Source organism: Diceros bicornis, chromosome 8 (genome assembly GCF_020826845.1).
Source record: "Diceros bicornis minor isolate mBicDic1 chromosome 8, mDicBic1.mat.cur, whole genome shotgun sequence".
In the NCBI taxonomy this organism is placed as follows: Eukaryota; Metazoa; Chordata; class Mammalia; order Perissodactyla; family Rhinocerotidae; genus Diceros; species Diceros bicornis.
This window is the reverse complement of record NC_080747.1, coordinates 54,704,576-54,758,215: the sequence shown is the minus strand read 5'-3', so window position 1 is coordinate 54,758,215 and position 53,640 is coordinate 54,704,576. Positions and strand designations below refer to the sequence as shown.

The following is a 53,640-nucleotide window of genomic DNA, read 5'->3' as shown; positions in this document are numbered from 1 at the left end:
ACACTGAGACTCAATGAAAATGAATAAGTAGAGAAATATGTTCCAAAGAAAAGAACAAAATGAAAATCCTGAAATGTACCTTAATGAGACAGAGATAAGTGATTTATCTAATAATGAGTTAAAGTAGTGATACGCGAAACAAGGTCAGGAGAACAACGCATGAACAAACTAAGAATTTCAACAAAGAGAGAGAAAATATAAGAAAGTACCAAACAGAAATCATAGAGCTGAAGAATAGAATAATTAATCTTAAGAATTCCATGGGAAGGTTCAAAATAAGACTAGATCAATCAAAAGACAGAATCAGTGAACTCAAGGAAAGGGCAGTTAAATTCATCCAATCAGAGTAGCAAAAAGACAAAAAGAATAAAAGAAAGTGAAGATAGCTGAAGGCACTATGGGACAACAACAGTGGACCAATATTTGCATTATAGGGTTCCCAGAGGAGTAGGGAGAAGGAAAGAAGCAGAAAGCTTATTCAAAGAAATAATGGTTGAAAACTTTCATAATCTGGAAAAGAAATAGACATCGAGATCCAGGGGCCCAAGGAGAACCAAAAAAAGATAAATCTAATAGGACTCATGCCAAGACACCTTACAATTAAATAGTCAAAAGTTAAAGGCAATGAGAGAACCTTAAAAGCAGCAAGACAAAAGCAACTTGCTACATGCAACGGAACTTCATAAGACTATAAGCAGCTTTAATGGCAGAAATTTTGCACGCCAGAGGGAGTCTCACTATATCTTCAAAGTACTGAAAGAAAAAAACTGCCAACAAAGAATGTACTATCTCACAAGGCTACTGTCAGAACTGAAGGAGAGATATTGAGTTTTCCAAACAAGGAAAGTTGAAGGAGTTCATCAACCCTAGACAAGCCTCACAGGACATGTTAAAGGGAGTTCTTCAAGCTGAAAATGAAGGATGCCAATTAGTAACAGGAAAAGAGATTGAAGTACAAATCTCATCGGTAAAGGTAATTATATAGGTAAATTAACAATACTTTAACGTAATGGTGATAGGTAAATCACTTCTAAATCTAGTATGAAAGTTAAAGACAAAAGTAATCAAAAATAAGTGTAACTACAAAAATCTGTTAATGGATACACAAGGTAAAAAGACATACATTGTGACATCAAAAGCATAAAATGTGAGGGACAGGTAAAAATACAGAGCTTTACTATGCATTTAAGCTTAAGTTGTTATCAGCTTAAACTAGATTGGCTATAAATATAAGATCTTTTTTGTAAGCTTCATAGTAATCACGGAGAAAAAAATCTATAATTGATATATGAAAGATAAAAAGAAGGGAACCCAAGTAGACCACTGCAAGAATCATTAAAACACAAAGGAAGAGACAAATAGAAGAAGACAGAAAAAAAAAAAAATTACAAAACTTTCAGAAAACAATTAACAAATTGGAAATAGATAATCTATACCTATCCATAATTACGTCAAATGTAAATAGACTAATTGTCCAATCAAAAGACAGAGTCAATGAAATGATAAAAACATAAGACCCAACTATATGCTGCCTACAAGAGACTCTCTTCAGTTTTAAGGACACACATAGGCTCAAAGTGAAGGGATGGAAAAATTGACAAACCCTTAGCCAGACTCACTAAGGAAAAAAAAGAGAAGTTCGAATAAATAAAATCATAATAAAAAAGAGAAACTACAATTGATATCCAAGAAATACAAAGGATTATAAGAGAATACTATGAAAAATCTATATGCCAACAAACTGGAAAACACAAAATGGATAAATTCTTAGAATTATACAACATCTCAAAGCTGAATCAAGAAGTAATAGAAAGTCTGAATATACCAATCACAACTAAAGAGATTGGAACAGTAATCAAACACCTCCAAAAAACAAAACTGCAGGACGAGACAGCTTCTCTGGTGAATTCTACCAAACTTTCAGAAGATATTTAATACCTATATTTCTCAAATTCTTCCAAAAAATTGAAGAGGAAGAGACACTTCTGAACTCATTTTATAAGGCCAACATTACCCTGATACCAAAATCAGACAAGAACAACAAAAAAGGGAAAAGTTAGAGGTCAATATCACTGATGAACATAGATGCAAACATCCTTAACAAAATATTATTGATTTAAATACAATACATGAAAACGATCATACATCACGATCAAGTTTGATTTATCCCAGGGACACAGGGATGGTTCCACACCCACAAATCAATCAATGGGATACACCACATTAACAAAATGAAGAATAAAAATCACATGATCATCTCAATAGAAGCAGAGAAAGCATTTGACATGATTCACCATCCATTTATGATAAACACTCTCAATAAAATGGGTATAGAAGGAAAGTACCTCAACATAATAAAGGCCATACCTGACAAACCCATAGCCAACGTCATACTCAATGGTGAAATACTGAAAGCTATGTCTCCAAGAACAGGAACAAGGCAAGGATGCACTCTGTCACCACTCTAATTCAATATAGTATTAGAAGTACTAACCAGAGTAATTATTCAAGAAAAAAAAATGAAAGGGATCCACATGGGAAAGGAGAAAGCAAAACTGTCAACTATTTACTGATGACATGATTCTATATATAGAAAACCATAAAGACTGCTTCAAAAAACTATTAGAAATAATTAACAAATACAGTAAAGTTGTAGAGTACAAAATAAACATACAAAAATCAGTTGCATTTCTGTAGAATGCAACTAGCAGAAAGACAAATCAAGAGTGCAATCCCATTTACAATCACAACAAAAAGAAAAAAATATCTGGGAATAAATTTAACCAAGCAGGTGAATGATCTGTACACTGAATTCTATGAGGCATTGTTGAAAGAAATTGAAGAAGACATAAAATAATAGAAAGATATTTCATGTTCATGGATTGGAAAAATAAACATAGAGTGTCCATATTACCTAAAGTGATCTACAGCCTCAATGCAGTCCCAATCAGAATCCCAACGACATTTTTCACAGAAATACAACAAAGAATCCTAAAATTTATATGGAACAACAAAAGACCCCAAGTAGCCAAGGCAATGCTGAAAAAAAAGAACAAAGCCAGAGGTATCACACTTACTAACTTCAAAATATACTACAAAGCTATAGTAATAAAAATAGCATGGTACTGGTACATAAACAGATACACAGATCAATGGAACAAAATTGAGAGTCCAGAAATAAACTCACACATCTATGGACAGCTAATTTTCAACAAAGGAGCCAAGAACACGTAGTGGAGAAAGGAAATAAATGGTGTTGGGAAAATTGGACGACCACACACAAAAGAAAGAAAGTACACCATTATCTTACACTATACAAAAAAGTTAACTCAAAATGGATTAAAGATTTGAATGTGAGACCCAAAATCATAAAAATCCTAGAAGAAAACATAGGAAGTATGGTCTTTTACATCAGTCTTAGCAGTATCTGTTTGAATATCATGTCTCTTCAAGCAAGGGAAACAAAAGAGATATAAACAAATGGGACTACTTCAGATTAAAAATCTTCTGCACTGCAAAGGAAACCATCAGTGAAATGAAAAGATAACCCACTAACTGGGATAAAATACTTTCAAATCATATATCCAATAAGGGGTTAATTTGCAAAATATATGAAGAACACATATAACTAAACAACAAAATAATAAACAACCTGATCAAAAAATGGGCAGAGGATATGAACAGACATTTTTCCAATGAAGATATATAGATGGCCAACAGTCACATGAAAAGATGTTCAACATCACTAATCATTCAAGAAACAAAAATCACAATTACAATGGAATGTCATAGTGGCTATTATTAAAAAGGCAAGAAATAAGTGTTAGAGAGGATGGGGAGAAAAGGGAAACCTCATGCACTACTGGTGGAAATGCAAACTAGTTCAGTCACTATGGAAAACAGTATGGAGATTTCTCAAAAAATTAAAAATAGAACTACCATATGATCTAGCTATTCCACCTCTGAGTATCTATCCAAAGAACATGAAAGTACTAATTTGAAAAGATATATGCACCCCTGTGTTCATTGTAGGATTATTCACAATAGCCAACACAGAAACAAACTAAGTGCCCATCAACAAATGAATGGATAAAGAAGATGTGGTATATTTATACAATGGAATACTACTCAGCAATAAAAAAGACAAAACTGTGCTATTTGAAACAACATTCATGGACCTTGAGGGTATTATATTAAGTGAATTAAGTCAGATGGAAAAGTCAAATACACTATGATTTCACTCATAAGTGTAAGATAAAAAAGAATAAAAAAACACGTAGATATTGAGATTAGATTGGTGGTCAACAGAGAGGAAGGGGGGAGGGAGAAAGGTGAAAGGGATAATAGGGCGCACATGGGTACAGTGACAGATGGTAATTAGTCTTTGGGTGGTGAAGATGATGTAGTCTACCCAGAAATCAAAATATAATGACATACATCTGAAATTTATATAATGTTACATCAGTGTTACCTCAATAATAAATAAATAAAAATCAAAGATTTCACCTACAACAATAAATCATTTGAGCCATCATCCAGGAAATTCTGAGTCAGCTGTATAATAGCTTTATCTCTATTTCTTCAAAGAGACTACTGACACAGTCACCTCTTACTTCATATAGTTCTTACACTCATATGTAATGTATTACATAACACAGTGTCTTGCATATGCAAGGTCATTGAGTCTTAGCTGGTTATGGCACTTGTAGACATTAAAGACATTTGTATAAAAACAGTCACCTACTTTTTGTTTTTTTGACTTGTTCATATAATGTATTTACTTTGTGATGTAGGAGTTACATTTTAACTTCCAAATTGATTTCTCCTTGGATATAAGCATGAGCAATGGCAAAAGGAAACAGCAATTTGCAGAGAAGCATTGCTTCCACCAGGATGTCTAAGAAATGGATTTCAGTTCTTCTGCTGCTACAGCTGAGTTGTTGCTTTAGCCCTGGGAGTGGTGGAAAGATGCTGGTGTGGCCCACAGAATATAGTCACCGGATCAATGTAAAGACAATCTTGGATGAACTTGTCCAGAGATATCATGAAGTGATTCTTCTGACATCTTTGGCTTTCATTCCTGTTGATCCCAACAAACCATCTGCTATTAAATTTGAGATTTATCCTACAACTTGAAAGATGATGGCAACACTTTTTAAGGCAGATAATCTCTAAATAGATTTATGATCTGCCAACAGATATATTGTGGATGTATTTTTCACTAATGCAAGAAATCTTTTGAGAATATTCTGGTTGTATTAAAAAGTTCTGTAAAGATGTAGTTTTGAAGAGGAAACTTGTGAAAAAACTACAAGAATCAATTTTTGATGTCCTTCTTGCAGATGCTGTTGGATCCTATGGTGAGCTACTGGATGAGCTACTGAAAATACCTTTAGTGTATACTTTCTGCTTCTCTCCTGGCTGTACATTTGAAAAGTGTAATGAGGGCGTCCATTTCTTCCAACCTTTGTACTTATTTTTATGTCAGAATTAAGTGATCAAATTATATTCATAGAGGGTACAAAATGTGATTTATATACTTTATTTTGACTTTTCGTTCCAAATATTTAGTGAGACGTGGAATCAGTTTTACAGTGAAGTATAAGTCATGCTTTTAGTTGGTAGCTTGAAGTCCTAACTTTCCTAGTGCCTTGGAAAGTGAGTTTATAAAGTGAGAGGGATGTATTTCTTATAAGTGAAATGACAAAATTATAAAATGATCTATCAATCTGACAAATGTTACAGAAATGCTTAACATATAGGTAACTGAGGAATTGTTTCTTCTTGTATATTATAGTTTCATTTAAAAATTAAACTTACGATATTATTTGAAGGATTGCTTCAAAATATAGAGATATATTGGCTCTTTTCCAGACCCAGGACCTAAAATTTGAGGTTTCTAATGACTTTACATTCTTTCACTAAATATTTACACATCATCTCTTTAAAGACATAAAATTTCATTGAAGGTAGAAGTTATTAAACTATATTTTTTTGAAAATTTTATATTCAATAAAGATAAAATAAGCCAAAATGTAGAGTGAGCATATCTATTGCCATATTTTATAAAAATTTTCCAACTGTTATTAGCAAATATTTTTATTTAATAAGCAAATATTATTAACTTCCTGACATGAACCAAATGCAAGAGTAACTATACTCTTAAGAACCTCACAGTTTTCTTGAAAAATCTAGGATCAAGGGAAGAACTTGCTAAATTATAGAAACCAGACTGACTACTCCAGGGATAGGTGTTCCCATGAGTATGGTAGTGTTAACAGAGGATTGAAATCATTGTTTACATTTGAATTTGATACTTTTGCTTCTTTACAGAGTAAACAAATACATGTTGAATTCTTCAATGGCTTAGGTTTAATAATTGTTTATGATTCTGAGTGACCCGATGTAACATTAGAAACAAAAGACTATTAAACTTTGTCCTTTGTATATATAAATATACGAAAAGCATATATAAAACAGGTAAAAAACATGAACATATATAAAACGTGTGTGTGTGTGTGTGTATATACACATACATGTACATTTGTATTTTCAAACCATAGGCACCTTTAAACATCTTCGGCTGTGTCATTCCAAGTTCCTTTTAGAAAATTATCTGGTATATTCACATTACAATATTCTAGTTGCCTCTACCTTTGCTATCTTTTTTCTCTTCGGGAAGACCCACTACAACATTTGAGTTAATGAAGAAAGCTGAAATGTGGCTCATTCAAATCTATTGCGATTTTGAACTTCCTTGCCTACCCTTACCACATTTTGAATTTGTTGGAGGACTCCACTGCAAACCTGCCAAACCTCTGCTCGGGTAACATATTCTTGTTTGCTTTGTTTTTTTTACTTTGCATTTTCAGTAGAAATGATCCTGTGTTCTTCATTTAGAATGTTTGACTCATAGTGAAAGAGAAACAGGAAGCTGGCTAAGGTGACCTGGCAATTAGAAAGTCATATATTTCTATAAAATTGCAGTTATCTGAATTTCAATATTATTAAAGAATAAAGTCTTATATTTTGGAGACTTTGAGAATAAGGTCATTTAAATTAAGGCCTCATTATTCAACACATAAGAAAGTATCAGCCATTTATTCAGAGAACAATTTTAAAGTAACTGGCATAGTCCAGGGATAAGTGCTGGATAAGGAGAGAAGCAGTGTAGACACCGTTTTTGCCCCAACATACCAGACATTCTACTTGGAAAGGCAGGGTATAAGCAAGTAATAAAAATTGGGTGAAAAGTATTATAACAAGGACAAAACATAAAGCTAATATAATGCTGGAGAACGTCCCATGAGGATGGACCATAGTACCTCAGGAGTGACGTCAGCAATCTTGTGGCATAAGACATGCCTTTTGTTTGTCCCCCGCTGCAACAGCAAAAAAATGGCATCTATCCATGAACAAAAGTGCCTTAATGGGAGTTATGGGATCCAGCACCAAAAGCAAATGTATCTAGGAAGAGTCTCACCTACCTTTGCTTCCAGTAATATGTAGACAGACTCCAGTATTGGCTGTGGTCCCTATAGGAGATTGTGAATTGGTTCCAGCCCCTCATGGCTGCAGCCCAGGATCACCTATAGAACACTGACTTGGGAAGTCACCTATAGATTAGAGAGCCTGTGTGGAAGTCCAGGTTTCCAGAGAAGAAATTCCAGCATTTGGTTGAAGCACAGAACATATGAGTTTGGATGCATTTGAGTGGGTAAGAGGAGCAGCTTGACTTTGCCAGCATCACCCCTCCTTTAAGGCAGCTCACCTTAGGGCTAAGAGAAGGCCCAGGATTTCTCCCAGAGGGGAAAGGGAGAGCCAGGGAGTGAATGCCCAGCTTCCCTAGCTGTTAAGATGCTTCCAAAGACTCATTTCTCTCTCACAGCATCCAGAGTATTAAATTAGGAGCTCAGTGACTGATGGGAGGGAGCAGATCAGGAGAGTGGCATATAAAATTCCCAGAGGACATTAGAGGGACTTGGTTCTTCCAGCTATGTTCTGGATTCCATCAGGAAGCCTGACCACAAACCACCAACCACACAGAAAACCTCTCCTGCGGATACCCTATCAGGCCTGTGGGCACCCACAGAGCACTGTGTTCCAAACCCATAACTCCTCCCCTCTGCAGACAGTTCCCTACAAGAGCAAGATTTGATAGAAGGCTAGGGAGCTTAAGCAGAAAGCAGTTAAGGGTCTGGGGCAAGAGACAAAGCACAAACTTGAGCTGTAGAAACACCTTCAGGAAAACAAAAGGCAGGCTATCGGCATATGGCCTGATGCTTTATAGAATGGAGAGAACACATACAGGCTTAAGAAGTTAAGCATAAGAGGGACCAAGAACCATGGAGCAGGTGTATTCATACAAGGTCTGTGAAAGCCTAATCTATAGCAGGACTGATAAAGGCATTCCGACCCTGATGGCAGTTAGTACAGATTGAAGTAGGTGACTACTACTTCAAATGTGAAAACAAAAACACAAAACCCCAAAGAACATGAACAGTCAAGGAAATATGAGATCACGAGAAGTTGACATTAATCCTCCGATAACCAAATACAGATACATTTACCCAATAAGGAATTCAAAATAGCATTTTAAGGAAACTCAATGATCTACAAGAAAACACAGTACACTTGTACACTCTTGGTGGGAATACAAATTGGTGCAGCCACTATGAAAAACAACATGGAGGTTACTCAAAAAAAGAACTACCCCATGACTCAGCAATACCACTTCTGAGTATATATAGAAAAGTAAAACAAACAGGATATCTAAAAGATATCTGCTTGTTCGTTGCAGCATTATTTACAAAAGCCAATATAGGGATAAATCTTACGTATCTGTCAATGGTTGAATGAGTAAAGATGTGACACACATACACATACACACACACAATGGAATATTATTTAGCCATGATAAAGAAGGAAATCCTGCCATTTAAGACAACATAGATGGACCTTGAAGGCATTATGTTCAGTGAGATAAGTCAGAGAGAAAAAGACAAATAATGTATGATATCACTTATTATGGAATCTAAATAAGCTGAACTTGTAAAAACAGACAGTAGAATGGTGGTTACATGGAGGGGATTGAGAAGGTGTTGGTCAAAGGGTACAAACCTGCAATTTAAAAATAAGTTCTGGAGATATAATGCACAGCATAGTGATTATAATCAACAATACTCTACTATATACTTGAAAGTTTCTAGAGACTGCATTTAAAATGTTCTCACCACACACACACACACAAAACAGTAATTATGTGACCTGATAGAAGTGTAAGCCAATACTACTGTGGTAATCTGATTGCAATACATAAATGAATCTACACATTGTACACCTTAAACTTACACAATGTTGTATGTCAATGATATCTCAATTTTAAAAAATGGAGGTTTAAAGAATGATTAGGGTAAGATAGTAAATGTTTTATGTTGGAAATGTTAGGTCATTATTTTCCAGGAGAAAAAAAAAAACAAAAAATCAATTTAAAACAGAAGGATCTAAATATAAGAGAATGAGTACAAAGTTTTCATGAGATATACAGGAAACTTTTGGCTCCTTACATTTTTGTGGGGGTAGGAAATACATTGAGCAATGAAGAATTTACCTGGGATGGAAAGTAATAAAATTTGAAAACTGGCCAGTATCAGGGACCACAAGTATGAATAACTCTGAAACAATTCCAGTGAACACAGCGTCATCAGTAGCTTTATATAGTTTCAACTGAGCTACTCAAGAGGGCAGAAAGCCCTGCTGTACCTCTCCCACTGTGGGGCAGGTGCTCCCTGGGGGACTCAGTCAGGTGATGATGAGGGCCCCTCACAGATAGCACATCTACTAGGACATCCATTTTACAATATGATTTCAGGGCAAAAAGTTCATACATAAATAAGTCAGAAATATGGTCACTTATTGAAATAACTATAAAAGTATATTTCTGGATTATAAATTGGAATCTGAGGGCTATTCAATGGACATTCCAAACAATAATATCAGATGCATGAATGACAGTGATTCTTAAACCTCAGTCTTTAAAGAGTGATTTAGAGGGAGAGCTTGGGATACTGACAAAGATTAAAGTGGGGTATAAACTATTAAAGAGCTGAGAGAAAAATGATACAAGTCATCCCAGTCATAATTAACTTTATCTTAGTGCTCATAGCCAGAGAAATAAAATACTCATGACTAAACTAAAATAATTCTCCAAAAAACCTGCCTGGAATAAACAGAAGTTTTTTAGTAGAACTATAATAATAAAGAGTTAAAGATGAGTTATTATTCTGCTGTCTGGCCTCCTTCCGAGAATCTACATTCGTAATTAATAACAGTATAAATGTAGAGTCAGAGTGTAATATTTTCTAGAGTATCTCCTCTTCACTACTGTGCACTGATTCCATTCAATTTCCTGGTTAAATACACAAAATACACAGACACTTGAAAAAAGATATGTAATAAAGGAAATTAATGTCATAGTACTGTATCCTTACAAAGGAACTGAGAGATTAGGTCTGTTATACAATAGGCATTGATGAAAACAGAATGGAGTTTCCTCAAAAAACTAAAAGCAGAATTACTATAAGGTCCAACAATTCCACTTCTGAGTATTTATCCAAATTTGAAATTAGGATCCCAATGAGAAATTTACATACCCATCTTCATAGCAGCAGTAATCACAAGAGCCAAAACATGCAAATAACCCAAGTGTCCATCGATGGATAAATAAAAATTAAAAAAAAAAATTGTGGTATTTACACACAAGGGAACATTACCGGCCTTAAAAAATAAGGAAATTCTAACACAACCTACAATAAGGATGAATCTTGTGACATTATGCCGAGTTAGGCCAATCACAAAAAGACACGTACTGTACTATTCCACTTATGTGAGATATTTAGACTAGTCAAATTCATAAAAACAGAAAGTAGAATTATGGTTGCCAGGAGCTAATGAAGAAAGAAATGGAGAATTATTGTATAATAGGTACATCCCTAGTTTTGCAAGATGAAAAATTTCTGGAGATTGGTTATCAACAAAGTGTATATACTTAACATTACTGAACTGTACATTTAGGAACAAATAAGGTGGTAGAGATTATGTTATGGGTATTTTACCAAAATTAGGAGAAAAAAAAACATCCACTACTCTATAATTCCTGATGATACTGATTTTCTCTTTAGTCATTTTTAGCAATCATTTCAATAGTGTTTGCTACACTGTTGCTCTTTTGTGATGGAGCAAATCTTTCTCTAAAAGAAATGGAAGAGTTTGCCCAGAGCTCTGAAGAAAATAGTATTGTGGTGTTTAGCACATTGTGAGGTCAATGGTCAGTAACATGACGGAAGAAAGGGCAAATGTGATTGCATCAGTCCTTGCCCAGATTCCACAAAAGGTAAGATAAATTACCTTCTAGTGGACAACTATTTAATGACTCTGTTAAATTCTGTAAAGGGTCTGATTACAAAAATTTCCTGCATAAAAAGTAACTATTATGATTATTCCAATTTATCTCAGATAGTTTAAAAACCAAAATATAAGTGGCTGGTGATAAGTAGTACAGAGGATATTTTTGATGGACACTAACTTTGGCATTAGCACTGTGATCAAAAAGAAATATACTTTAGAGGTGCAGTGGGAACTTTTGGTTTTGTAATGATATTGCAGGCAGGTACAAAAATCATCAAATTTTGCCCTGTCATTTCCTCCTTTTCCTTGCAGGACTCCTGAGGGCACTGTACACACCATAGATGTTATCAGAAAGAAGTTAAATTTTAACAGTAACGTTAGGCAAGAATCGATAACAGTCTGAAAGGCATCATGCAATTTAGGTTTGACAGGTAATCGAGGCCTCTTTTACTTCTCCTAAATTTTGAAACATGCCTATTCAGTGTGCTTTTCAGGGAGCTATTCAGAGAAAGGATAGCCAGGGCTCACCAGGCTGTGAACAGATACCATCCAGCCATGAAGATTTAGAAAATGAGACAACCAGTCTGACAAAAAAAAAAAGAGAGAAAAAACCTCTCTTGCGGGTCCTGCTAAAGTCTGACTCAGGAAGATGAAAGAGAAAGGGTGGAAGTGGGTCCAGCCCTTATGGTGACCCTGTGCTTTATAAAATGTGACCTTGAAAGGACTCTGATTCTCTAACCTATCAGAATATAAGCTTGTCCTGATTGATGAAAGAGAAGGGAATATGAAAAGAAATCAACTGGAAGCAAGTCTAGCATGGAAAGTTTCAGGTGCCCCTTTCTCCATAAAACATGGTATTAAGTTATTTCTAGCTTATATAGCACATACTTGGAGTCTCTGGGGATTTGAGAACCACTTTTTAGTTTCCTATCTCTTACTGCTTTCTTCTTAACACCAACGCTAATTTGCTGAGAATCTGAAGTTACTTTAACAAATAGATGTTAGCCACTGGTAAATTAGAATCCAGCTTATGAAGATTGCTCGAGAATTCCGAAATCTGTACCTAACTTTGATACTGGACTTGGAAATGACTTGGCTATAAGAAACCATATTAATCAATGCTGTCAATGTTTGGAGTGCGTCCTCGAAGTGTTAATAGTCAGTTGAATAAAATTTAGCATCATCATTATATTTACTTTTCTCAAAACTTATATTGCTGTTTATGAAGTGCCAAGGGGCTCTTCTTTTCTACATTTAAAGAGTTTTCCAACCTAGCAATAGTGGTAATACTCCAGATTCATGTAAAAACTTACCAACCGAAATTTGTCTTGGAAGTACTGATTAATAATTAGTAATCTAAAACAAGCTAAATGTACTTATTAGGCAGAAATTTTTATTGCTATTAATAATTTATTAAATATAACTATTTAATTTTCACAAATCAAAAAATTAAAACTCTAAGAAAATAACTTTTGGAAAAAGTGGATATAAGTAATTCCCTTTCCATATCAGTCATAAATAAATAAAGAGAATAATAGTAAATTTTGAAGTTGAGAGCTAGTATAATAAACAGTTAAAATAAATGTGCAAATCATTACTAATTTGCTACTGTTTAATGCACTAGGATTTTAACGACTGCCCCCAAAATTTTATATATACTTGAATTGGTCATTCATAATCTCATTTGTCTCATCCAAGTGTGAATATAAATTAAGTACATGAAAGATGACTATTCTTATTACATCATTGTTTTAGTAGTTCTTGTTACTTAGTGTCTCTTGCCCTCATTTCCTCATCTGTCATATGCAAGTGGTTTAACTAGATGTCTGTTAATCTATTTAGAATTCTAACTGCTATAACTTTGAATTTTGACTCATGAAATAAGGTATTTTCTTTACTCTAACAGGTTCTATGGAGATTCGATGGCAAGGAACCAGATACCTTAGGGTCAAATACTCGACTCAAAAAGTGGATCCCCCAGAATGACCTTCTTAGTAAGACTCTAAAATAAACACTCAAATGAGAGTAACTCCAATCAGATGATAATAGTTCAAGAGGAAACAAATTTATTGAACAAATGTTATTGTAAACTTCAAAAATAAAAATTAAATTCCTTATATTTATTTCCCAGTCTCAGGAGGCAAGGATAAGATACAACAGTTGGCATTTTATTATACACAGTCACACTCCTTAAGGCCAGAATCAAAGTATCTTTATTTTAGATATAATTATCTCTCACAGAACATTTTTCAACACCATTCTGGGTTGGAATTCTGTCTCCTAACTCTGCCCTTACACCAATTCTCTTCTGCACTGTGGGGGTATATCAGGTGCCACTGATAAATATCAGCTCCTCTTTCATTACCTTGCCAACAGACTTAAGTGCTCCTTCCTTTGAGTTGAAAGACATTTTAATGTAGTTTCATGTGTACAGTAATCTGTTTTCTAGAATACAATGCCTCTTTCAGTGCCTTATATTGCCCTACTCTCATTATATTCTAAGGCTTATACTTAATAATTTGCTGAAATTCACTCCATCCTAGGTCATCCAAAAACAAAAGCCTTTATAACTCACGGTGGCACCAATGGCATCTATGAGGATCAAAGGATCCCCATGCTGGGCATTCCTTTGTCTGCAAATCAACCTGATGATATTGCCCACATGAAGACCAAGGGAGTAGCTGGTAGATTGGAATCGAACACAGTGTAAAGTACAGATTTGCTCAATGCATTGAAGACAGTCATTAATGACCTTTGTGAGTGTCACAAATTTTATTTAATAAATAGTAGTTATATATAGATTCTTTTGTCAATGGTGAGCATGAGTTTCATTCTATTTTAAAAGCCTAAGTCTGAAATTATTTACATGTCTTAATCCAATTTAAATCTACTTTTATTTTCATTTAAACATTTATTTAAAAGTTGAATTTTAGCCCCATTGATTTAGTGGGGAACCAACTGGTGCAACGATTTTCTCCTCAAATAATGTAAAGTTATATAGGTAATTGCAAAAATGACACACTTTTACAAATATGAAAAGCATTATAGAACCCATTGAAGCAAAGAATGATGAGCTACAAGAAATATCATAAATTCTTTCAATTCATTACCTAAATTTCCGAAACTATAAATCTCTTAGGGCTCAAAAATTGATTTTATTACTGTCATTATTTTAACAGATTTTATAATTATCTATAATTTACATACCATAAAATTCACCTGTTTAACTATAAAATTCAAATATATGTAATATGTTTACAGAGTTATGAAACAATCACCATAATATACATTTAGGACATTTTTCGTCACTTTAAAAAGAAGCCTGACATGCCTTAGAAGTCACCTCCCATTCCTCCCTGCCCAAGCAACCATTAATCAACTTTCTGTCTCTACAGATTAGTCCTTCTGGATGTTTCATATACATGGAATCATACAATATATGATCTTCTGCAATTGGCTTCTTTCACGTACAATAACATTTTCAAATTTCTTCACTGTTGTAACTTTCTATTGCTGAATAATATTCTATGATAAGGACATAGCACATTTTATGTGTCGATTTATCATTTTATGGATATTTTGGTTGTTGCATGTTTGTCTATTATGAATATTGCTATGTGTTTTGTGATTATATATAAAGATGTCACCAAAAGAAAATACAAGATAAGGTAGTAGCTGCTGATGTAAATATGTCAGTACTTACAGTAAATCTAAACAAACTAAATTGTTTGAACACGAACATTGTCAGACTAGATTTGAAAAACTAATTATATATACTGCTTACAGGACATGCTTAGATTAAGTGTACAAGAAAATTGTAAGCACAGAGGTGGGAAAAGATCTATTTCAGCAGTAACAAAAGAAATATGTACCTATACTAATATCAGACACAGTAGACCAGAAGTACTACTAAAAATAGAGATAAATACTTCATAATGACAAATAAGTTAATCTTTCAAAACAATACAAATTACTGATTTGTAAAACTTACTAACAAATCTTATAAGTAAAGTAAAAGTAGACAAAAAGAAAAAGCTAAATACACAAATCTATAGTCATAATGGGATATTTTTAAAGACATTTTTCTATAATATAAAAATATGACAAAATAAATAAGTACATAAATGATTTGAAGAACACAATTTTAAAATGTAACCTATTATATATATATAAATATATATACAAAAATAGTATATATATATAAAACAATGGGGAATACACATTTTTCAAGATCATGTGGAATAGCTAATAGAATTGACCATATACGCCGGGGAATAAACCAAAATTCAGTATTTGAAAATATTCAAGTCGGAAAAAGTATATTGTCTGGCCTTACTAGAATTAAGTTAGACATCATCAAAAAATATGTATAACTAAAAAACCTCTAAACTTTGAAAATTAAGCAACATTTTTCTAAATAATTCAAAATCAACAAAGAAATCATAATCATACATGCACCTTCTTCTCAGCAATTTCAATTCAAGGTGTATATAAGCAACAAAAATGTGTAAAATGTAAACTGAAAGAGATATAAAAGAATATTTATACAACATTAGCAGAAATGGCCAAAATATTATTAACAGTCCAAATGTCCATCAATCATTAAATACAGAGATAATCTTTGGTACTGGTGCACTGTCATATGATGGATACCATACAGCAATGGAATTAACCGAAAACTGTTATAGAAAAGACAAAAACAAATGAGCACATACTATATGATTTCAATACATAAAGATGAAAAACTAATCTTAGGTGATAAGAAATAAGGACATTAGTTAATTCAGGAGGGAGTACTGACTAGAAAGTCAGGAAAATGAGGTGCTTCTATATAACTCGTGGAATCCTATATCAATACCTAGGTCGTAAGCACATTGTTATAGTTCACTTCGTGACAATTTTCTAGCCAATTATGAAATTTTGAACTGTTCACTTAGGATAGGTGTATTTTTCCTATGTATTTCATACTCAAAGGTATATTTCAAAAAATGTATTGCATTGAGAAATTCTGGAATCAAATATTAAAAAAAAAAATTAAAAACATAGAAGAAATGCCTAGAGGTGCCATCATAGTGTGGTCAGCTAAAGTTTCTCTGAGATATGACACTGAATCCAAAGCCTCCATCAAGAGGTAGAAGCAAGTCTTGGGGTATTGCAGGGAAGAGTGCTCCAGGAGAGGGACAGAGGGGACAGAAATTGTAAATGTGCTGAGGTGATCACATGTTCGGCAACTTCAAGAAACAGCTAGAAGGACAATGTGCCTACAACTGACCATTCATGGGACAAGCTGACAGAGAAGAGTTTGCCAGGGGTATGAACATGTAGGTCCTGAAGTCCAAAACACAGATTTGGAATTTATTCTAAATGGGATGAGAAGACAGATGGAAATTTTGAGCAGGGAAATGTAATCTGATGTGTTTTGAAAAAACCATCTGGTTTCTGGGTGGAAAATAGACAGTAGAGTTATGAAGAGTGGAAGCACAGGGACTGGAGAAGAGGCATTTCATCCATGATACTTCAAGAGCACCATACTAAACATGCATTTCTATCATCTGATTTATAGTGCTTAGAATGGCTCCTATCGTTTCCTCTGTTAGAATAAATTTGCCCTTCTCACTATATCTTCCATCTTCACTTTATAAAATATTTGTCAATCAGAAAATTCAAATTTAAAAGCCAAACTTCTATGAGACCCACATAAAACATATGCTACTTATCTACAATTCTATGTCATTTATGTTGAATCATATGTATGACACTTTCCAAATCCTTCATGAGAATGATACGTTTAGGCAAATTAAGTTACTTTCAATGTTGACATCTTTATGTTTCTCTTTTAGACATAAAGAGAATGCCATGAAATTATCAAGAATTCATCATGATCAACCAATTAAGCTTCTAGATCAAGTGGTCTTCTGGATCAAGTTTGTCATGTGCCACAAAGGAACCAAACACCTGTGGCCAGCCTCTCATACCTCACTTGTTTCCAGTCCGGCTCTTTGGCTGTGATTGAGTTCCTGCTGGTTTGAGTGACCTCCTATATTTGTCATCACAAAATTTTACCTGTTTTGTTGCCAAAAGATTGCTAAAACCAGAAAGAAGAGGCATTAAATGAGGGAGGTTCAAGATGACAGCACAAGAAGAGTCTGAACTTCTTTCCTTCCATGGACACAACACATATACAGCTACATATGAATCAATTCCCCCTGAAAAGAAATTGAGAGCTAGAGGAATAACTTCTCCACAACAAAGGATAAAAGGGACCACATCAAGATGGGTAGGAGAGGCAGAGAACTGCTCTCCTGAAATACCCCATCCCTGGCATGGCAGCACACGGTACAGTCATGCACTGCATAAGGATGTTTCAGTCAATGATGGGCCTCATATACGATGGTGGTCTCATAAGGTTAGTACCATATAGCTTAGGTGTGTGGTAGGCTATATCATCTAGGTTTGTGTAAGTACACTCTACGATGTTCACACAATGATGAAATCCCTGTCCTTAAGCAACACATGACTGTAGGGAGGGATCTCACCAGATAATTCTCCTAGAGGAATGAGGCGTAGGGAATTGGTGTCCCACATCAGGCACCCTAGCCTCTGGGATCTGCACCACAGAGATGAGCTCCCAAAATATCTGGCTTAGAAAGCAAAGAAGGTTGACAGCTAAGGGTCTCAAAGTGCTATAGGAAACTGAGATGCCCCTCTTAAAGGGCTCTTAAAGGTCTCACTTGCCCCCAAACCCTGGGAAATAACAGCAACCTGGAAAGTGCCATGACTATATGTGAAGGAGAGTCATTTTCAAATCTGAAAGCATCAGCTGAAGGGATAGGAGATTTGGAAACACTCCCTGAGGATAGAGGTGCTAGTGGATGCCATTGTGTGCTCCCCATCAAATCTGTGAGCACAGGGAAGTGAGCTCAGATGGGGCAAACAGTTGTGGCACTATCACACCATTTGCTGAACTCAGAGAGATTTGGCAGTTGCAGCACTCTCTCTCTCTCTAGCTGCGGAAGGGCATCAACGAATGCTGCATTCTCCTGCTCCCTAGCTAAAGTCTGAGAACACAGGTAGTTGCAACATTCCCCTGGCCCCTGGCTGGAACTGGAGAGTGCAAGCAGTCATAAAATTCACAAGCTCCCCACCAAAAACCAATGCAAGAGCATGTAAAAATCGCTCTCTTCCTACGCTGTCAAAGCCCCATGCATGCATTCCATCACTTTACTTGCTGCTTTTTCTGAAGCCAAAGAACATGCCCTGTACTCTACACTCTCAAGATGCCTAGCTAAAGCTATCAGGCACACGCAATCCACATAGAGGACACCCTTTGATCTTGATCACCAGGGCCTGGTGGCCAGAGGTGCTGGCATTCCTGAGTCCACGGGACAGTAACAAGAAAGCAACTTACAAAATGTCCGGAGTCCTGATATTTGCAACTATCGCCATGGGGACACCTCCTGATTTCCTCGTCTGGAGGCCAGCAGGGATTATGATTGAGGCCCCATATTACTATATACATTTGCATACTGTAAAAGCTGCTGCCTTAGGATCTGGCACCCAGTCTTTCTGATAATATACACTAAATGAGATTCCTCATCCTTAGAACACTGACGGTCTGGGCACGCCCTTAACAGAAGTGGCATATCAAATAAAAATCAGGAGGTTTAGACAACCACAAAGCTTCCAGAGTCAAACGAGAGCTAGGGTAGGGATGAACTGGAAAGATCATCACCTACACAAGGCCACTCCCTCAAGATTGAGAGAGGTAGCAGTTTCTCCTAATAACTAGTAACAAACACAGACAGCCAAGCAAAATGAAAAAACAAAAAGAAATATACTCCAAACAAACAAGACACATCCAAAGAAAAAGTGCGTAATGCTACAAAAATAAGTATTCTACCTGATAAAGAATTAAAAGTAATGGTCTTTAGGATGCCTACCAAACTTGGGAGAACAATGGAGGAGCAGAGTGAGAACTTCAACGAAGACTTGTAAAATACTAGAAAGAACCAATCAGCTGAAGAATACAACTGAAATGAAAAATACACTAGAGGGATCCAACAGCAGATTAGAGGATACAGAAGCAGAGATCAGCAAGATGGAAGAGAGGGAGGTGGAAATTACCTCATCAGAACAGGAAAAGAAAAAAAATAATTTAGGGGCCAGCCCGGTGGTACAGCATTCAGATCTGAGGTGCACACCGACACACCGCTTGTCAAGCCATGCTGTGGTGGCGTCCCATATAAAGCGGAGGAAGATGGGCATGGATGTTAGCCCAGAGCCAGGCTTCCTCAGCAAAAAGAGGATTGGCAGATGTTAGCTCAGCACTAATCTTCCTCACAAAAAAAAAAAAAAGAATTTAAAGAAATGAGGATAATTTAAGGGCCCTCTGGGATAACATCAATTGTACTAATATTTGCATTATAGGGGTCAAAATATATGGGGCAGAAAATTTATTTGAAGACACTTTAAATCAGATGGCCTTAATAGATCTACACAGAATATTTCTTTCAAAATTGGCAGAATACATGTTCTATTCAAGTGCACATGAAACATTCTCCATAATAGAGCACATGTAAGGCCACAAGAAAAGTCCCAATAAATTTAAGAAGACAAATCATATGGAGCATCTTTTCCAATCACAATGGTATGAAACTAGATATCAATTACAAGAAGAAAACTGGAAAAAAACACAAACTCCTGGAGATTAAACAACATGCTACTAAACAACCAATGGGTCAAAAGAGAAATCAAAAAGGAAGTAAAAAAAAATGCCTTGAGACAAATGACAATGGAAGCATAATGTTCAAAATCTATGGGATGCAGTAAAAGCATTTCTAAGATGGAAGATCAGAGTAGTACAGGTCTACCTCAAGAAACAAGAAAAGTCTCAAATATCCAATCAGCATTTACACCTAAAGGAACTAGAAAAAGAACAAAGCCCAAAGTGAGTAGAAGGAAGAAAATAATAAAGATCAGAGAAGAAATAAATAAAATAGAGACTAAATCAACTATAGAAAAGAACAATTAAACAAGAGTTAGTTCTTTCAAAAGACAAACAAAATTGATAAGCTATTACCCAGATTCAAAAGAAAAAAAGAAAGAGGGTCCAAATTAGTGAATTCGGAAATGAAAGAAAAGTTACAACTGATACCACAGAAATACAAAGAATCATAAGAGACTACTATGAACAACTATATGCCAATAAATAGGACAATCTAGAAGAAAGGGATAAATTCCAAGAAATACACAGTGCTCAAAGACTGAATTATGAAGAAATAGAAAATTTGAATAGACCAATTACTAGTAATGAAATTGAATCAGTAGTTTAATAACTCTCAACAAAAAAAACTCCCAACAAAAAAAACTCCAGGACCAAATGGCTTCACAGGTGAATTCTTTCAAACATTTAAAGAAGATTTAATACCTGTATTTCTCAAATTATTCCAGAAAATTAAATAGAACAAAACATTTCCCAACTCACTTTATGAGGCCAGAAATACCCTGATGCCAAAACCAGAGAAAGACACCCAAAAGAAAGAAAATTACAGGCCAATATCCCTGATGAACATAGATGCAAAAATCCTCAACAAAATAGTAGCAAACCGTATTCAGCATTACATTAAAGCAATCATACACCACAATCAAGTAGGATTCACCCTGACGATGCAAGGATTGTTCAGCATCTACAAATCAATCCATGTGATACACCACATTAACAAAACAAAAGATAAAAATGACATGAATATCTCAATAGATGCATAAAAAGCATTTGACAAAATTGAACATCAATTTATGATAAAAATTCTAAACAGATGGGTAGAGAGGGAATGTACCTCAACATAAGAAAGGGCATATGTGGCAAAACCACAGATACATCATCCTCAACAGTGAAAATCTGAAAGGTTTTCCTCTAAGATTAGGAAGAAGACAAGAATGCCCATTATCCCCACTGTTATTCAACATAGTATTGGAAGTCCTCATCATAGCAATTAGGCAAGAAAATGAAATAAAAAGCAACCAAATTGGAAAGGAAGAAGGAAAATGGTCACTATTTGCAGATGACATGATATGATACACAATCATGCATCGCATAATGACTTTTCAGTAAATAACAGACTGCTTATATGATGGTGGTCCTATAAGATTAGTACCTAAGTATGTGGCCTAGGTGTGTGGTAGTCTACATCATCTAGGTTTGTGTAAGTACATTGTATGATGTTCACACAATGATGAAATTGCCTAAGGACACATTTCTCAGAACATATCTCCATTGTTAAATGATATATGCCTGTAGAGAAAACCCTATAGACTCCACCAAAAAATTATTAGAACTAATAAATGAATTCAGTAAACTTGAAGGACATAGAATTAATACGCAGAAACTGGTTGTTTTTCTATACACTCATAACAAGCTATCAGAAAGAGAAATTAAGAAAATAATCCCATTTCCAATTGCACCAAAAAGAATAAAACACTTAGGAATAAATTTAACCAAGAAGGTGAAAGAACTGTACTCTGAAAGCTTTAAGACATTGATGAAAGAAATAGAAGATGAGGGGCCGGCCTGGTGGCGCAAGAGGTTAAGTGCATGCACTCCGCTTCAGCGGCCCGGAGTTCATGGATTCGGATCTGGGTGTGCACCGACACACCGCTTGTCACACCATGCTGTGGCAGCATCCCATATAAAGTAGAGGAAGATGGGCACAGAAGTTAGCTCAGGGCCAATCTTCCTCGGCAAAAAAGAGGAAGATCAGCATTGGATGTTAGCTCAGTGTTGATCTCCCTCACCAAAAAAAAAAAAAAAAAAAAAGAAATGGAAGATGACATAAATAAATGGAAAGACATATTGTGCTCATGTTTTGGAAAAATTAATATGTTTAAAATGGCCGTACTACCCAAGGAAATCTACAGATTAGATGCAATCCCTATCAAAATATCCATGGCATTTTTCACGGAACTAACACAAAGAATCCTAAAATTTACATGGCACCACATAAGCCCCCAAACAGCTGAAAAAGTCTTGAGAAGAAGAGCAAAGCCAGAGGTATCTTGCTCCCTGATTTCAAATTATATTGCAAAGCTATTGTAATCAAAACAGTATGGTACTGGCATGAAAACAGACACATAGATCAATGGAACACAATAGAGAGCCCAGAAAAAACCCTCTTACATGGTCACTTAACCTGAGATAAAGGAGGCAAGAATATACATGGAAAAAGACAGTCTTTTCAGTAAATGGTGTTGGGAAAACTGGAAGCTACCTGCAAGAGAATGAAACTAGACCATTATGTTGTACCATATACAAAAATAAATTCGAAATGAATTAAAGACTTGAATATAAGACCTGAAATCATGAACCTCATTGAAGAACACATAGGCAGTATGCTCTTTGACATTGGTTTTAGTGATATTATTTTGGACCTGTTTCCTCAGACAAGGGCAACAGAAGAAAAAATAAATGGGACTACATCAAACAAAAAAAGCTTTTGCACACCAAAGGAAACATAAAACAAAATAAAAAGGCAACCTACTGAATGGGAGAAGATATTTGCAAATTATATATTTGATAAGGAGTTAATACTAAAAATATATAAAAACCTTATGCAACTCAATATCAAAAAAAAAAAAACTTGAATAAAAATGGACAGAGAACCTAAATAGATGTTTTTCCAAAGAAGACCCACAGATGGCCAACAGGCACTTGAAAAGATGCTCAACATCACTAATCATCAGGGAAATCAGATCACAACCACAAGGAGATATCACCTCGACCAATAAGAAAGGATATTATCAAAAAGACAAAAAATAACAGGTGTTGGTGAGGATGTGAAGACAAGGGAACCTTTGTGCACTATTGGTGGGAATGTAAATTACTGCAGCCACGATGGAAAACAGTATGGAGCTTCTTCAAAAAATTAAAAATAGAACTACCATACAATACAGTCATACTACTCTGGGTATTTATCAAGGGAAACAAAAACACTAATTGAAAAAGATACATGCACTCTTATGTTCATTGCAGTATTATTTACAATAGCCAAAATATGGAAGCAAAGTCATGCTAAAGGAAATCAGTCAGAGAGAAAAAGACATTTATTGTGTGATTCACTTAGATGTAGAATCTAAAAAACAATACAAATGAACAAACATAGCAAAACAGAAACCAATTCATAGATACAGGAAACAAACTGGTAGTAGCCAAAGGGGAGGAAGGTTAAGGGGCTGGCAAAATAGGTGGATTAAGAGGTACAAACTTCTCGTTATAAAATAAATAAGTCACAGTGGTGTAATATGGAGTACAGGGAATATAGTTAATAATATTGTAATAACTTTGTATGGTGACTGATAGTAAGTAGGCTTATTGTGATAATCATTTTATGTAAGTATATAAATACCAAATCACTATGATGTAAAAAACTAATATGATGTTGTATGTCAATTATACCTCAATTAAAAAAAAAAGAAACTTCAGTATTTGTAGGTACAGACAAGATCAACTATTTAATGAACTCTAAAGGAAAGAGAAAATCAGAACAAGCCTACAAAAATAGAACACTATATTAGCAATCAAAAAACAACCTACAGGGGCCGGCCCAGTGGCGCAAGCGGTTAAGTGCGCGCGCTCCGCTGCCGCGGCCCGCGGTTCGCTGGTCCCGATCCCGGCGCGCACAGACGCGCTGCTTGGTAAGCCATGCTGTGGCGGCGTCCCATATAAAGTGGAGGAAGATAGGCACAGATGTTAGCCCAGGGCCGTCTTCCTCAGCAAAAAAAGAGGAGGATTGGCGGATGTTAGCTCAGGGCTGATCTCCTCACAAAAAAAAAAAAAAAAAACAACCTACAAAGAAAATCTCAGGTCAAGATAGCTCCACTGATGAATTTGACCAAGAATTAGTATCAATCCTTCAAAAAGATCCTCCAAAAAACAAAAAGGGAGAAACATTTGCCAACATATTCAAGAAGGCCCTGATATTAAAAACACACAAAGATATCACAGAAAAGAAAACTGCAGACAAATATTTCCTATGAATGTAGACGCAAAAGTCCTAGGCAAAATGCTACCAAATCAGGAATATACAAAAGGGATTATACACCAAGAAAAAGTAGAATTTATCCCAGGAATGCAAAGTTTCTTTAACAACTAAAAAATCATTAATATAATACACCATTTTCAATATAAAATGAAGGACAAACACTGCATGATCATTTCAATAAATGCAGAACAATAATTGGGCAAAATCAAATACCTTTCATGATAAAAATACTCAGTAAACTAGGAATAGGGGGAAATTTCCTCAAATAGATAAAAGGCATTTACAGTAAACCACCTCTGACATCATACTTAAGGGTGAAACACTACAGGTTTTTTTCTAAAATAAGGATCTCTATAAGGATGTCTACTCTCATCACTTCAACATGTTATTGAAGGTTCAAGCAAAAACATTTGACAAGAACATAAAATAAGGAAATCCACATTGGAAAGGAAGACAAAACTACCTCTATCGGCAGATGAAATAATTTTGTATAGAGAACATAAATGAGGGTTCACTGGAAAATATACAACTGCAATAAACAATCTAAAACGAAATTAAGAAAACAATCCTACCACAGTCATGCATCACAACGACAGGGATACGTTCTAAGAAATGCATTGTTAGGCAACTTCATTGTTGTGCAAACATCATACAGTGTACTTACACAAACCTAGATGGTATGGCCTACTCTGTACCTAGGCTATATGGCACTAATATTACGGGAACACAATTGTATATGGGGTCCACTGTTGACTGAAATGGTGTTATGCACCACAGGACTGTACAATATCACCAAAAGAATAAAATACTTAAAAATAGACTTAACAGGAAAAGTGCAAAATTTACACTGTTGAAACTACACAACATTGTTTAAATATATTTAAAAAGATCTAAATAAATGGAAAGACATCTCATATTCCAGGATTAAAAACTTAATATTGTTGTAATGGCAATTCTCTTTAAATTGACATACAGATTCAAAAAATCTCTGTCAAAATCCCAGCTGACTTCTTTGCATGAAATGAAAAACTAATCCTAAAATTCTTGTAGATATTCAAGGCACCTAAAAGTAGTCAAACAGTCTTGAAAAAGAGAGCAAAGTGGGAGGAATTACTCTGATTTCGAAGCCAACTACTAACTACAGTAATCAAGAGAGGTGACACAGATATACAGATAAGCATATAGATCAATAGAACAGATGTTAGAATCCAGAAATATACTTATACATTGATAGTTAACTGATTTTTGACAAGGGAACAAACATTCTTTTAAATAAATGCTTCTGGAGAAACTGATTATCCAAGTGCAAAATAATGAAGTTGGACTGCCTACTTCAAACCATATGCAAAAATTATCTCAAATGGGTCAAAAACCTAACTATAAGACTAGAACTATAAGACTCTTAAGGAAAACCATATATAAAACTTTGTGATATTGGATTTAGCAATGGTTCTCAGATATGACACTGAGAGCGTAAGCAACCAAATTAAAAATAGAGAATTTGGACTTCAATGAAATTTAAAATTTTTGTTCTATAAGAGACATCATCAAGAAAGTGAGAAAACAGCCCAGATAGTTGGAGAATATATTTTCAAATCATATATCTCACAAGGAATTTATATCCAGAATATATTTTTTAAAAGTTCTTACAATTGAATAATAAGAAAACAAATAAACTGATTAAAAAAACTAACAAAGATTCGGAATAAACATTTCTCTAAGGAAAATACACAAATGGTAAACAAGCATATGAAAAGCTGATTAAAATAAATAGAATCAGGGAAAGGTAACTCAACCACAATGAGATAAGACTTTACTCTCACTAGCATGCCTATAAATAAAGAGACAAATAATAACAAGTGTTGGCAAGGATATGGGGAAATTGAAACCGTTGTATGTTGCTGGTGGGGATGGAAAATGGTGTAGTGACTTTGGAAAACAGTATGTCATATCCTCAAAAGAGAAGCATTCTCAAAAAAGAATCTTCTGGGAATATTCTGATTTTATTGAAAAGGTCTGTAAAGATATGGTTTTGAACAAGAAAGTTATAACAAACCTACAAGAATCAAGGTTTGATCTCATTCTCTCAGACCCCATTGGACCCTGTGGGGAGCTGCTGGCTGAGATACTGAAAATACCTTTAGTGTACAGTCTCCACTTCTTTCCAGGCTATACAAATGAAAAGTATAGTGGTGGACTTCCATTCCCTCCATCCTATGTACCTGTTGTTATGTCAGAATTAAGTGATCAAATGACATTCCTGGAGAGAATAAAAAATATAATATATGTGCTTTATTTTGACTTTTGGTTCCAAATAGTTAATGAAAAAAAGTGGGATCAGTTCTACAGTGAAGTACTGGGTGAGTCATGTTTTCAGTTGGCAGCTCGAAGTCCTAAATTTCTTAGTGCCTGGGTTGTGAGTTTGTATAGACAGAAGAATTTGTCTTTTATAAGTGGACTGTTGAAATAGAAATATATAATGATCTCTCAAACTCACAAATATTATGAAGATGCTTAAATTATAGGGTCAGTTAGATCCCTGTGGCCTATTTCTAATACAGGACACTAAAGGAAATCATCAACCATAAACTAAAGCACTGAGGAATTTGTTAAGCAATCGTATGTCCATTCTTGTTTGTTTGTTTGCAACAGGCTTCATTTCATAGAAGAGTTTTAGGTCCACAGGAATATTGAGTAGAGATTTTGCTTATACATCCTGCCATGTCACATTTATTGTCTCCTCTGTTATCAATAAGCCCCACCAGAGAAGTGTACTTTCTACAAGTAATGAGACTATATTGACACGCCATTATCATTCAAAGTCTGTATTTTATATTAAGATTCTCTCTTCTATATTGAGTTGTACATTCTGTAAGTTTGGATAAAGTTATAATGCCATGTGTCCACCATTATAACATCATACAGTGTAGTTTCATTGTCCTAAAAATCCTCTGTGCTGTGGCTAATCAATTTTACTATAATTTTTTTTTCATTGTCAATAAAAGTCCCTACCAATTTCACTAAATGTCTTGATCAAAGCAGACATGTAGGTTGAGGAGTTACATATTTCGAACACACCTGTTTATGGAGCATTGAGGAAATTGTTTCCCCTTCTACAGTTTCAATTCATTTAAAAAATAAACTATTTTGCCATTTTACCAAAGGATTCCTTCACAATACAGACATATATTGGCTCTATCTTAGTTTCAGGAACCTATAATTCCAACTTTCTAACAATTACACATTCTTTCATTAAATACTTACAAATCATCTGTTTTAAAGGCCTAAAATTTTATTGAAAGGTGGACATGCAAGTTATTAGTCATTATTTTTTGAAAACAATGTCTCTCCATTAAAGACAAAATGAGCTAAAATTATGGGTGAGCACATCGATTTCCATACTGTATGAAAACTTTTCAGCTGTTTTTTGGAAAGACATTTATTTATCGCACAAATATTATCAAGCTCCCAACATGAACTAAATGTAGGGGCAGCCACGCTCTCAAAAACCTCACAGTTTACCTGGAAAATCTAGGATCAAGGCAATAGCTTGCTAAATTGTAGAAACTAGACTGAATACTCTAGGTAAAGGTGTTTCCATGAGTATGCTAGGGTTAGCTGAGCTGTTAAAATCATTGTTTACATTTGCATCAGTTACTTTTGCAGCTGTACAGAGTCAAAAAATGCATATTTAATTCTTTAGTGTCTTAGGTTTAATAATTGTTTAGATTATGAAAGCACGATGTGATGTTAGAGAATAAAGTCTTACACTTTCTCATACGTATATAAACAACATATATAAAACATGTTTTTTATACACACACACACACACACACACACAACATGCATATTTGTATTATCAAACCACAGACATTTTTAAACATCTTTGGCTATGTCATTCCAAGCTCCTTTCAGGAAATTACTTGGTATATTCACATTGCAATATTCTCATTGCATCTACTTTTTTTATTTGTTTCAATTTAGGAAGACCCACTACATTATCTGAGTTAATGAGGAAAGCTGAAATGTGGCTCATTCGAACGTACTGGGACTTTGAGTTTCCTCGCCCACTCTTACCACATTTTGAATTTGTTGGAGGACTACCCTGCAAACCTGCTAAACCTCTGCCCAAGGTGACCTATTCCTGTTTGATATGTTTGTTTGCTTTTCAATTTCAATAGAAATGATTCTGTTGTATTTTTTAGAATATTTGATTACAGTGAAAGATACGGGAAGCCAGGTAAAGTGACCTGCCAATTAGAACTCATATATTTCAATACCATTGCAAGAATCTGAAATTCATTGTCATTATTGTATAAAGTATTATATCTGGAAGACTTTGGGAATAGAGTCAGTTAAATTAAGGCCTCATTATTCAACACATAAGAAAGTATCAGTCCCTCATTCAAAGAATATTATTGAAGTGACTAGCATAGTCCAGAGATAAGTGCTGGATATGCAGAGAAGCAGTGTAGATACAATTTTCGCCCATACTCACCTAATATTCTACTTGGAAAGATAGGATATAAGTGTGAAAAGTATTATAATAAGGAAAGACCACAATGATAAAGAACATCCAACGAGGATCATAGAACAACAACGTTTAGAATCAGACAGTGTATTCTTTATATTGGAAAGGTCATGTCATTATTTTTCAGAGAGAAAAGAACAAATAATGAATTTAAAACAGAAGGATTGAAAAAAAAATGAGTGCACAGTTTTGATGAGATATCCGGAAACTTTTGGCTCTTCTACATTTGTTTTTTGTTATGAGTATATTGAGCAATAAGGAATTATTCTAGTGAAGAAAGTAATAAATCATTTTCAAATCGGCAAGAATATGGGACCACAAAATAATTCTGAAACAATTCCAGGCAAGAGGGTGACCACATCTCCACTGCAGAAAGTCCTGCTGTACCTCTCCCACCGTGGGCCAGGTGCTCCCTGGGGGACTCAGTCAGGTGAGGATGAGGGCCCCTCACAGCCAGTTACACATAGCACATTCTATTAGGATCCATTTTACAACATGATTTCAGGGCAAAAGGTGTCATACATAAACAAACCAGAAATATGGTCACTCAAACAAGTAACTATACATGTATATTTCTGGATTATAAATAGGAATCTGAGGACTATTTGATGGAAACTACAAACGGTAATACCAGACTCATGAATGACAGTAATTCTCCTGCCTTTGAAGAGTGATTTGGGAGGGAGCTTGAGAAATATTGACAAAAGATAAGGTGAGGTATAAATTATTACAGAGATCAGAGAAAAAAGATGTAAAGTAAAGTAACCTGAATCAAAGTGAACATTTTCTTAGTGCTCATAGTTAGAGAGATAAAATACTAATGACTAAACTAAAATAATTCTTCAGAAAACCTGTCTGGAATAAACACAAGTGATTTAGTAGAACAATAACAATAAAAAATTAAAGATGAGTTAAGATCCTGCAGTGTGGCCTCCTTCCAAGAATCTATATTAGTAATTAATAACAGTGTAAAGGAAGATACTACATATAATGCTGTCTAAGAGCATTTCCTCCTCACTACTGTGTACTGGCTCTATTTCACTTCTTGCTTACACACAGACCAACACACACACACACACACACACACACACACAAATGTGCACAGATATACATAACAAAGAAAATCAATCTCATATCAACTGTATCATTTCAAAGGAAGTGAGGGATTAGATCTATTAAAAACAGCCACAGATGAAAATTGAATGGAGTTTCCCCAAAAAATCAAGAATAGAATTACTGTAAGGTCCAACAATTCCACTTCTGGGTATTTATCCAAAACAATTGATATTAGGATCCCGATGAGATATATGCACATCCATCTTCATAGCAGCACTATTCACAAGAACCAACACGTGGAAGCAACCCAAGTGTCAATTGATGGATGAATCAATAAACGAAATGTGGTATTTACACACAATGAAACGTTACTCTTCTTTAAAATTGAAGGGAATTCTAACACATGGCTGAACCCTAAGGACGTTATGCTAAGGGAAATGGGCCACTCAAGAAAAGACAAATACTGTACTGTTCCAGTTATATGAGGTATCTAAACTAGTCAAATTCATAGAAACAGAAAGTAGAATGACAGTTGCCAGGGACTGGGGAAGGGAAAAATGGAGAATTATTGTATAATAAGTATACTTTCAATTTGCAAGATGAAAAGTTCTAGAGGTTGGCTGCACAACAATGAGAATGCACACACTACTGAACTGTAAACTTAGGAATAGTTAAAGTGGTAAATTTTATGTTATGTGTATTTTACCACAATTAAAAATAAACAGGCACTACTCTGATCATTCCTGATAATACCTGATTTCTCTCTTTAGCTGTTTTTAGCAATTCTTTCAATGCTGTTTCTTATGCTGTTGCTCTTTTGTGATGGAGCAAATGCTTTCCTCATAGGAAATGGAAGAGTTTGCCCAGAGCTCTGGAGAAAATGGTATTGTGGTGTTTACTCTGGGATCAATGGTCAGAAACATGACAGAAGAAAGGGCCAATGTGATTGCATCAGCCCTTGCCCAGATTCCACAAAAGGTAAGATCAAGTACCTTATAATGAACAACTGTTTAATGTGTCTGTTAAATTTTGAAAAGAGTCTGATTACAGAAACTTCTCACATCAAAGGTAAACTACATTGCCTTATGATAGATCCATTTTATCTTAGATACTAGTTTCAAAACCAAAATATACATGGCAGGGGCTGATAATGCAGAGGGTGTTTTTGATTTGACAATAACTTTGGCATTCACTTTGAGATCAGAAATAAATAATTTAAGAGATACGGTGTGAAGTTTTGGTATTATAATGGTATGGTGGACCTGTATAGATACCATCACATTCTGCCCCGTCATTTGCTCTTTTTCCTTGCAGGATTCCTGAGGGCATTGTACACACTACAGATGTTCTCAGAAAGGAGTTAAATTTTAAGAGTAACATTAAGCAAGAAATGATAAAAGTCTGAAAGGCATGCTGCAATTTAGGCTTGCCATGTAATCCAGGCCTCTTTTACTGCCCTTAAATTTTGAATAGGCCTATTCAATGTGCTTTTCAGGGTGAAATGCAGAGAAATGATGGTCAGGGCTCACAAAGCTGCATCCACATACCTATCCAGCCATGATGATTTAGAAAAAGAGAAAAAACAACCTGAAAAAAAAGAAAGAGATAAAACTGCCCTTATAGATTGGGCCTTGCCAATGTCTGAATCAGGAGATGAAAGAGAAAGGCTGGAGGTGGGTCCAGACGTTACGGTGACCCTGTGCTTTATAAAATGTGGCCCTGCAAAGACTCGGCTTCTAATCCATCCCAATAATAACTCCTCTTCATTGAAGAAGGAGAAGGAAATATAAAAAGAAGTCAACTAGAAGCAAGGCTAGCATGGGAAACTTTCAGATGTTCCCTTCCTCATAAAATATTGTAATAAGTTATTTGTAATATATAAAACATACCTGGAATCTCTTGGTATTTGTTTAGTTTCCTAACTGATAAAGCTTTCTCCTTATATTAGGAAAAAGATTCACATAACAAATAGATGTTAACTGGTAAACTAGAATCCAGCTTAGGAGGATTGCTTGGGAATTCCTAAATCTATACATAATTTTGGTACTGGATTTGGAAATGGCTTGGCTATAAAAAACCATATTAATCAATGTTGTCTATGTTTGGAGGAGATCCTTAAATTGTTAACAGTGCATTGAATAAAATTTAGGATCATCAAGATATTCAATTTTTTTCAACAGCTATACTGTTATTTATGAAATACCAATAGGCTCTTCTTTTCAACATTTAAAGAATTTTCCAAACTAACAATTGTGATAATACTCTTGATTCATGTAAGAAAATTACTACTTGAAATTTTTCTTGGAGGTAGAGATTAGTAATTACTAACTTGAAACTAAACGTAGGGACCAGCCCAGTGGCATAGTGGTTAATTGTGCGTGCTCTGCTGCAGCAGCCTTGGGTTCAGATCTTGGGCTTGCACCAATGCACTATTTGTCAAGCCATGCTATGGTGGCGTCCCATATAAAGTGGAGAAAGATGGGCACTGGTGTTAGCCCAGGACCAGTCTTCCTCAGCAAAAAAAAGGAGGATTGGTGACAGATGTTAGCTCAGGGCTAATCTTCCTCACAAAAAAAAAAAAAGAAACTAAATGTACTTGCCAATCTGATATTATTTATTATTACTAATAAATTGTTAATAATCAGATTTTGTTCTCGCAAATAGCTGATTGCATACATTTCCCTTTTTGTAAATCAAAAGATGTAAAACTCTAATAAAATAACTTATAGAACAAGTGGATATAAATAAGCCACATTCCTCAACACTTAAGAAAAAAATAAACAGGTTAATATTGAATTTGGAAGCTGAAAGCTGGTGTAATAAAGAGTTAAATTAGCAGATCATTAGTAATTTGCAATTTTTTTGCCCTATAATTATAATGAATGTCTAAAAGATTTTTATGTACTTGAATTGGTCATTGAAAATTTGATTTGTCTCATCCAAGTGTGAATCATCATGATTGCATTCACACTTGATTAAATATAAAATAAGTACATGGAAGATGAGTATTCCTATTATATCAGTGTTTTAGTAGTTCTTGTTACTTAATATGTCTTGTCTTCATTTCTTCATCTATCATAATGAACGGGTTTAACTAGATGTCTCAATCTATTTAGATTCTAAAATACTACATCTTAGAAGTTTGACTCATGGAATAAGGTATTTTCTTTATTCTAACAGGTTATATGGAGATTTGATGGCAAGAAACCAGATATCTTAGGACCAAATACTCGGATGTATAAGTGGATCCCCCAGAATGACCTTCTTGGTAAGACTCTGGAAAACAAATATTCAAATGAAAGTAACTCCAACCAGATGATAATAGTTCACTGGGAAACAAATTTATTGAACATTTATTATTGGAAACCTCAAAAATAAAAATTAACTTCCTTATTCCTTATTCGTTATTCCTCAGTCCTAGGGGAAAGGATAAGATATAACAGTTGGCATTTTATTATACACAGTCACAGTCCTTAAGGCCAGAATCAAAGTATTTTCATTTCATGTGTAATTACCTCTCACAGAGCATTTTTCAACACCTTTCTGGATTGTGGCTCTGTCCTCTAATTCTCTCCTTACACTAATCCTTTCTCCCACTGTGGGGGTGTATCAGGTGCCACCGATAAATATCAGCTCCTCTTTTATCACCAGCGACTCTCCATTTTCCATGGGAAAAAACCCAAAATCTCTTACAGAAGTGATAACACATTTCATGATAAACTGCATCTTTTCCTTCCTCTGATATCTGCACCACCACCATCAACTTCTTGCTGCCTTGACACACTATTTAGCAGATTCAGTGACTTCATTATTTCATTGAGAATATATTCTAACATATCCCTTCCCCTCATTTTTATTCCACACATTCTTTTTCTTATCCAGCATGTTCTCTTTCACTTTTGTCCACATGGCAATCTTGTATTCATTTTTCAAGTCTCAAATCATACACCGATCTTCTATGTAGCTTTCACTTACCTCGCCACCAGGCTTAGGTGCTTCTTCCTTTGAGCTCTGACAGACATTTAATGAAGTTTCATGTGTATAATAATATCTTATCTAGAATACAGTGCTGCATTCAGAGCCTTATATTGCCCTACTCTCATTTTATTCTAAAACTGATAATTAATAATTGGCTGAAATTCACCCAATCCAGGTCATCCAAAAACCAAAGCATTTATAACTCATGGTGGAACAAATGGCATCTATGAGGCGATCTACTGTGGGATCCCTATGGTGGGCATTCCTTTGTTTGCGGATCAACCTGATAATATTGTTCACGTGAAGACCAAAGGAGCAGCTGTTAGATTGGACTTCAACACAATGTCAAGTACGGATTTGCTCAACGCATTGAAGACAGTAGTTAATGACCCATCGTGAGTACCAAAATATTTTTAAGAGATAGTATTTAAAGATAGGTTCTTTTGCCAATGGTGAGTATGAGTTCCACCCCAATTTTAAGAAGCTAATTATGAAATTATTAAGATGATTTAACACATTAAATCTACTTTTATTTTCACCCATTTATTGCAAAGTTGTATTTTAACCCCATAGATTTAATGGGTAACCAACTGGTGCAACAATTTTTTCCTGAAATACTATAAAGTTACATAGTTAATTGTAAGAAGCACATAATTTTAAAAATATGATAGAACCATAGAAGGAAAGAATGATGAACTAAAAGAAATATCATAAATTCTTTCAATTCATTACATAAAATTTATGAAACTATAACTCTCTTTTTATCAAAAATTTATCTTAATATTACTATTTTAACAGATTTTATAATGACATATGTTACATACTATGAAATTCATCTGATAAATTATAAAATTCAAATATATGTAGTATGTTTACAGAGCTATGAAACCATCACCATAATATAAATATAGGACATTTTCATCACTGCAAAAAGTAGCCTGACATGCCTTAGAAGTCACTTCCCATTCCCTCCTTCCCAAGAAACCATTAATCAACTCTCTGTCTCTGTATATTAGCACTTCTGGACATTTCATAATAAGGGAATCATACAATATATGGCATTTTGCAGTTGGCTTTCTCCACATAGGATAATGTTTTTGACTTTCTTCCCTGTTGTAGCTTTGTATTGCTGAATAATATTCTATGATAAGGACATAGAACATTTTATGTATCTATTTATCATTTCATGCATATTTTAGTTGTTCCATGTTTGGCTATTATGAATATTGCTATCTATGTTTTTGTGTGAATATGTATAAACTTGTCAGTACTGAAAGTACATCTGAACAGACTAAATCATTTAAAGATAAAATTGTCAGAGTGGATTTTAAAAAATACCTATATATACTATTTACAAGACATGTTTAAATAGAAGAGTACAAGATGATTCTAAGCACAAAAGTAGGAAAAAATCTATTTCAACAGTAATCAGAGAAGCATGTATGTAGCTGTACTAATATCAGATACAGTAGACAGAAACACTACCAAAATAAAAGATAAATACCTCACAATGATAAATAGGTTAATCCTTAAAAACAATGCAAATTATTAATTTGTAATACCTCCTAATAAATCCCCCAAAGTAAGAGTAGACAAAAACAAAACTCACAAATCTATAGACATACTAGGGTGTTTTTGAAGACGTTTTTCTATAATATAGAAAAAGATGACAAAATAAGTACATAAAAGATTTGAAGAAAATTATAAAATGTAACATATTGATATATATATGTGTATATGTATCTATCTATATAATATATAAATATGTATAAAACGATGGGGAAAACACATTTTTCAACAACATGAGATTGATCATGCATGCCAGAACAAAACCAAGACTTAGTATTTGAAAATTTTCAAATTATAAAGAGTATATTGTCTGGTCAGACAAGAATTAAGTTAGAAATTATCAAAAAAAAAAAAAAAAAGAACTAAACAAACTCTAAATTTTGAAAATTAAGCAATACATTTCTAAATAATTCAGAGTCAACAAAGGAATCATAATCATACATGCACCTTCTTCTCAATAATTCCCTTCTAGATACTACACAACAGAAATGTATACATATGTAAACCTAAAGATATACACAACAATATTTACATCAGGATTAGTAGAAATGGCCAAAATATTGTTAACAATGCAAATGTCTAATGATCATTATGAAGAGATAATCTGTGGTATTGTCATACATGGATACTATACAGCAATGGAATTCAGCAACAACTGCTAGATAAAAGATAAAAACTAATGAGTATCACTATATGATTCTATATGTAAACCAGAAAAACTAACCTATGATGTTAAAAGTAATGATAGCAGTTAATTTGTAGAGGGATTATTGACTAAAAGATCCAGGAAAATGAGGAGCTCCTAGCAGCTTGTGGTATCCTATATCAATATGTAGGTAGTAGGTACATTAGTATATTCACTTTACAACAATTTTCTAGTTGATTATGGAATTTTGAGCTGCTCACTTAGGATATGTGCATTTTCCCTTTAATTTTATACTTAAAGGTATATTTTACAAAATGTATTTTGAAATCTAGAAATCAAGTAGAAAAAAAAATGAAAAATGTAGAAGAAATGCCTAGGGGTGCTATTAACATGGCCAGGAAAAGCCTCTCTGAGAAACAACACTGAAGCCAAAGCCTCCATCAGGAGTTAGAAGTAAGCCTTGAGGTGTTGCAAGGAAGAGTGCTCGAGGAGAGAGACAGAAGGGACAGAAAGTGCAAAGGTGCTGAGGTGCGGACACTTTTGGCAGCTTCAAGGAACAGCTAGAAGTCCAATGTGCCCACGATAGAGTGTGCATGGGAAAAAAATGATTGGAGAAGTGGTTGTCAAGGGCCTGTTCATGTAGGTCCTGTGTGCCAAAGCACAGATTTGGAATTTATCATAAATGGGATGAGAAGCCAAATGGAAACTTTGAGCATGGAGATGTCATAATCTGACATTTGTTTGAAAAACAGCTATCTGGCTACTGGGTAGAAAAAGGACAGCGGAGTTAGGAAGAGAACAGTAGAAGCACCAGGATGATGAGGAGGCATTTCACCTACAATGACACAATTCCTCTTCAAAAACTTCAAGAGTATCATCCTAAAATTGCTTTCACCATCTGACTTATAGCTCTTAGAATGGCTCTTATCATTTCTTCTGCTAGAAAAGATTTAGCTTGCTCCTCTTAATCTTCACATTTTAAAATATTTGTCATTCAGGAAATTCTAATTTAAAAATTAAACTATCTGTGAAGACCCAAATAAAAAAATACATCCACAATTCCATGACATTTATCTTATGTTTTATATATGATATTTCACAAAGCTCTCGTGGGAATGATATGCTTAAGCAAATTAACTTCCTTTCAATGTTGCTATCTTTGTGATTCGCCTTTAGATATAAAGAAAATGCTATGAAATTATCAAGAATTCATCATGATCAACCAGTGAAGCCTCTAGATGGAGCAGTCTTCTGGATAGAGTTTGTCATGCTCCACAAAGGAGCCAAACACCTGCGGCCAACCTCCCATGACCTCACCTGGTTCCAGTACCACTCTTTGGATGTTTTTGGGTTCCTGTTGGCCTGTGTAGCAACTGCTATATTTGTCATCACAAAATGTTGTCTGTTTTGTTGTCGGAAGTTTGCTAAAACAGCAAAGAAGGAAAAAAAGGAGTAGTTGTATCTGAGGCCTGAAGCTGGTATACCTCATAGGTGGGACTCCTCCAGTTAATTCCAGCAAGAGGTTGTGGTTGTGATGTAAAAGTATCTTCTTCTTGTGACAAAATAATCTTTCACAATTTAGCATCTCAGATCAAAATTGGTTTTCAAGTGATTGACTCCCTGTTTAAGAATTAGAAATGTGTCATGCCAAAGAGAAAAAACTTGGGGAAAAATGAAATAAGAATAAAACTATACGGGTATATTGAAATTTATTATTCTAATTCAAAAGCTATACCAAAAAAATTTGCTAAGCTTAATTGTGTTTCAAACATTGCACATGGAAACAAGAACATTAAGTAGTTTATTCACAATATCAGTATTAAGATGCAAATATTGAGAATATTTTAACTTCATGTTGGTGCAGATTTTCTAGTTTTATCTTTTGCTAAAGAAACCATTCAATAGAATTGTATAAAAAGATTCACCCTTCCATCTCCTTTTAGGAGACCACTAATGCTACTTGGCTTTTACTGTGCATCCAGCCTCAGCACCACTCCTTACCTAAGGACATGGCAAGATGTTTGCCTTCATCCAGTTTAACTTCTTTCCCAGTGGAATGTATGTGGATTTAGAAATACAACAACTGCTACCTCCTTCCTATTATACCGTGAAACATTTAAGAAAGACTTTGGTTTCACTAGCTTATTCTCTTTACCTCAACAGCCCTTTAAAAAGATTCACCTGGATGCTTTCACTCTCATTTTAGCCTTTAAAATGGATGTAAGGTCCCAATTGTAGGTTTGGTAATATAGAACCTATACTCTATAGGAATTATTGAATTTTCATTCTCTCTATATGTATGTGTACACATATATATATGTCCACTTCTTCAAAACAAGGTATAACATCACTTAGCTACCTACATATATGGCAAGCAATTCAATGTGTTTGTTGACGGCAGTTTGAAATAATGATTCTTATTCTATATAACCATACTAGATCAGCATGTCTCATTCCTTTTCTCTTTCCTAGGAGCTTTTTGTCTCATCCCTCTCATTAACCTAATATGGAAACATTAAATCCTTGACATTAAAAAAAGTGTACATCATCATTTTCCTAAACCTAGGCACCCTATGACTGATTATAATCAATAACACTGCAAAGAATACAAAATTTATGTAAATTTTATGGAAATAGGAAAATCAAACCACAAGAAAGCTCAAGGCCTTCCTGAAACATATCCATAAGGGAATCACTTTAGGATCCAAATGGTGTGGATGAGAAACATACATATCTTCATTGGTCAAGAAGATCATCATCAAAGTCTCACAACGAACATTCTCTAGGATAAAGCATGAATTCATTTGAAAAAAACATATTAAAACTTTGATGCTATGGGTCTGCAGGAAATGTTCACCACAGGTTTTTCCATACGAATCCTCTAGATAAGTGACACATTTTTATAGAAATAATATAGTGCCACAGTAGATAATATTTTTAAATCATGCATATAGGCTTAATTAATTTTCCAAAAATCTATCCTGTCACACATGTAACAGATAAAGTGTGATAATCGTTTTACAGCGAGAAATATTGCAAATCACAAACAGAAATACAAACAGTCCAATATGAAAATATATGGAGGATATCAACAGGCAACTCACAGAAGTAAAAATGGCCACTAACATACAAAAAATGGCAAAAGTCACCGATTTTAGGAAAACGTAAACTAAGCTAATAATTTTTTTCCCACAGAAGATATATCAAACATAAGAAACTGAGAGGACAGAGGCCACCATGGCTGCCAGGGAGGAAGAAGTACTGGCATTGCGGGTTGAAGCTGCCCAGCGTGAGGAGAAGCTGAGATCCCTGAAGCAGAGGCCAACGGTGGCTCTTCCGGTGGTGCAGGTGACACAGCAGCTGGTTGCGGTGTTGATCCTGCAGCCTAAGGCCGCCCTTTCCGGAAAAGAGATTCTGCGCATAAGCCAGCAGCTAGTGCTGCCAGTGCTGGGTGTGCACGGACAGCTGTGCATGGTGACCGTGTCCGTGCTGGGCATGGGCTGAGGAGGGCTCGGCTGCCCACACCTTGTGGACTATGAGCCAGTAGAAATGAGCAACCTGGCCCTCAAGTGCTGCCTGGCGAAGCACAGGCCAGCCAGGCCAAGCCTTTTCGACCGCTGCCTGACTGCGCTGCCTTGATTCCACCCTTGGCTGCGTGCGCTCCTCTCAGGCGCTTACAGACCCAGGGCGCTCCACCTGGTCCGCTGCTGTGACTTGGTAGCTGATTGCTCAGACAACGTGCCCACTCGCAACTTGGTTAATGACACCTGTGTGCTGGCTGGCCGGCCTCTCGTGTTGGCCACCGCCCTGCTCTTGGAGGGCCTAATCACAGTGAGGCACTATGACGGCGGGCCTGGCCTTGGCTGTGATTTCACCCAACCACCTCCGGCGGAGATGGTGGCCAACTGCGCAGATGGCGGGTGCTGGGTGTAGTAACTAGGGTCCTGGGCTGCCTGCAGGCACCGGAAGTGTTAACTATCACGGCAGGACAGGTCCTGTGTTACAGTGGCAGCCTGCTGATCGTTGATGCCCTTCGGAGGACATTTCTGCTTTATTCAGCTGCAGAGCAGCAGGCCCTACTGTCAGGCTTGCAGAGAGAGGAACCACTGTCACTCCCCCCAGGACTACGAAGTCTTCTGTGGCTCCTCAGCCACTGATAAGTGCCGCCCCTTGCGGTTGTGTTTTAAACACTTGAAAGGTGTCTTGAATTTCTGAGATATAATGTGACAGGACTTTGTGTTTTACTAGGAGTGGAGTTGCTGGGTTCAATGGTAATACTAGGTTTCACATTTGAAGACTGTCAGACTGTATTCGAAAGTGATTGTACCATTTTATGTTCTCAGCAGCAACATATATGAAATTTTCCATTGCTTCACATCTTTGCCAAAACTTATTTCTTTCCCGCTTTTTTTTTATTGTAGCCATCCTAGTGGTTGCAAAGTGATATCTCATTGTAGTTTTGACTTACATTTCAGTGATGCCTAATGATATTGAGTACCTTTTCATATGCTTATTCACAACTTTTGTATAATTCCTTGGAGAAATATGTATTCAGTACCTTTCCCTTCTTTTAATTGAGTTGTTGTGTCTTTTTGCTGTTGAGTTGTGAGAGTTCTTTATATATTCTTGATAAAAGTCCCTTATCAGATACCTATTTTGCAAATATATTTTCCATTTCTGTAAGTTATCTTTTCACTTTCTTCATAGTGTCCTTTGATGCGCAAAGTTTTTAATTTTCTTGAGGTCTAATTTTATCTATTTCTAGGTGGTTGCTTGTGCTGTGGGGTCATATCTAAGAAACTGTTGTCAAATCCAAGGTCAAGAGGTTTTACTTCTATGTTTTTTTCTAACAGTTTTATAATTCTATCTTCTATAGTTAGGTTTATGATTCATATTGAGTTAGTTTTTGTAAATGATGTAAGAATCCAACTTTATTTGTCTACATTGGATATGGATATCCAATATTCTCAGCACCATATTTTAAAAGACAGTTGTTTCCCCATTGAATTGTTTTGGCATCCCTGTCAAAAAGCAGTTGACCATAAGATGAAGGTGTATTTCTGGATTCTCACATCTATTTTATTGGTGTCAACATCTATCCATGGCAATCTTGATTATTGTGGACTTGTAATCACAAGTTTGAAATTGGTTGAAGTTGGTTTTGAAATCAGAAATGTGAGTCCACCAACTTGGTTCTTCTATTTCAAGATAGTTTTGGCTGTTCAGGGCCCTTGCAAATCCATATGAACTTCAAAACCAATTTTTCCACTTGAGCAAAAAAGGCCATTGGGATTTTGACAGGGATTTCATTGAATCTGTGGGTTGCTTGGAGGTTATCATCATCTTTACAATATTGTCTTCCAGACTGTGCATATTGAATGTCTTTCCATTTATTTTTCTTCTTAAATGCTTGCAGCAATATTTTATAGTTTTATGATATAAGAATTGTACCTCTGTAGTTAAATTCGTTCCTAAATATTTTATTCTTTTTGTTGCTTTTATAAATGGAATTATTTTCTTTTTGGATTTTTCATTGCTATTGTAGAGTAATACACTGACTTCTGTGTGATGACACTACATCCTGAAATCTTCTGAATATCTTTACTAGCTCTAGTAGTTTTTTGTGGATTCTTTCGGATTTTGTATGTATAAGATCATATCATCTGTGAATAGAGAGAATTTTACTTCTTCCAGTTTACCTCTTCCTTTCTAATCTGGATAACTTTTCTTTCTCTTATCTAATTGCTCTGACTAGAATCCAGTGCAGTGTAGAGTAGAAGTGATGAAAGGAGACATCTTTGTTTTGTTCCTCTTTTTTGGGGAAATTTTCAGTTTTTTATCATTAAGTATGATGTTAACTATGGGCTTTCATATATACCTTTATCACGGTGAAGAAATTACCTCTAATACTAGTTTATTGACTGTTTTCACAATGACTGGATGTTGGATTTCGTTAAATGTGTTTTGTGTGTCTATTGAGAGGACCATGTGATTTTTTCCTCTTGATTCTATTTATGTGGTGTATTGCATTGACTGATTTTTGAATGTTGAACCACCTTTGCATTTCTGAGATAAATTCCATTTGTAAATGCTGCATAATTTTCTACATGTTGCTGGATGTGCCTAGTATTTCGTTGAGGATTTTTGCACTATATTCATGAGGCATATTATTCTGTAGTTTTATTTCTTCTTTTGTTGTCTGAATTTAGTATCAGGCTAATCATGGCCTCATAGAATTAGTTGGGAAGTATTAGAGTACATTCTCTTCTTCTGTTTTTTGGAAGAGTTTTAGAAGGATTGTTGTTAATTCTTTAAATATTTGATAGAATTCAGCAGGGAAGTCATCTTAGCTTTTCTTTCTTGGAAAATTTTTGATTACTGATTCAATCTCTTTACTTTTTGAAGGTATGTTAAACTTGTCCATTTCTTCTCAAATAAGTTTGCATAATTTTTTAAAGGAATTTTTTCATTTCATCCAGGTTATCTAATTTTTTGGCATACAATTATTCATAGTATTCTCTTATAATTTTTCTCGGTAGAATCAACAGTTACATTCTCATTTTCATTTCTGATTTTAGTTATTTAAATTTTCCCTCTTGTTAATTTATGAGTCTAGCTAACAGTTTGTCAATTTTGTTGATTTTTTCAAAGAATCAACTTTTGGTTTTCTTGATTATCTCTTTTATTTTTCTATTCCTTATTTCATTTATTTCTATCAAACATTATTATTTCCTTTTCCCTACTAGTTTTGGGTTAGTTTATTCTTCTTTATCTAGTTCCTTAAGGTATATTTAGCTTCAAAATCCTGAACAACAACCATTGATAGCTGTCTTCTTTTTTATGCAGGCATTTGTAGGTATAAACTTTCCTCTGAGCCATGCTTTCACAGGATCCCATAATTTTGGCACACTGGGTTTTCCTTTTCATTTTTCTCAAAGTATTTTCTAATTTACCTTGTGATTTTCTCTCTCACACATTAGTTAATTAAGAACTTGTTTTTTAATTTCCAGTTTTCCTGTGGTTATTGATTACTAGTTTATTCCATTATGACTGAAGAAGATATTTTGTATGCTTCTGATCTTTGTAAATGTATTGAGACTTGTTTTATTGCCTAATATGTGTTCTCTACTAAAGATTGAACAATGTGTACTTGAGAAGAATGTATATTCTGCTTATTCTCCTGTGGTTGGATGCTGTGTTACATGTTCTATAAATTATTTACTTGATAAAGACTTCAAAATAATGATCATAAAGATGCTTACAAACCTCAAGAGAAGAATGGATTAACAAAGTGAGAATTTCAACAAAGAGACAGAAAATATAAGTCAGTACCAAATAGAAGTCATGGAGATGAAGAATACAATAATTGAACTGAAAAATACAATACAGGGGTTCAACAGCAGACTAGATAAACCAGAAGAAAGGATCAGAGAAATTGGAAACAAGACAGTGGAACTCATCCAACCAGAGCAGTAAAAAGAAAAAAAGATTGAAGAAGAGTGAAAATAACTTAAGAAACTTGTGAGGAAACATCAAGTAGACCAACATTTTCATTATAGGGGTCACAGAAGGAAAAGGCAAAGAGAGAAAGGGGCAAAAAATTGTCTGAAGAAATAATGGCTGAAAATTTCTCTAACTTGGATATGGAAACAGACATCCAGATCCAGGAAGTCCTGAAGGTTCCAAATAAGATAAACCCAAAGAGACCCACACTAAGACATATTATATTTAAAGTGTCAAAAGTTAAGGGGAAGGACAGAGTTGTAAAAGCAGCAAAGGAAAAACAACTTGTTACATACAAGGCAACCCCCTTAAGACTATCAGTAGATTTTTCAGCAGAAAGTTTACAGACATGAAGCGAGTGGCACAATATATTAAAAGTACTGAAAGAAAAAAACCACCAATCAAGAATACTCTAACCAGCAATGTTGTCCTTCTGAATTGAAAGAGAGATTGTTTTCCAGACAAGGAAAAATTTAAAGAGTTCATAACCACTAGACCATCATTACAAGAAATGTTAAAGGGACTTTCTTGGATGAAATGAAAGGACACTAATTAGAAAGAGGAAAACATATGAAAGTATAAATCTCACTGGTAAAGGAAAATATACAGTAAAATACAGAATAATGTCCAATTGTTAAGGTGGTAGGTTAATCACTTATAAAGCTAGTATGAAGGTTAAACAACAACAGTAGTAAAAATAACTACAACTACAATTATGTGTTAATAGAGGCACAAAATTTAAAAAATCTAAAACTTCTATTTAATTATGTCTATTAACTTAAAGTTTAAATCATACCATAAAGATCATACTTGTACAAGAGAGAAAATTTCAATACAATTTTAGCATTTAAAAGTGGATTTTACTAAAATAAAAAATAAGTCTCTAGGAATTGTCATAAGAACCTACAGCAAATAAAGAAACATTTATACAGACGAAATGATAAGACATAGTAAAAACAGCGAAAACCTAAAGCATTTGTACCATGACCCACTTTCTCATTGCACTCTCAACTCAGTGAGACAGAAACTCCATTACTAGTAGGTGCAGACAAAATGAACTATTATATGGACTCAAGAAGAAAGAGAAAATTTGAATAGGCCTATAACAAAAACAAGAGATTGAATTAGTAATCAAAGAAACTACCTACAAGGAAAAGCTCAGGCCCAGATGGCTTCACTGATAAATTCTACAAAGAATTTAAAGAAGAATTAATATCAATTGTTCAAAAAGATCCTCCAAATAAAAGAATAGGAGAAAACATTTGCCAAAATATTCAATAAGGCCCTGATACTAAAAACACACAAATAATATCACAGAAATATATCACAGAAAATAGGCCAGTATCTCTTATGAATGTAGATGCTAAAATCCCCCACAACATGCTAGCAAACTGAACCCAGGAACATGCAAAAGAGATTATACACCAAGAAAAACTGGAATTTATGCTAGGAATGCAAAGTTCCTTTAACAGATGAAAAATCAATTATTATAACACACTTTACCAATAGAATGAAGAACAGAAACTTCATGATTATCTCAATTAAATGCAGAAAAAACATTTGACCATACCCAATATATTTCTTGATAAAAATACTCAGTAAACTAAGAAACTTCCTCAAATAGTTAAAAGGCATCTATAAAAAGCACAGAGCGACATCATATTTAATGGTGAATGACTAAATGCTTTCTTTTTAAGATAAGGAACAAGATGAGGAAGTCCACTCTCATCACTTCTATTCAACATTTTGTTGGAAGTTCAAGCCAAAACAGTTAGGCAAGAACATAAAATAAATCCACATTGGAAAGGAAGGCATAAAACTATCTCTAGGGGCAGATGACGTGGTCTTTTCTTACAGAGAAAATCTTTGGGAATTCACTAGAAAATATACAATACACAATTGCAATGAACAATCCAAAATGAAGTTAAGAAAACAATCCCACTACAGTATCTTCAAAAGAATAAAATACTTAGGAATAAAATTAATAAGAAAAGTGCAAAATTTATACTGTGACAACTACAGATCATTGTGGAAAGATACTTAAAAATTTCTAAAGAAAAGGAAAAATACCTTATATTCATAGATTTAAACACTTCATGTTGCTATAATGACCATTCACTACAAATTGATATACAGATTCAACACAAACTCTACCAAAATTCCAGCTGACTTCTTTACATGAATTGACAGACTAATCCTAAAATTCACACAGATATCCAAGGGACCTAAAGATACTTAAACTAAATTTTAAAAGAAGAACAAAGTTACAAGAATTACACTAATTTCAAAGCCAACTACAAGCTACAGTAATCAAGAGAGTGTGCTACATTCATTCAGATAAGTATATAAATCAATAAAATGAATTTTGGAATCCAGAAATATTCTCAGACATGGATGGTCAGTTGACTTTGACAATGGAATGAACACTTTTTAAATAAATGTTTCTGGAAAAACGGAATATCCGCATTCAAAGAATGAAATTGGACTGCCTACCTCAAGCCACATGCAATAATTACTCAAAATGGATCAAGCACCTAAATGTAAAACTGGAACGGTAAGACTCTTAAGGAAAAAGATATACGAGTAAAACTCTGTGATCTTGGATTTGGCAATGGTGTCTTAGATATGACACCAAGAGAACAAGCAAATCAAAAATAGAGAAATTGGATGTCATAAAAATTTAAAATTTTTGTTCTATAAATGATACTATCAAGAAAGTGAAAACACAATCCATGCAATTCGAGAATACATTTGCAAACCATATATCTCATATGTGTTTTATATACAAGCTATATGAAAAAAATCTTATTTCAATAACAAGATAATAAACCCAATTTTTAACTCGACAAAGATTTTGAATATACTTTTCTCTCAGGAAGATATACAAGTGGTCAACAAGCATTTTTAGCAGTGCTTAATATTATAAGGTATCTGGGAAAGGAAACCTAAAAACACAATATGAAAAGTGACATAAGTGGAGCCATTTTAAAATATAGCTGGAGAAGCCATTCCAGGAGAACTGTCATACTCATCTTGTGCCTTAAGTCTCGGACTGGGCCAATATGGCAATTGTTTTACAAGCAACTGTTTCAGAAACAGCAGGAAAACAAACATTCTAAGCACTTTCTGATTATGGACTTTCTGAAGATAGAATCAATAATCAATGAATGTATAACCAAGTAATTTAGCTTGTTAAAACCAAAATGGTTTTCTTTTCTGTCTTCTTTCAACTCATGTAATTATCCACTTCCATTTCTCATAAAAATCCTTTGCTGTCTTTCTGTAATTGGGACACTATTTGGGTTTCCACCTGAATCTATACACCTCAAGTTGCAATTGTTTGATCCCAAATAAACATTTTGCCTCTTAAACTTGTTTCTGTTTTTGAAGGCTGACATACTGTGTCAGAAGTAGGATCGGAATTGATCTCATATTTGTGGACCAGCATCCCCTGCAACTGGGAACAGTACCTACATGAGCCTCTTGTGCTCACCACTTCCATGGACCATTATCTCTTCTGAACATGAGTCCTTTCAGGCTCCAATCTCGCTCCTTTTGGTTGAGATTATTGCCTTTCTTTGGGATTTGTGGGCAGTGGCCCAGCTGGAGATGATTGTCTGAAAGCCGGATAACAGCTTTTGCCATTCGGAATGGTTTCCCTATTTGCGCCAACTTACTACAGCCCATAGCTATTGCTATCTGTAAGGGTTTCCCTCTATATTTGATAAGTATTCTGACTAAATTAAAACGGCTGCCTTTGGTAGGGGTTCCCTTATTATTATCTTTCTTGTATGCTTTTCTTTAACATGGGACATTTAATTTCTAAAAATCCTTGAGAAATTCCTCCCTTGGGAACTGCAGCTAGTTTTTTGTTCAAAAATTTTGATCCTTTCTCTTATAAATTTCTACCTCAATGGACCAAAATTCCTGAGTGATTTAAAGTTACAATGGCCACTTTGGGGCTCTTTTGAACTCCAAAAACTTGTCTTTTTGCACACTAGACTTGAGAACCAAAGATTTAAAAACAGACAAATTGAATAAGATCGTCAATTTCTAAAGAGTTAAGCATGCCACCTTCCAACACACTTGCTTAAGAACTATGGCCCCAGAAGCTAGAAATATTTACAGAATCAGCAAAATCTTTCTAAGCTTCTTTCATTGTTCTGAGAGCGTGGCTTTGAAACCATCATGTTGGGAGTCTTAGAATATAGTCAGACAGAAATGTGAGTTGCACCTCATTTTCAACTGGATGTGGTTGAACAGAAATGGAGAACAAAACTCCATTTGCAGCTAACATCCTACCAAACTACTGCCAGCCCCAGGGAAATTACAACCTAGAATTATAACGACCATTCTGAGGATAAGATCATTTAAGAAGTGCCCTTAAAAGCAAAGGCTTTGAAATCTCAAAATAGCTTCATTGAAAGTTTTGTTGCAAAACAGCTAATGAAAATTAAAGATATTGGTACTGGCTCAACACAAATTTGACATAAGGAAAGCCACATTGTAGAAAAGAAACCCTATCGTAACTTTGAACGACCTCTGATTAACTAGCCGAGACAAGTTCTGTGGATTTTATAGCCCCTCCCAGCTGTTAAAAGTTGATACCTTTGTTCCCTGAGTTCCTTAGGAATGTGATGACCCTGGAACAGAAAGTCAGTGCTGATAGCCGTCATCAAGGACAATTAAAAGATCAGGGTATAGGGTATTGTTCCAGTATCTGATGCATATCCAGTAAAACCAAAGACTATCAGGAACTAAGACCAGATGTCTGCCCCCACCTGGAGGTCAGATGGATGCCCCACACAGAACGTAAATGTCTGCCTCTGCCTGGAGATCAGATGGATGCCTACACTCAGAAACCAGACACCTCTCCCACCCAGAGACCAGCCCCCTATATAACTGGCCTGTAATCTTTGTTCTGTAAGATTATTTTTTGGACACTATTCTACCATATTCCCTCTTGCTAGCAAGCTGTAATAAAAAGTCCTTTCTTTCCTACCACCTTGCCTCTTGACTGTTGGCATGTCTTGCAGTGAGCAGAAGACACCCTCCTCCTTGGGCTGTAACAATGTGAGGTACCTAAAAGAAAAAACTATAACCATAAACAAAAGTCTGCCAAGCTAATGATCTTACTGACACCCCCATATCTACCTTTGAAGGAGGGTCCCTATATGGGACCCTCCCAGAGCTGATGAAACTCTGAGAAGTGTTTTGGTAAACTGCTACATTATTCCCTTAAATAGCCAAGTGAAACTAAAGTTAGAAATTAATGAGGTTGGTTAATATTGCCTGAAATATTTACTGTTTGTCCAGGCTAAAGCCTGACAAGATATTTGAAAGAATTTAATAATCAGAAATTTGGCCAAGTTGGAAGCTGACATTTAGAGCCTGAGAGGAATTTTTTTTTAGGGTTTCTCCCCTAAGTTAAAATAAAACTATTTACTCAAAGAAAAATTATAAAATCAAAGATAATGTAGTTGGATGGGTGGGTCAACTTATACTGTCATTTAATTTGCATCTTACAAATCTTTGCAAACTGGCAATGCAGCTCTAGTGGTAATTCGAATTACACCCATTCCTCTTCATCAATTCCAAAACCTCTACAATTTATCTCTAAATGTTTATGAGTATTCTGGCCTTAATAATTCAATGCCATTTTGGACAAATTTTCATTCTTTCCCTGTGCCTTTGAGATGTAAAAATTTTAACAGGTCTCCTCCTGATAACTCTTATGTAGACCATAACCAATTCTAAGACTGAAGAAAAAAATAAATAAGGGAAGAGGCCTTTTTAAAATACAAGCTGCCATAGAGGCCCCTTTCCACAGCCTTCATAAAATTACTTGTAAAGGGCAAATACAAATCTTAAAACTCTTCTCCACAAATATTAGTAAAAAACCTTTTGCGATTGGAACAGATAAGCTTACCCTATTCCAACTGCCAAAACAAAATTTAGATCCAACTATTCTTTCATAACTATTGAGTTTTGTATTACTGTATCTAATTCATGGTATTAATTTTAAATAACTGTAGCTGTGGTTCTCTATGTATGTATGTCTATACATAAATGTGTCGTAAATGTGTGAAACCTTTCTACCTCCAGACAGTATATTGCTAAAATTGATTTATAAAAGAGCACTATTCAGTTGGTTTAAAGGTTAAGCACTTGTGTGTGAGACAGAAACCAGCCTAATGAGATACAGTCATCTGCAAAGCCTCTGGCCTAAAAAGATAGGCCCCCTAATTGGCAAGCTAAGAGAATTAGATAGAGGCCACCAAGATCCACATTTCACAGCCTCTGTACTCTCCTGGGCTAACACATATGCCTTAGCACCAAGGAGTCCACTGAAGTTAACCTTAACCCCATTACTGTACCAAAAATCACACCTGGGGTAGAGAGCTAGCATGCTAATGATACATATGTTGGATGTAGTATCATGCTACAAAACAACACAAGTGCAAGCACACCCTCACCTCTACATGCCATGAAAGAAGACCTATCCTCTGCCCCATTGTGATAAAAATCCCACTATGTGGCTATTTGGGGATTCACTCCCCTCTCTCTCTCTCTCCTTCTGTTTTCATGATTGACTCCCTTGTGCACAAGCTAATACATTTTCTATCATCTCACTCTTGCTCATTGTCTCTCTTGATTTCTGTCCTGGGGGACAACAAGAACCCAGGCTGCCAGAAACATAAGGACTGAGTATTCTGAAACTCTCAGGAATGTAGAAAATAAACCAAATATTTTTCAAGTTTACAGGATCTAGGATTAAACTTTAGTAAATAAAAGATACTTTAAGTTCATTGATTTAATTAAAACAGACATGTATTTAATTATCAACATTGAACATAATGCAGATAAACAACTTTCATTCCACCTGGGCTTACTAGTCAAATTCATGTTATCTCTGTTATAAAATTTGCCGGCAAAAAATAATAATGATAATAAGTTAGAATGATGATTTATTTTATCTATCTCATGAAGTTTTGTCGGTAATCTAAACATAATTGTTGGAAGCATATGATTTAACTAGATGTATGTAAAATAAAAACTCTTTAGGTGAACTATTTGGCAATAATTATATGGTATGTGTACTTACAAAAAATAGTTTTCCAAATCTCTTTTGTAACTTAAAACTTTAGAATTTTGCTAAGTTTAATTAAATGATAGAAATTCCTCGAAGACCTAGATAATTTCCAAATAAACAAAATAGTGAAACATTAGTCACTAAACATAGGTACATCTATTTTTGGTTTCCAATTGCAGAAGAAATAAAGATATTTGAGTTCATTAGTAAACGTTTTATGCCATGCTGAGAAATTTTCTATGAAAAAGCACATATTTCAAACAATGATAAAACATGTTTATAAATCTGCCAATTCACAGAATGCTAATATAAAAAACAGATCATAATTGTTTAATTCCTTATTTTTCACTAGAAATTAAGGTTTTTAAAGGTTAAAAATGCTAAGAAAAAGACGCATTTTTGTTAAAAGAAATGAGACTAATTTTGTTTCAGAATGGTAATGAAAGAAAATGAAGGACAAACTAAAAGTAACACAAAGTTGAGAAGAGTGAAAGAGAGAATTTTACCTTGTGCAGTCAAGTTGGATAAAGATTGCTTTGTTATCATAGGGTTTTGGAAAAAAGGCTTTAATATCAATAAACATACTTATATAAAATAAACTTTAATTTTTTTCATCTGATAAAATGACAAAATTTTCTTGGACAATTAGGTCTGCATCTAATAAGAGATTAAAAAAGAAAACAAAGATTTTATGTTTTATCAAAATAATTTTCTTAGCTTTATCAGGTCTTTGATTACTTAGGAAAAACTGAGTCTTATTAATATTCAAAAAAGCTAATTTTTTCTAATACATAATTCAGTATTAAGTTTCATAATAATAAAGTCTTTTTGACCTAGAATAATAATAAAGTCTTTTCATAATAATAAAGTCTTTTTGACCTGGAAGAAACTTTATATTTTTCCAGAGGACCTAGAACATTTCAAAAGATTTATTAAACTAATTGTGCTTACTTGGTATTTTAAATGACATAGGAAGAATTGCCAAATAAAAAGTACTACTAAGCCTTCTTTATCTGGTGTTCTCACAGTATACAAGTTTCTAGAAATTGGGTGAAATTCCTAGAAATCTGATATGTCCCAGTATAAAATGTTTGTCATCAAAATTGAAGTTCACATTAAAAAGACTGAATCTGAGTATCAGGAAAATGCCCTAGCTGATTTTTATGCAAAGGTATCAACAACAGAATCTATAAAGATTGTGGCACATGTGGAGAAAGTCTATTCTGACTGTGCAAAGAATAGGTCCTCATTGCCTGATGTCCTTGCAACATGGCAACAGTCTGCTCCTGAATCAGAGAAACTAGGATGGGTAAACAAAGGCTACAAATTAGACAAACAGTTGGGCTACAGGAAATCCAAGACAGCCATTTAGTTCTTCTAGGCTCCCTGGCAAAACCCCATTTTTTGGTCTTTGCATTCCTTCACTCACCATAGGAAAAATTATTTTTGTCCCCAGAGGCTTCAGATCTCCTCCCTCCGGATCCTTTGAGCACCTGCAATGAGACTTCATTCAACTATTACATGGTATGGGTTATCAATATGTTCTTGTTATTGTATGTATGTTTTCTGTATGGGTTGAAGCCTTCCCTTTCTACAAACTGATGCCCTCACAATGGCAAAGAAACTGTTAGAGAGTGTGTTTTCCACTTGGGGTATATCTTCTATAATCTCCAGCGATCAGGGTATCCACTTCACTAGGCAAATCGCATGAGCCTTAACAAAAATCTCTCAAACTTCTCAGAATTATCATTGTCCTTATCATCCTCAATCATCAGGAAAGGTGAAGAGAACTAATGGAAAAACTGTATTCAAGCAGAGCAATAATTAATAACATGGGACTGAATGAACTGATGAGTACTATTATAATTTTTATGTCTTTGTATTTAAAATATTGCTGATTCTTTAATGTTTTTCCAGACTTAAAGAAGTGTTTTCTTCAAAATTTTCCCAGATAAGCAAAAATTAAAGGAGTTTGTCACCAAGAAACCAGTGTTACAAGAAATGTTAAAGGGACTGATTTAAGGGGAAAAGAGAAGACCACAAATAGGAAAAATTATCTATTTCCATGATAAGAGGGAAATGGATACAAATGCACAAAAAAGAGGTTAGATATGATATCAAAAACATAAAAGGAGGGAGGAGGGGAGTTAAAGAGTACAGCTTTCAGACAGAGGTCAAACTAAAGTGACCATCAATTCTGTATAGAAGAAGTAAGGAACAGAGAAGGACTACTAAAACACTGAGAAAAAAAAAAAAAGTTAAAAAATGGCAGTAAGTACATACTTATCAATAGTTACTTTAAACGTCAATGGACTAAATGCTCCAATTAAAAGGCATAGGGTGGCTGACTGGATAAAAAAACAAGACCCATATATATGTTGCATACAAGAGACACACTTCAGACCTAAAGACACTCACAAACTGAAAATGAAGGGATGGAAAAAGATACTCCACACAAATGGAAATGAAAAGAAAGCTGGGGTAGCAGTACTCATATCAGACAAAATAGACTTTAAAACAAAAACTGTAAAAAGAGACGAAGAAGGGCATTACATAATGATCAAGGGAACAATCCAACAAGAGGATATAACACTTGTAAATATCTACACACCCAATGTAGGTGCACCTAAATATATAAAGCAATTATTAACAGACATAAAAGAGAAATAGACAGTAACACAATAATAGTAGGAGACTTTAACACTCCACTTACACCAACGGATAGATCATCCAAACAGAAGATCAATACGGAAACATTGGCCTTAAACGACACACTAGAACAGATGGACCTAGTAGATATATACAGAGCATTCCATCCAAAAAC

At 34.7% G+C, this 53,640-nt stretch overlaps 1 protein-coding gene and 2 pseudogenes across 1 annotated transcript; all 3 read left to right on the top strand.

The window, feature by feature from the left end:
* The first annotated feature begins 886 nt into the window (after positions 1-886).
* On the top strand, positions 887-17,517 carry LOC131409249 (UDP-glucuronosyltransferase 2B31-like; annotated as a pseudogene).
* Positions 17,518-26,463: 8,946 nt separating this feature from the next.
* Positions 26,464-37,676, top strand: LOC131409326 (UDP-glucuronosyltransferase 2B31-like). The gene is made up of 6 exons (XM_058546419.1): positions 26,464-26,552; positions 28,429-28,573; positions 30,874-31,005; positions 33,208-33,295; positions 34,181-34,400; positions 37,397-37,676. Exons 1-6 carry the CDS (start codon positions 26,467-26,469, stop codon positions 37,674-37,676), a joined length of 951 nt encoding a protein of 316 aa, XP_058402402.1. The 5' UTR covers positions 26,464-26,466.
* A 1,781-nt stretch (positions 37,677-39,457) lies between these two features.
* On the top strand, positions 39,458-40,435 carry LOC131409248 (adenylyltransferase and sulfurtransferase MOCS3-like; annotated as a pseudogene).
* The last annotated feature ends 13,205 nt before the right edge of the window (positions 40,436-53,640 follow it).

Excerpts from the sequence above, each read along its gene's own strand:
- LOC131409326 (XM_058546419.1), top strand. The coding sequence starts at position 26,467 with ATGGTTTTGAACAAGAAAGTTATAACAAACCTACAAGAATCAAGGTTT. Across the intron at positions 31,006-33,207 it reads TTGCCCAGATTCCACAAAAG|GTTATATGGAGATTTGATGG; the intron begins GTAAGATCAAGT and ends TTATTCTAACAG. Across the intron at positions 33,296-34,180 it reads CCCCCAGAATGACCTTCTTG|GTCATCCAAAAACCAAAGCA; the intron begins GTAAGACTCTGG and ends CACCCAATCCAG.